Source organism: Lissotriton helveticus, chromosome 4_1 (assembly GCF_964261635.1).
Source record: "Lissotriton helveticus chromosome 4_1, aLisHel1.1, whole genome shotgun sequence".
Lineage (NCBI taxonomy): Eukaryota > Metazoa > Chordata > Amphibia > Caudata > Salamandridae > Lissotriton > Lissotriton helveticus.
Window position 1 is genome coordinate 1,219,798,791 of NC_136063.1, and position 72,089 is coordinate 1,219,870,879.

Consider the following 72,089-nt stretch of genomic DNA (forward strand, 5'->3'; position numbering starts at 1 on the left):
TTCTTTCGTAAACTCCATGATCTCTGTGAGTGCCAGGTAGTCATCTCTTTTTGTTGGGGCCTTCTTGCCCTTCGCTGTCTGTTTTGGCGGCATTCTGCACTTAAAGAAAATTGTGTTAGTGCTATTTAATTGACATACATCATCCGGATAATCCGCCCAATTGAAAGGTCTATACACCTCTCCTTCTTTCCCAGCCTTTAGCCCCTTCACTTGTCATCAATATTGCAATTGGATCATAATCAAATACGATACAATTAACTAACTATGGTGCTGAGTATGCTAGGGTGAACCCTAGAGGCTGCTGAGTAGGTAACTGAAGGCTAACTAAGGGCATCCAAAAGACAAGAGCAGTCCAGGAATAAACATAATTCTTGGAAACAATGTATGTCATCCCCGTACGGGTAACAAAAAAGGTAACCCTGAACTTTAATGCGCATTGCCATAATCACCACCTAATTTATGTTATCAAATGCCCAAGTGATCTGCTTTATATTGTTTAGTTACTATTTGAGGCCTTCCCAGTCTCCGCAACATCAAATGGTACGCCATTAACAACAAAAGCCACAACTAGAGAGAGCTGACACGTTTTCACCTCAAGCCTGCTGCATGGTCAGTGACAGTGCAAGGAGTTACATAAAGGGTGCAAAGTGTGAGGCGGCTCAAATGAAACAGCTGCACACAAGAAAAAGGAGCTGAACAGTGGAAGCAGTGTGAACAGTTAATTCAGCATCCGATTCAGTAGCGCGCGACAGGCTATTGAAAAGAGGGCACACTACCATGAACAGGGCAGCATCAGTATTTTCGGATTCTGTTACTGCGCACACGTAGAATGCAGGACGCCACCCCCCTTAAGGGGTGGCGCGGATGTCCTTCCTTAACCACATTGCACCCCCCCGAGCCGGCAAACAAGGCGGGCGAGCGGGATCTGCGCTGCCACCGATCGCGCGGCAACCCGCAATCATTTTCCACAAGGCACCCATGCTACCCCGCCCCCTGTGAGAAGGATGCCAGCGTTGTTTGAAAAGCATGCATGGTTGAAAACCATGTTTTTATCTTTAAGGAGCGGCATCAACGCGATGCCTGCGAAGGAGCGGTTCTGCGCAACCCCGCTATGTCTAACATCACCGCTATGCCTTCCCCCGCGACTCGCACGCGCCATGCGCCTTTTCCGCATACCGCTATACAAAAACCTTCCCTCACACACACATACGATACAACGATGCACACACACTGCGAGGCCCGCTAACCTCAGAGTCGGATTGACCCTCGTCCACGCGACGGTCCTGCCACGGGCGACTTCCTTCTATGATGTCCGACTCCTGCGGTCAGCAGACAAAAGAGGGGGTCACACAGATGGTCGCTGGCTTTTAAGCCTCGCGCTCTCTATCTGCTTACGGGGCACCTTCTTCGTATTTCCGGTAGCCCCAACTTTCCCTTCCGGGTCGAGTGACCCGGAAGTGATTCCCTCTTGTAGGTGGCCCTTTGGCTGCCACTAACGGCGCCACGCCCTTAAAGGGGGTGGCGCCCTGCAGGACCCCAGTAACTGTGCTTCCTCCCTAAATTGGCTATGGTGAGTACCTTGGTACATTCCTAATTGATCGCTGGTGTACCCTAGTAAGTCTCTAGTATATGGTACTAAGGTACCTAGGGCTTAAGGACACCAGGGTTCCCCCTATGAATGCAGCATATATTATGCTACCCACGAGGGACCCTCCAAACTCGGACTACAGACCTGCCATTGCAGCCTGTATGAGTCGGTGAGTGCACCTCTCACAAAAGATATAAGTTCCTTATAGCTAACCTCACTGTACTTAAAACCTCTAAGTCACCCCTCTAGTAGGCCTTTCAGTCCCAAAGGCAGGGTGCTCGGTTCTAAGTGGGAGGGTGCCCCTGCATGAGCAGGACAACACCGCAACCTTCGCAGTCCATTCTCCTGGGTTGTCAGTGCATCAGCCATTTCGAGATATAGAGTGACCATGCGTCATTATGCGATGGCCATCTCCAAATTGGCTGTAACAAACCCTGTCATGTTTGGTATCAAACATGTTGGAATCATACCCCCACACCATAGACAGTTAGGGAGGTATGATTCCATGCACTGTAAATCTCCTGCGGGAGGCCCTCAGCGCTCCCCGGTACTAGTCTTCCAGGACCAGACAGGAAGCTAGGGCTGCTGCCGACCTGAGACACGATTCTGCCCTCCTGCTGCTGAGCCAAGCTTGAACAGGGGAAGGCAGAACAATAGGTACCCTGTCAAAGGGTTTAGTGTATTGGGACAGGGTGAGGGCGCTTGCCAGCACCACTCAGACTGCTTGAGAGGCACATTTCATGCTCTCCTTGCATACTCCAGCTCAAACCAGTTTGGGGAGCCCTTGGCTGCCCACTCTGGCGTGAAACTGGGCGAAGGACATGGGAGTATCCTCCCCACTGTCCAGCCCCTCCTCTGGGAAGGACCCCTGAATCATACCAACCCTTTCGTTAGGGTACTTAATGGCTTACCTGAGGGTGGGTCCCTAGATTAGTCATGGGATTTGGTTCAGATCAAATTCTGCGTCCTCTTCAACCGTCTGGAAATCTTGACCGAGTCAGGTAGACCACGTCGGACTCACCGCATTGGACTTTGCTTTGGAACTGAGCCTGCACCTGGGAAGACTCTGTCTACTCCATATCTCTTCATTTCGCAAGCCCGTTGCTCTGTCAGTGTCCGTGCTTCATACAGGTTCCTTCCAGGGCCTGTGGACATCCAAAGACACCAGAAGAAATCTCCCTTGGAGTGAAGGAGTCACTCACCTGCATCCTCAGGCACCGCAACGCAGTTGACCGATTGCTGATCCAGCTCACCGACCGGGTCAGTAGCACAGGTGACAGCCCTACAGCTTCCTCAAGGCCTGAACTGTTACCAGACCGAATCTGCAGCCAGCATCCCTCGTCAACACGACCGGAACCGAGATCCTGTGCATCACGTCGGCTGGCCATTGCTAAAGCTGGCCGTCTCTTGTCTCCAGAGATCTTCGGGCCCTGTCAAGGGTCTTCTTCAATTTCCATAATGCTCCCCTGCTTGCTCGGGCCTACTCTGATTCATTTGAATGTGGAGAGTCCCTTGGACCTTGTTGGTCCCGACACTGCACCTTTCCGTCTTCTTCCACGTGTTGCCGTTGTAAAGGCCTGTTGGTGCTCCCGCCGGACACCACTCCCCTGGATATCGACAACCGACATGGAACAGCTCGTACACCGTTCCTGGTTATCCACAGCTTCACTGGGTCCATGTAGCCTTGGATTCCATGGACTCTCCAGCTTATTCGCCTGCATCATCTTGCTTGAAGCCCTGCATTGGAGTCTAACTGGTTATATCTTATCCCACTTTCCTTGCATAAATATAATCCAACCCTTCTGACTATATGTTGGTCTTGTGACTCACTCCCTGGTACATATCTACATATGTTTTTTCATTGTCCACCAATTTCGTTTGGTTGCAGGTATGTAGAACTATTTCTACTATTTGTTTTGACTTCCCCTTTGATATTCAATGCATTGTTTGGAAAGCTCCTCACTCTCTTGGCCAGCTCATTCTAAATTCGGTAAATTTGTGGACGTGTCACTTGCCAATTGCTTTTCAAAGTATTACATCCAACGGGAAATGTGCCAAAAATGTTAATGTTACTAGTTGGTGGAATCTTCTTTGTTCTTATCATAGACTTGATACAGCATCCGCTACATCTACACTACAGATGATTAATAAAAAACTTTTTTTGTCTCCGCTCAGTGGTTACTTAAACAAAAATCATAAACTTTCCAAGGATTCTACAGCGATTTTCCATCCCCCATGACTGTTTTTCTCTTTACTGTTTTCCCTTTCTTGTTTATTAACCCGTTGGCTGCTGCCGTCGGCCAACGGTCGTCGTGTGCACTACCTTGGTAGTGCTGCGCACGTCCGTTGGCCGACAGTGCCCCACCTGTTTTTCGAACGTTCAGCACTGGAGCTGAACGTTCAACGCAGCCAACGGGTTAACATACATAGTTTATTCAACCAATGTTGTTATGTTGAATACGTTGTTATATGACATACATTTATTATATGATACATTTATAGGACATATGTTACATATTTTTTACATTCTTTCTTTCTTTCTCTTCCTTTTTCGTCTCTTCTCTTTTTCTTTTGTTTCTCTTCTTTCCTTTTTCCTTTTTAATACAGTATAAAACATAGAAATGCAATTCTGTGAGTGCAGAATTATGATACTATCTTCCTAAATTAATTGTACACTTTATCTTTTCTTGTAATTATTCTATTGCATAACCTTGGATTTTCATTTAAAAAAAGAAATTCTGTACATCTGTATTACACTGTAATAAAGCTTTTATTAAACAAGAAGAATTAATTTAAGACACAATGAATATGTATGAGGCAAATTTAAACACAATACATTCCAGTGGAAATAATTTCCATATGTTGGTGGTCACTGTGAAAACAGATCTTGATTTTAATATTCCAATGAGTTGGCAAGCCCACACCTACTTCGCATACCATGCCCCATGACCATGGCAAAACTGTTAAGGATCCAGCACTTTAAGATATTGAATGGCCTTTTTGATGCACTCACTCGAAATGCCTAAGCCCCCCCACCATGTTTTGTGAATCACAAATACTCCACAAGCCTGATTGTGTGGCCGCCCTCTTTGAAAGTCTTCCTTCATGTAGAATCTTGCACATTGCCCTCATGTCTTGTGTACTTGATGCACTGTTAACTAATAGCCAGCTTGGCTGCAAGTTGCAATAGAGCATGATGTGGCCCAATAATGCATAACATATTATTCAGATCCGTTTAGAGCGGTCACTGTACACTTACGGCCACATGCATCAAGCGATTTTGGAGTCGCAAACGGTGCGAATCGGAAAAATCGGCCATTTGCGATTCCAAAATCACTTTTTGGAATGCATTAAACAATATTTAAAAAATCGCAATTTTTTGTGATTTCTAAAAATGCGATTGCATTTAAGGAATCGCATTTTTGCGATTCCTTAAGTGCAATCCATGAATGTTTAAAAAAATTTCAAATTCGCAAATAGGAGGAGCAAATTAACACGAGGTTGACCCTTGTGTTAATTTGCGAAATCTTTCGAAAATGCTCAAAAAAGCATTTTTGAAAGTGTCATGTTACACACACACATGTCCTTTGGACATGTGTGTGTGAAACTTGCACTTAAAAAAACATTTCAAGGGTGCAGGGGGGGGGTCCTTTGGACCCCCCTCAGCACCCTTGAAATGCATCAACAAATTGTAATTCGCAAAATAAAAATCGCAAAAAGTTAATGCCTTTCCATTGATTCCTATGGGCCTCTAGGCCCATAGGAATCAATTTAATGCCATTCCTTAATTGCGATTCACAATTAAGGAATCGCAAATACAGAAAATTAAGAAATCTCAAAAACTTTTGAGATTTCTTGATGCATAGGATTTTGCAATTCCTAAATTGCGATTCCTTAATTTTCGCAATTTAGGAATCGCAAAATCCTACAATGATGCATGTGGCCGCTAGAACCCTTAGAACTGTCAACAGCATTCTTTTCACCAGCCATTTACCATTTTTCATTTTTGGAATATTGAAATTGCATGGCAACACCCAGACTGGGGGCCAAAACGTGGTCAAGGCACATGGAAAATATGTTTTTTTCCTAGGTGTTTTTCTCAGAAGTTTGTTTATGGCTATGCATTCTATTTGAATATTAACTGTGATATCATGAATGCATAATGCGCGAGAGGACCTCATTTGTGGTTTGAGGATTTTGTGGTGTGCATAATTATGAGGTGTTTGGGCGTGGTTACATTCTCGTGTATTTATCTATATATACAAAAGAGGATTTTCACGGATGGTGGCCTAAGGGGAGCTGAGTTTGAATCTCTAATAATGAGAGGAAAGATCAGAATCTGCCTTCTTTATTCTGGCAATTATTAACGAAATCATTAACGAAAGTATTACGATCGGCCCACTGTATCTTGTCAAAAGAGGTAGGGGTTCACTCTGGTTGTCGAGACTGTCCTAATCTTCCCCAATGTATGCTGGTAAATGTAATCACACACAGTCTTTACTCACAGTATGAGGGAGGTCGTGTGCTGTTTAAAATTGTATGTTGGATGATGTCGAATGAAGCTTTTGCATTTATTGTCTAAACTGACTGGGATGCAAAAGGCACATTTGCCAACATTTGAAAATACATAAAAGAGAGATTTACAATTGGTTGAATTTCAAATCCCCATTGAAGTGGAGGACTTTTTTTAGGTGAGAGAAATCTAACACTAAAGGCCCTATTACAATGTCGGTTGTACGATCGTCTGACCGACGTCGTAGCGGGAGTGGAACTGTCCAACTATTAGTCGGTGGTTCCAACCGCAGTATTAGGATTCGACCACCCTATGGGCAATCAGAAACATAAATGTTTCTATTGCATCCTGTGCGGTGTCTGGAAAAGGGCCACAGCACAAGCTGCAATAGAAACAAGCATTTGCAATGCAATAGGTCTCGCATCTGCGTGAGTTAAGAGGTATTGGCGTTGTAAATTTAAATGTTTTTTACTTATGTGTTTTGGAATGAAGTGGATGTATGTGGTGTACAGTGGAATTATGTGGTATGGAGTGCAGTGGAATTATGTGGATAGTAGTTATGTGGTATTTAGTGTATATGAATTATGTGTAGTGGGATTTTGTGTTATGGAGAGAAATGATGTGGTATGGTATTTTGTGTTGTGAGTGTTATGTAGTGGAGTTTAATTATGTGGTGTGCTCAGTGGTATCTATTGGTTTTATGTGGCTGTATTTATGTGGTAGTGATTAGAGTGTTATTATGTGGAGTTGAAAGAAATCATGCTGAGTGTTGATATGTGTAGTGAATCAGGCGCGGTGCGTCCATTGGGGTGTGGGGGCGTAGCCACCCCGCCCACAGCGTCGGCGTCTCTGAACTTAAGTAAACTGAATCAATTTACTTAAGTTCAAAGACGCCCAGCCCGAGGGAGAACTAACTGACAATCATGTCAGTCAGCATGACGTCGGACCGCCCACCCCCTTCAGAGTATGAAGGGGGTGGGCGGTCCGACGTCATGTTGACTGACATGATTGTCAGACCAGGGGCAGCATGCATTAGCACAAGCGCGCATGAGTGGGGACGGAGGGCGAATTTTTGCACCGTGCCCAATCATGGTCACTAGTGTCTACTCTGCTGGCTCATGCCCATTAGGAGGGCGAGGGTTGAGCAAAGGCTCAAACCTCGGTCTCCTAATGGTCAGGTGGGCGAGTAGTAACCGTGCCCTTAGCCAATCCTGGCGCTGCTGCTGAGAGGGGTTGCCACCTGCCAGTCCACTCCAGTGCCGTTCGAATCGTGAAGGCACCAAGGGGAGCGAGCAGAGGTGGCGCGGACTGGCTGTGGTCCCACGGTGGAGCGCGGAAGGAGGAAGCAAGTAAGTGCTGAGGTGAGGAAGATTAGAGCTCTGAGCTGCAATTTCAGTTGACCCGTTTTTCCGACCGAGATGGGGGCAGATCTTCAAAAGGAAATATATTGAGCTGGTTCGATCTCCCCAAAAACATTATGTAATGGTCCTTTTTTTAAGTTTTAACACTTCATTTATGCTAATGCCTTTCATAAAGTAGGTACATTTAATGGAAGTGGTAAGATTTTCAGGTCTTGTTTAGCAATTTTGGTACTAAGAGTAGGTAACCATAGTACAATGCATTGTGATATTTTTACTGTGTTCTGGTATCACGTGGAATGATTGAATCTTGTGAGTAGGTACGAGAATCACCCAAACAATGCTAATCAATGCCAGTGGTAAGTATGTTCTACGAACCTAGATCTGTGAGATATTTAGGATATATTTCACAATGGCTCGCTGGCATATGTGTATTGGTACAGAATCTGGACTAAAAAAGATTCCCATGCGGAAATCTATGTCAAGCCTGCCTACTTAATGGATATTTCTTCAAGACTCGGTTTGGTTAAGGGGAGGAAAGGGGATGACTGAAATATTTCAGCGGAGAGAAAGGGTGTCATGAGGCGCTCAAAATACAATGAAATTTGTCTCTTTGCCTTTGACTCCTGACATTTCATACTTGTGCTTTGTCCAGACTTGACCTTTTTCCCTGCTTGCCTCTGTTGTTCTCGGCTTTGTTCCTCATTAACTGGCTTGCTAGCCACCTCTAATGCTGCGTTTAAAACTCAGCACACTTTATTATAGTGCCTCGGAAATAACGGTCAGCCACTGATATCTGTCGGGTGCCTGACTGGATGTTTAAAGTAGCGCACTGTATGGCAATCTGCACTGCAGAACCAGCCGCCTCTAGGCGCTACCATCAAGTGTCACGATCCTGTGGCAATTCCATTCTTCGCAGTTTTTTGTCCTCTGAGAAGGCTGAGTTGGAATGGTGTTAACACAGTTACTTATAACGCTGTGAATCTGAGCTATGTTACTGCCGTGACAAGCTTGCATCTGAAAAGAGTTCTGCTCCTGTGTTTTACTCAGAGCTCACAAACGTCTTTTAGGATTTGACGCACAGGCAGCACAGCAACACCTTGTTTTATGTAGGAAAGAGAGGGTGGCTTAGCAAGAGAAGGCTGTCGGAAACTCGTCTGTGGAAAGATATTGTAATTTACAATGCCAATAGCTCCGTCGCAAATGCGAGACCGATTGTATTGCAAATGCTTGTCCTATTAAGTGATTAGCAAATATGGGTGATCATATTGTGCGCTGTGCTCTTTTAAGGCACAGGCATTCCTTTTTTCGGCATTTATCGGCAAGACCTCACTCACCATGGACTTCACAGTCTTGACTCGTTTTGCCTTTTTCGTGCTATTTCGCTCTGTGTGTGTTTTGTCATTCAAGTAGAGCTGTGGGAGACAAAGTGCAGTGATGGTGTGTGGTATGTCTTCTGTTTAACTATAATGAAGCATGAGGGCGATACGTTATGTTTCCATTTTATTCCGGTGTGTTTTTTAAACATATAATAAAAATATATATTTTCAAAAGAGATGTCCACGCTTGTAACAGCACGCAACATATCCGCTACAAGTAAGGTATTTTCATAATTTGGGCACAGATGTGGTCTGTTGATTGTAGAAGAATGCTTAATGAGAATTGACAACTGTGTGCATGCTCAAGTGCCTTTTCCTGGAATACTGGATAAACACCGCCTCTTTTCTATTCCTACATGTAACTTTCACAATGCCACCTTTGTCCTTCAACTGCTTCTCTTCTGAATCAATTTCTTGCCCGGGGTACTCAGCTGTGATTGTGGTCTGGTCATTAGCTGAAAAAACTGAACTAACTTCGCCCTGCCGCTTGTCTGTGCAATTGTTGTTGCAACAGATTATCGAGTTTAGCTGCTCTGAATCTCATAAAACAGAACCACAAAACAAACAGAACCACAACACCCATACTGCAAGCCTGTAGGAGTCAGTCAGCCAGTGCAAGGCCGTTAGGTAGGGTGGGTGTCCCCGTTTTGCCAGGACGGTCCCAGTTTTTAACCAGCTGTCCCAGCAAATTTCAAGAAATATAGCTCATGTCTCTGTTTTTAAAGAGGGTCGACTGAAAACGGTGGGAGATGTTTTTTATGTTTTACAAAGCAGGGATAGTTAGTAGTTGTTTCAAGAAAGCAATTTAATTAACAGTCAAGCTACTGGGTTTAAAAATTGCATTTTATGTATGTTCTTCCTGCCTGTTCTGGAATTCCCTGCTGAGGAGCGCTCTCATCGCTTGGAGTAAAATTGTAGTCCTTCTTCTATTTTTGTGAAATGTCCCGGTTTTTGGCTTTAAAATTCTATGTCAGGACGGAGGCTCCGATTATGCTTTTCTCAATTTCTTTACTGGACACAGCAGCCAATGAAAACACAGTAAAGAAAACAAAAAACTACACTACCAATAAGCACTGGGTAACCATAGAGTACATAGAAGGTATATAAAGTGTCATAGAGGTTCCAACTTCCTCTTTCTTTGCTGCTCCGCAGCCAGTTAAGTGCTTTCTCCTTACTATTGCATTATTGTGCCTTTTGCTTTGTTATTATTGAGCGTGCTTTGTTATATTTGCTTGCGCTTTGTTTATTGCAGCTTCCGCTTTCATAGTATGTTAATTGGAACTCTCCGGTTCCTTTTTGCTTGCGCTGCTGCTTCCGGTCGTTTCTAAATGCCGCTTTGTTGTCGGGGGCGTGTGTTCACCCTCCGTTGCGGGCTTGCTCTCTGCACCTGTACTTCTTTTAAGTGGAGCGGGAGCGGGGCTGAGAGACGCGCGTCTCCCATTTTTGACAGGCTCGCTCGGCGCATGCGCAGTACACCGGCTGATTCGCTTTAGCGGTCAGCCGTGGTACTGCGCACTTCGTTTCTGTGAGGAGTTCTGACAGGACGGTTCAGCGCTCGAGTTTTTTTCCTTTGTAAATAAGTGACTTGGCGTGTCAGCCTTTGCCCTTCTGCCTGTCGTTAGGCCCCTCACGCCCTGGTGTTATTCGACGACCTGGGGTTGTAAAATTATTGAAGAGGCTCTGCCTAGAGTGGGTCAGCAAGCCCTCCCTCCACATTTAACTCTGTTTGGTCAGGTTGGTGCCTGTTCTTTTGTCTTGCTTTGAGGTTTCCACTCCCTCTGAAGTACCCTTTGGGTGTCAATATTTTTTCTTCTCCTCTGGGGCATATTACCTTTTTGAAGGTCACAATGGCAGATTATTATGAGGATGAAGAGGCCTTTTATTACGCTGAGGAAGAGCCCGCAGGATCTGAGGGTGCAGAATACATGGACCAAGCCTTGTACCAGGCTATAGCCCCTCTTAAGAAACATTTGGCTGAATATGCCACTCAGCAAGGTTGGTTACCTTTTTCAGGTCGTTCCAAGAAGTCTCCTAAAAATCCCCATAAGGCAGACTTTGTAAAATTGGCAAAGAATCTTTCAACCTCCAAGACTTCTAAAAGATCTGCCTCGTCTTTCACGACGCACCAAGTGTCTACCATATCTGAGGACTCTTCTTCTTCTGACTCTTCTTCGGACCCTGTGGTTCCACCTCCCAAGAAGAAAGCTCGCAAAGAGCATTTTGTCGATGCCCCATCAATCCCTCAGGTCTTAACCTTTGATCCGGATGACATTATTCATCCAAATTCATCAGCGTGGCTTCCCTCCCCTAAAGTTACAGAATATGTACAAGCACATATTCGTCGTCCCTTTGAAAAAGATGTTCGCGCCAGGTTGCGCTCTGAATGTCCCCGACCAGACCTGGCTGACAAGTTAGCGGAGACTCCCGAGGTTGATCTATCTATGGTCACTTATATGCGCAAGTATGCCAAAGACCCAAAGAAAGGTCTGGATAGATCGTGGAGGTCCTGCCAGGACAAGTTATTGGATCTCTTGGGTCCTTTGACCAAGATTTTGGACTTGGCGTATTCTGCAAAAAATTCAAATTCTCTGATTGATCCCGATGAGTTAGCAGGATGGTCTCAGAGGGCCATCTGCATTTTAAGTAATGCTAATTGTGCCCTGTCCTGCGAGCACCGCCGCTCCATCCAGATGAAATCGGACCCTAAATTGACGGATCTTGCATCGTCCTAATCAGGTCCCTTTGCACAAGGGTTTCTCTTTGGTCCCCCCTTTCTAAAAGAACTAACTAATTTCGTTGAAACGTTCAGTGGCCTTGACAAGGCGCTATCGAATCTGCGTCGTGCCTTCCGTCCAGTTTTCGGACGGGCCGGACGAAGGGGACGGCCGGGGAGGTAACCAGCCTACTCAACGAGGAGGTCAGTCCCAGAGGGGAGGAGCCAAAGACACCTATGGCTCTGGAAAATCTAGATTCTACCCCTCTCGCAAGGGCAGAAACAACTACGGCAAAGGCGGCTATGGAGGTGCCCAAGGAGGACGTCAGGATTCCTCCAACTCAGGTGAGCTTGATTTTGGCATCAGAGGTTGTTCTGGGGGGCAGACTGAAATTTTTTCTCCACAACTGGCAGCTAATCTCCAGCGATGCTTGGGTGTTGGAGACGGTGCAAGGTTTCAAACTAGAGTTCTACGAACGCCCTCTTTACCCCTTGTTTTTTCCCAACAAGATCAGGACTTCATATCCGAAGAAGTCGAATCTCTTCTGGCGAAAGGAGCCATCATTCCTTCTTCCCGTCATCCCGACGGTTTCGTCAGCAATATCTTCCTTGTGGAGAAAAAAGGGGGAGGTTCCCGTTTGGTCCACAACCTCAGAGATTTCAACGGCGGGGTTATATACCGTCATTTCAAGATGGAGGGTATCCATCTTCTCCGAGATCTTCTTCAAGAAGGGGACTGGATGGTCCGTCTGGACCTGAAAGACGCCAATCTGTCTGTGCCGATCTATGCTCCCACCGTCGCTTTCTTCAGTTTCAGTGGTTGGGGAAATGGTTCGAGTACACTGTACTCCCCTTCGGTCTTTCTTCTGCTCCATGGTGCTTTACGAAGCTCATGAGACCAGTGATGGAATCTTTGCGGGCCCGAGGAGTCCGTTTGATTGTCTATCTAGACGACATTCTTTTGATGGCTCATTGCCCCCTTCTTCTGCAACTTAATTTACAGTGGTCCATAGAACTCTTGCAATCTCTAGGGTTTCTTATCAATCCCCTGAAGGCAGATTTTCAACCCTCGCAGAAGATGGATTTCCTCGGGTTCCGCATCGATTCCATAGCATGTCAGCTTCTTCTTCCAGGTCAGAAGATCAGAGCGATCAAACGGGAATTGCGCATGGTCTTGTCCAAAAGAATGGTCTCTTTGCGGACAGTGGCTCGGATTGTGGGCCTATTGTCCTCTTCCATCCAAGCCATTTTTCCGGGTCCCTTACATTATCGCGCTCTTCAGTGCCTCAAGATCAGTCATCTTCAGAAGGGCCTTCGTTACTCAGATCTCATTCCCCTTTCGGAGGATGCTCGTGGGGAAATGTTGTGGTGGCTGGACCACATGGAGTCTTGGAACGGTCGAGCGCTGTTCGGGAAGACTCCAGACGTAGTTATCCAGTCCGATGCGAGTCTTTGGGGATGGGGAGCCAGATGCGGTTCTCTGACGACAGGGGGCCGTTGGTCCCAGGAGGAATTATCCCTCCACATCAATTGTCTAGAGCTTCTTGCGGGCTCTTTTGCGATCCGCTGTTTTTCCCCTCAAGCGACGAACTGTTGCATTCTCCTCCGAATGGACAACATCTCAGCGGTGAGGTATGTCAACAAACTTGGGGGCACGAAATCCAAACTCCTTTCGGAGATTGCCAAGGACTTTTGGCATCTTTGTTTGCCTTCCGGGCCGCGACAATCTTATTGTGACAATCTTATTGCGGATTGGAACTCTCGCCACCTCCGGGATTACAGCGACTGGCGTCTCCATCCTCAGGTGTTTCGGACATTGGTCCGGTTTTGGGGCCAATGCCACTTGGATCTCTTTGCCTCTCGACTGAACAGTCAGCTTCCACTGTTTTACAGTTGGCGCCCGGATCCGGAGGCCCTAGCCACGGATGCCTTTCTCCAGTCTTGGCCTCCTCTCCTGTGCTATGCGTTTCCTCCCTTCATGATGATTCCCAGGGTTCTGGCCCGCACCTGGCGTTTTCTCTTGGACCTGATTCTCATCACTCCTCTTTGGAGGGCTCAGACGTGGTTTCCAGTTCTTCTGGAGATGAGTTGCTCGCTGCCGCTCCTTCTCCCCAACAGGTGGAACCTGTTGCTGGACCCTCTTCTGCAGCCCCATCCTCTCATTCTGTCGGGTCATCTCCGTCTTGTGGCGTGGCGTATTTCGGGGGATGCTGGCAAATCGCAGGCCTTTCTTCTGACGCTGCCCGATTTATCGGCGAAGCTTGGGCCCCCAACACCCACAAACATTATGCGTCAGCTTGGAAACGGTGGTGTGATTGGTGTACTCAGAGGTCAGTGGATCCCTCTTCGGCAGATGTCACCTTAGTTCTGAATTTTCTTGCTTCTCTTGCTTCTTCCGGTTTGGCATACAGAACGGTAAATAATTTTCGTTCTGCTATTTCAGCTGGTCACATTCCAGTGGATACTAAACCTATCGGGGAACATCCTTTGGTTTCCAAGTTGCTCAATGGCATCCGGATGGTAAAACCTCCTTGCCCTAAGTATGTTGCATTATGGGATGTCTCTGTGGTTTTACGTTTTTTGAACTCCTGGCCAGTTAATTCAATGCTTTCTCGGAAACAATTGTCCGCCAAATTGACAATGTTGCTATGCCTCTTGTCCTACAAGCGCGTGTCAGATGTTCGTGCGCTGGATCTTGCCGGGCGCACTTTCTCACCGGAAGGTGTTTCCTTTTCCATTTCTCGCCGTACTAAAAGTAACTCATCTTCTGTGTCTTATCCCTCTTTTCCACACAATCCCAAGCTGTGTGTAGTACAATGCATTAAGGATTATGAGGTGAGTACTGCACCTTTCCGACATGATTTGCAGGGTCAACTGCTTATAGCATTGCAAAAGCCTTTTAAGCCTGTCTCTCCCGCTAACTTGGCACGTTGGGTACGCTGGTTCATGTTAGAAGCGGGCATTGATGTTACGTTTTTGGGACCCATTCTGCTCGGGGAGCTATGGCTTCAAAGGCTTTTTCCTTGGGGGTTGGCCTCCAGGATATCATGAAGGCCGCTGATTGGTCTTCAGAATCTGTTTTCAAAACATTTTATTTTAAACCTATTATTGATGTTGCTTCTGTTGTGGTGGACAGCTTTGAACAAGCATAATCGGAGCCTCCGTCCTGACATATAATTTAAAATTTGCTAACATTCGTGCCAAGAATTTTCAATTCTATTAAGGACAGGAGGCGAGGATTATCCCACCCTTATTGACAGTCTATGCATTGGATTGATGTATGCATATTTGCTATAACTGTAATGTTCTTTATTATTATATGACTTTTTTCCCGCCCTATTTTGAATTTTGTACTCCTTCGTTTTGGAATGGCCTTTACGGCTCTGTTTTTATTTCCTCCAGGCTCCGACCTTAAATGAGATGTGCTGCGAGTTTCTACTCTTCGTGGGTCTACTTTTGTTCCTGTGGCTTTGGGAGGTGCCTTCGTCCTTTCCTCTGGATGATGACTTCTCCTTTGGACGTTCCTAATGGATTTTGAGTCTTCTATTGTTCTTTATGGTTCTGGACAAAGAAAGAGGAAGTTGGAAGCTCTATGACACTTTATATACCTTCTATGTACTCTATGGTTACCCAGTGCTTATGGGTAGTGTAGTTTTTTGTTTTCTTTACTGTGTTTTCATTGGCTGCTGTGTCCAGTAAAGAAATTGAGAAAAGCATAATCCTCGCCTCCTGTCCTTAATAGAATTGAAAATTCTTGGCACGAATGTTAGCAAATTTAAAATTCTGGTCACCCTACCGTTAGGACCGGAGTGATGGGGTCACGCCTGAGAAGGTTTCACAGTTATCGGTCCGCGCCTACAATCTTCATTTTACACGGGGACAGAGGTGAGGCTACGCTGCAACGCCTGCTTTGTGCCAGTTTCAGGTGGATGGGGGCATGGTAGTCTTTGTGCAACAGTATTCACACTTCAGTTCATGCCTCTATTTCCTCATCTGCAAGAGTTTGGCAGACTGTGAAAGCTAAAGAGACTCAGCGACAGGCAGGGGGAGCTCCATGGCGAGAGGCAGTGAGAGACAGACAGAGGAAGATAAGGAGAGTGCAAGAGACGAACACAGCAATAAAGGCAGGGAGGGATACATAGAGAGAGCGCTAAAGAGAAGGAGAGTGGGAGACATGGAGAGAGATCTAAAGAGAGATTGAGAGACAGGCAGAGAGATCTAAAGGAGAGTGAGAGACTGACAGAGCACTCTGAAGAGAGAGAAAGACAGGCACAGAGATCTAAAGAAAGAAGAGTGAGAGACAGGCATGTAAACATAAAGAGAGATATAACGTGAGTGAGAGACAGGCAGATAGATCTAAATAGAGAGACAGGCACATAGGTCTAAGGAGAGAGTGAGAGACAAGCAGAGAGATCTAAAGAGAGAGTGAGAGACAGGCAGAGAAATCTAAAGAGAGTGAGAGACAGGCAGAGAGATCTAAATGGGGTGAGAGACCGGATAACAGACCTAAAGAGAGAGTGAGAAACAGGCACAGAGATCTAATGAGAGAGCGAGAAGCAGGCATAGAAAGCTAACTAGAAAGTGTGAGACAGAGGAGACAGCTAAGGAAAGATAAAGTGAATTAAAGAGTGAGCTACCAGCAGAGATTACTAAAGAGAGACAGACAGGGGAAGATAAGGAGAGTGTAATAGGCGAACACCCCCCTGAAGCCCCCGTAGGTTGTTTGGTCTCGGTTGCTACGCTCGCTTGCAGCAGCAGTGCAGTATTCAAATAATTTTGCGCCCCCACCACTTTTAAATGTCACCAGCCGCTCCTGTAGAGAATTATGCTGGGTGGTTTTGAATTGTGTGGTGTGGAATTGAGTCTTCAGCATTGAAGTTTGAGCCTTAAATATAAAATATAAGCGCACACGTTAATGCAAGCACTGAGTAAGAGCGTAAATAGGCAGCGGGAAATGAAGTGCCCATCTCACACTCACTGGATGGGTCCATCCAACTTATAGTATCCATTTATTTTAAGTTTAAGAACAGAAGGCTTCAAATGTGTCTTATTTAATGGTAATTGATTTCAACAGCGGCTAAGTGATGTGAGCCTTTTGTTTATTGGGAAGACGTTAGTGCCAATTAGCAAACAACATTAATTACCACTATTTTCCCTGGGGAACTGGGTGGAGTATGCGTGATTTTGAAGGAAGCCTCAAGTGACCCAGTATAATACAGTGGATAAAGCTAAAGATGATTGCCTGAAACATTAACAATATGGAATCCGGGAACTTTCCATACACAGGAAAAAATGAATCACTGACACAGCCAATTGTTTCTGAGTGGTTATAGTGAAGGACATGTTACCACAACCGAGAATAAATGAGGGAGTGGAAGAGAGCGTAGAGGGATGCAGTTTTAAAATTGGAAGAGTGTCCAGAAGGAGAGGGGCGGGAAGACTGGGTTTGAACTGATGGAGGAGAAGCAGGTACGGGCAGGGAGAGGTCAATAAACTGGGATGTGCACCCATCCTGGAATCCATAAAGTTGATAAAACGGAACTGGCAACAGGTTTTATTAACTTAAAGAACGTCTACTTCACAGAGATGACCGCATCTCTGGTCCCCGACTGCTTACATATTGTGAGAACAGTTACCAACAAAAAGCTGCAGCAAAGGAGCATCGCATTTCACAAATGTCATTTCAATGCTGTCTGGACAACAGTGAAAACAAGCATTTACAATGCAATGGTTTCGCCTTTGGAAAAGTTAGAGCTATTGGCATTGTAAATGACAAAATGTGTATTTATGTGTTGGTTTTGAAAACAGATAAATAAATGGCATTGTCATTTACATTGCCATTAGCTTAATCTCTCGCAAATGTGAGACCTATTGCATTTGCACCCACACATACACACAGAGCCACACACACACACACACACACACACACACACACACACAAGGAGCCAGCCGCACACACAGAGCCAGCCGCACACACACACACACACACACACAGAGCCCGCCACGCACACACAGAGCCAGCCACGCACACACAAAGCCAGCCACGCACACTCACCCCGCCAGCCGCACACACACACACACAGCCAGCCGCACACACACACACAGCCAGCCGCACACACACACAGCCAGCCGCACACACACACACAGCCAGCCGCACACACACACAGAGCCAGCCGCACACACACACACACACAGCCAGCCGCACACACACACAGCCAGCCGGTCAGGTCTGGTCATGTCACAATGACAAAACGGCCCTGGGTTATTTGTGTTTGGATTGTACAATTCAAGCTTGGCCTTGATAGTACAGGTTTGATTTAGCTCTATTTGTAAACTGGCCTGGAAAGGAAGTTAAATGTGATATTTCCGAAAGAACCGCAGTTCCTTACAGCAAGTGAACAGACACCCTGTACACTTTACTCGAAGCAGATAAGCTTGTGTGATTAAAGTGAAATGTGTAAAGGATGAAAATTGTATTTATTACTTATCCAATAGTAAAGGTTTTTCCTACATACAAAAGACACAATTCATTATCATGGTTGTGCCTTAAAGCATCTGTATTACGTTCTTAAGACCATCAGCAGAAGTAGAGACCTTAGACTAACGAGTGTAGAAGTGAGGCTAACCACATGACACAGAGGATTCATGCTGTCCGGGGTAAACCACGAAGGATCATTTGCCTTCAAAAGACAGCTGCGCTAAGGACTCTCATTACTCATTCTAATGACTGTCAACAAGAGAACAGAAACACACTCTAAATACAGCCTATTTATGACATGTCTCTTAGTGGTGCAAACAATGAAGTAGAAAAATCCAACCTGTCAAATTATTTAATAAAGAAAAATATTAACAATGGTTACTTTCAATACATATCCCTGTGGAAAACCTGACATGTAAAGTAACGAATAGCTTCTTTAACAGAGTAACCATCAGAAATCAACGCGAAGCTGCTGTACCGTTTACAACCAAAGGGCTTGAAAAGGTTTAATGTAAGGCATGAGCTTTTCAGAGCAACTTTGTTGGGGACCTTTAAAACTAGAACCTCAAAGATAAGTCCCTGTGCCAGACTCTGTAAATAACTGAAGAGTGCAGAGCACGAATGGAATGTGATGGCAATCAAAGAACATGGTTGGTCTACACTGTTAGCAACTGTCCACAGCGAGGGCAGAAATGAGTACCAACAGTTCAGATGGCAGACACGTGAAAAAATAGTAATCTCAACAGCTTGACGATGGCTTCTGGAAGGTATGTTCCAACAATCCCACATCACAACAGTCAACCAAAATTATATAGACATGTTTCTTGTTCCTTTCTCTGCTCCACGCCGATATACCTTTTCAGGAAGAGTGATATTTTGCATCAAAGAACTCACCATCACAAAACATCAATAACATGCCTGCAACAACCTCTGGCTTTCCCCTGTAATACTGAAATGAAAAAAGTGACTGAAAACCAATCCCACGTCGGTAAAACTTAATAATGCAGTTTTGTACTCACCAGTTTGATGTCCTGGGCAGGTCATGGGTTCTTAAGGAGGGTGTTGCACCAGCGTGGCGAAAACAACTGTAGTGACCCACTCAGATGAGCTTGTTGGTTTAATCATATCTTTACACACTGATTCTAACAATTCTTTCAATTCCTCTCTCGCACTGAGAGGCACTGGTCTAAATTTGTGCTTTCGCGGAATGGCATTCGATTTTAACATAATATCATGCTCAAACCCTAGAAACACCCAACTTTAGATTCAAATACTTGTCTGCATTTTGCTCAAAACTGCTTCTAAAGAGTCACTGTAAACCGCAACAGCTGAAACAGGAAAATCCCCATAAGTGACTGAACAATCACTACGGAGTCTCAAGATTATATTCAACTTACCAAAATCACGCCACCCACAAATTCACATCATTTCCTTGTAACATATAGTTTGTTCAAAAGTGCATGTCCATAAATGCTGCAAAGGATGGTTAGGGAGATTCCACTAGCATGTTGTTGTCAGCTTCTTACAGTCTAAAAAGGTACAGTTGTGCATTTCTCAGCAGTTCCCAGGGGTTGGTGCGCTTTGTAGCACTCTCGTATGCTCCATACCGCTTCACAGACGGGGCCTACTAAACCTCACGCATCTCGCGTGAGCGGCGTACAGTACAGTCAATGGGAACGAGACTTACCGGTCGTTCCGGACCATGCGAGGCGTACCTGCCTCACAAGCGCATAGTTCTCAGCGCACGCCTCAGGGTGGGGGCTGCAATACGATGCGCATAGCCCTGAATCTTGGTAACAGCTGGAGCGAGGCGTACGGCTCCCCTGTATGCTGCGAGTGCGGTTTCTGGGAACAGGAGCTGCGAGACGTACACTTCCTCTGAGCTCAAGCCACAGCTGCAAGTACGCTTCCCCCTTTGCAGGGTACGATGTGCACAGGACAAGAGCAAATGCCGTGTGACTCGAAGCAGGGCCCAGCGCACAGCGCGATTCAAACGTATGAGGCAGTATGAAGCACAGTTCTCAGCGCATACACTCCAGCTCAATCCAGGCGCACAAGTCGAAGCGCACGTTTCAAACAGGTTTCTAAGCGCATTTTGAGGCGTACCAGCCCGCGATGAGGAGGCATACGTTGCCAATCAGTTCAAAGCCACAATACATTTTCTTTTTATGGCGGATTCGGTGGGGGACACAGGCTCACCTGCTCGCAAATGGATCCATCCTGGCACCATAAATCGCACAGCCCACTCCTGCAAAAGGCAGGACGAAAATAACAAAAACATGGCGTGTAAAAAAAAAAAACACTGCCCACCGCCGCAATGACGTTTTAAAAGGGACGGAAAGGGAAAAAATCGCCGGAATGCCCACCAATCGCCTCGGTAAATGACGGACAGATCTCTGTTCCAATGGCTAGCCTCCATTTATGGAGCTAGCCAATGGAACAGAGGGGCTGTGACCAAGCCACATACTGTTGACATAAGATTTCCCCTGCGCCGAAAAGCTGCGCGGTGCGCAGCTTTCGACATGCAAAACCTAAAAAGTAGATTTCCAGGCAAGGGGATTTCTTTGCAGTGGTGTAGGAAGTGGGTGTGGGCCGCCTCGGGTGTCATCACTGAGGGGGTGACACAATGGCAAAAATATGTGTTTTAAACCCATTTTTTCGGCATTTCGTCAAGCTAGGGTGACAGGAAATCACTGAGGGGGGTGACAAAACGGCAAAAATATGTGTTTTAAACACATCATTTTGCTATTTTGTCAAGCCATGGGTGACAAGAAATTTTTCGAACAGGGTACCACCTCACCTTGCTACGCCACTGTTTCTTTAGAATTCAGGTGGAGCTGGGACAGAGTCAGTCACACGTGCAGCTGGATCCGTAGACGTCATTTGGACAATCACATAATATAGATGGGCCTTAGAACCGAACCTTCCTGTCGGTGATATGGAGCAAAGCTTTATTGGGGTACTGGCTGCAGAGATTTAAAATGCAGGTTGCCATACTATAACATGGCGCAGTGCAGCTATCCAAAATGCTGCATTTTGAAGCTTCACTGCAGTGTTTCATTAAATCCTTTGCACAGAAAATGAAGCACAGTTTTAATTCGGGAGAAACGAATACATATATTTAGAAAACTATTCCCAGGAAACAACGCGTTTTTGGATTTTGAAAGAGTGAAACATTTATAGGAGAAACAGACAAAGAAAGAGTGGTTGAGGCAAGAGCAAAGCCAGTGTGGTGGCTTCAAGTGCCGGTAGTTGGGATTTTTGGAGGGTGCATTTCCCACGGATGCTGGCTAAGGTGTTTTATTGTGTAAAAGTTATTGGTGACAATTATTGGAGAAACACAGTTTAAATAGGTACGGCGGCGTGGCTTCTGTAAAGGTAAATCAAGGCTAATGAATGCTATTTACCAGCATTTTTTTAATTGTCCAAGACTGCAGGGCACGAGTCGGGGGTACACGCGGGTGGACTGCGTCCACCAACTTTTTTCACAGGGTGAACGCCATCCACCCAGCCAAGAATTTGGGCCCAACTGAATAATGTGCTAAACTCGTTCTGGTGTAATTTCCAAACACCGGGACACTTTCAGCAGCGCTTGCACGTTGTCTGCTTTCCTTCTGCAACATGCAACAACGTGCAGGCTGAGACGGGCTTTCTTATTTAAGACTCCTGCTACACCCATAACAAAGGCCGAATTTGAGGGTTCATCAGGCCTCCTTTTGTTCGAGTCTCTTGGCCGGGAGCAGTCAGGAGCCTCACACCTGATGCAAATGAAGTGGGGGGAAACAAAGGCTCACACCTTGTTAGCACTCAACACATACATAAGAGAGGCAGCTTTTCACTTTGTTCAGTCCCTGTGTTGGAGAAACACAGTTTAAATAGGTACGGCGGCGTGGCTTCTGCAAAGGTAAATCAAGGCTAATGAATCCTATTTACCAGCGTTTTTTATAACTGTCCAAGGCTGCAGGGCACGAGTTGGGGGTACACGCGGGTGGACTGCGTCCACCAACTTTTTTCACATGGTGAACGCCATCCACCCAGCCAAGAATTTGGACCCCACTGAATAATGTGCTAAACTCGTTCTGGTGTAATTTCCAAACACCAGGACCCTTTCAGCAGCGCTTGCACGTTGTCTGCTTTCCTTCTGCAACATGCAACAACGTGCAGGCTGAGACGGGCTTTCTTATTTAAGACTCCTGCTAAACCCATAACAAAGGCCGAATTTGAGGGTTCATCAGGCCTCCTTTTGTTCGAGTCTCTTGGCCGGGAGCAGTCATAAGCCTCACACCTGATGCAAATGAAGTGGAGGGGAAGCAAAGGCTCACACCTTGTTAGCACTCAGCACATACTTAAGAGAGGCAGCTTTTCACTTTGTTCAGTCCCTGTTTAGGAGATATTCATGCACTGTAAAAATGTCAGATGTGTTGGTCTTTCCCAGTATTTACACAAAGCAAATTGCATTTGTATAGAGCTTACGTCCCCTGAGAATGCGTTGAAATTATTTAAGTACCACTGTTTTTTCTTGTATAGCCCTACTCATTCCAATGCAGGGTGTCAGAGTACTTTACGTCAACATGTGCATATTACATGTACAATAAATTATATAAGTTTGTAAATTAATGTACAGGATGTGTTATACAAAACTGGGGGAGTGCAAGGTGTAGAAGTCACATATCTTCCATAGCTCACTGTGTATTGCGTTCACATGATAGACCTGCTAAACATATATGTTAGAGTTTTGGATCAGATGTCACTTTTTGTGATGCCACTTTCTGTAAAGTCATGGCTTGTGATGCCACTTTCTATGAAGTCAATCTCTGTGATGCAATGTGTAATGTTGTGTGCCATGATGTCATGTGCCACAATGTCGTCAGCTGTGATGTCATGCGCACTGATGTTGCTCGCTGTGATGTTGCGGGCCATATTGTCACTTGCTTTCTGCCTAACTAGGTTAGTCCCTCCAATTCCTTTTTTAGGACTTGTGCCCTGCTAAGAATAAAAGCACTCCGTCAGCCTCCGTACCACACAAGCTTTCAGAATAAGTGGTGCTTTGCTGTTGGTATAAATCAATGTATAGCGGGGCATGCTATGACAGTATTAGTTATTTTGTGCTGGTTTCTAGTGTTAAGGGAAATATGGGCCTTCATTGTATAGTGCAAGCTCAATCATTGCGGCATGAACTGATTGCGTTTGGCTGCCACATAGATAATGGGGCTTGTCATGGAGTAAATTAAACGCATTGTGTGTGAGGTGGAGGCGGTTTTTCTGCTTGTTGGGAATAATCTGTCCTTTTTGCTTTCAATGGAGGGCTGCTGTAAGTTCAATAGAAAGACGCCCCAAAAACTACTTCGACCCCAGCCCCTCTGCCCTGGGCCCTAAAAAATATCCCCTACATCCTTAAACTACCCCAACCCTGCCCTGTAAACTGTCCCTTCTCCCCCAGCCCTGAACCCTAAAAATTAAGTCTACACCTCAAAAACTACCCTGACCCCCCAGCCCTAAGCCCTAAAAACTAACCCCTTCACCCTTAAACTAACCAACCCTGCCCTGTAAACTGTCCCTGAGCCCTAAAAGTTAAGCCAACACCCCACAAACTACCCTGACACAGCCCCCTGCCCTGAGCCCTAAAAACGATCCTCTACATCCCAAAACTACCCTGACCCTGCACCCTGCCCTGTAAACTGTCCCTTTCCACTTGCCCTGAGCCCTAAAAAATAAACACACACCCAAAAAACTAACCCGACCCCAGCCCCCATTCACTGAGCCGAAAACTATCAATACATTCCTAAACCAGCCCGACCCTGCCTTGTAAACTGTCCCTTCTCCCACTGCCCTGAGCCCTAAAAATTAAGCCCATGACCCAAAAACTACCCCGACCCCAGCCCCTGAGCCTGAAAACTATTCCCTACATCCCTAAACTACTCTGGCCCTGCCCTGTACACTGTCTCTTCTCCCCCCGCCCTGATCCCTAAAAATATAGCCCACGCTCCAAAAACGACCCCAATCCAGCCCCCCAGACCTGAGCCCTAAAACCTATCCCCTACATTGCTAAACTACCCTGACCCTGCTTCCTGCCCTGTAAACTGTCCTTTTTCCACCTGCCCTGAGCCCTAACAAATAAATCCGCACCCGACCCGATCCCCCTGCCCTGAGCCCTAAAAACTATTCCCTACATCCCTAAACTACCCGACCCTACTCCCTGCCCTGTAAACTGTCCCTTTTTCCCACGCCCTTAGCCGTAAAGACTGTCCACCTCCCTAAAAACTACTCTGACCCCCTCCTTTGTTCTAAAGCCTACCCCCACCCCAAAAAACTACCCCATCGACCCCCAAGACCAAGCCCCAGCCCTACTTACCTGACTGTGTCCTCTCGAGTCTGAGTCTTCTCTTCCTCTTCTTGTCTTCCCCTTCCGCTCGGCAACTAGACAGCGCATTGCCTTAGCCACGCATATGGGCTGTTAAGGCACATGTGTGGTTAAGGCAAGCATGGTACGGCTTGCGGGGGAATGGCACGCATGTCTCAGCCCACGTTGTTAAGACCGTTTCCGATTTGGCTGCAATGTGCTAACGCGGGCACCCTTGCAGCATTGTTCAAGGGTGTCTGCGTTGTGGTAATTATTGTTTATGTGCAAGAAGGGACACCTTCCTGCATAAAAACAATCAATGGAGGTGATTTCCTCATTCTATGTGTGCAGAAAGAGGGAAAACATTGAGGAGAAATAAAGTTATTTCTCTTCGTTGCACCTCTCCTACGCCTCCCCTAGGCTTATGGCGCATCTCATGGCGCATTCCAAGGTTCACAGTTTGTTGTAAATCTGGGAATGTGTCAAATGCCTTGGGTGTTACATGGGAACACCCATCGTAATGCCCATGATGTTTATGTTTATGTTTTCAGATTTCTAGAGCGCATGGCTGCCCGTGAGCGTCCCAGCGCTAGTGATAGAATGTGTGAGGGCAAATGCGGGGAAATTAGGGAAACGGCAGGTCTTAAGAAGCTTATGAAAGGAAAGGAGATTGGGTTGGGCGCGGATGTCCAGTGGGAGTGAGTTCCAGAGTTTGGAGGCTTTGTACGAAAAGAGGCGGCCTCCTGACCGGCCCTCTTGATCCTTGGTATGGCGGTCAAATGTAGATGCGTGAATCGAAGAGTTCTATTGGTTTTGTATGGGGAGATAAGGTCCTTTAGAATAGGCGGGGCCTTGCCATGCAGAATTTTATGGGTAATGCACAGGGCCTTAAAATGTACTCTTTCGACGATGGGCAGCCAGTGCAGTGACCTGAGGGCCGGCTCAGCTGAGCTGCTGTTGTTGGCGCCCGTTAAAGTCCGAGCCGCAGTATTTTGCACAACCTGCAGTTTAGCTGTCACTTTCTGTGGAGCGTCCAAATACAACGCATTGCCGTAGTCCAGGCTGGATAGTATAGGGCCTTGTATCAAGAGCTTCCTGGACTGAATGGGCAGCAGCGAAAGGATTTTTTGCGCCGTTCGAAGGAGGCCGAAACAGGCTCCCGCAGTTTTTCTGGCTTGAGTATTAAGTGTGAGGCCTTGATCGAGCCAGATCCCCAAGCTTTTAATGTCTGATTTAGGAATTGGAGGCAGTCCCATACACGGAGGCCACAGCGTCTCTGGGCGGAAATAAGACTGATTGCCCATAACCATGATCTCCGTCTTGTCGCTGTTAAGCTTGAGATGGGAACTGTTCATCCAGCTGGCTATGTCACCGAGACAGGAGTACAGATCGATGGAAGGGCAGTCCTGTTGACTGAGTGCCACCACCAGCTGGGTATCGTCGGCATAAGTCAAGAGCTTAATGCCATAGGGGGTAACAATTTTTTCAAGAGGGGACATATAAACATTAAAAAGCGTGGGGCTCAGAGATGAGCCCTGGGGGACGCCACAGTGTATTGGAGTTGTATTGGAGATAAAATTGCCCTCTGCCACCTGAAATGACCGATTATGTAAAAAGGATCTCAGCCAAGACAGAGCAAGTCCTGAAATTCCCAAGTCCCTCAACCGCTGAACCAGCGTTTGATGGTTAACAGTGTCGAAGGCCGCGCTCAGATCCAGGAGGATCACTGCCACTGATCCCCCTGAATCTAAGATCTTCCTCTCCTCTTCCACCACTGCTATCATCGCCGTCTCCGTACCATGGCCAGGTCGGAAGCCCGTCTGTGAGGATCCCCATTGCAGTGTGAGGCAACGCAGCGACTTGTGCTGCGTTGCCTCACACCATATGTACAAGGCCATGAAAAGCCACGAAGGGTGGCTCACGTGGCCTTGTAGATAATGGTCTGCACTGTGCGGCACCGGAACATCAATAAAAGTGACGTTCAAGCAGCACACAGGGGCTTGTAAATGAGGCCCAGAATACACAACTGTGGACTCCAATTTTGGCATAAATATGGTGTGGAAATCTCCAGGAATGGTGTCAGGATTGAGCCTCAACCAGTACCAAGAGTTACAAAGCAAAGGGGACAGAGAAAGGCACCTGTATGCCAGGGTTTTTGCTGATTACCAACTCCTCTTGCCAGTTTCAGGAACATGGACCTCAAGGTTCTGCATCCTATCAAAAAAGAAATCCTTGGGACTATCTTGAAGCAAGAACTAAACTGACTACGGAGGAGGGGTAACCTTGCATGAAGGAAACGTTGTGTAAGAAAGGAAGGCTGTGAATAGATGCACAGGGAGCTCTATGGTTGATCCACTAGAGCTCAGGTAAGGGTCTTGATAGAGCGCAAGCTCACCTGCTCGACATACTCACCTGGGCCCATAAAACTAAGTTTATATTTAAACAGGTAAACTTACACTTAATCAATTTTTAAAATGTTACCATTTGGGATCTATACCTTTAATTTACCAATCCAAGTCACCGATACCTAATGTCCTTGAGGATCAAGGGAGTTAGCAAGAAAATAGGTAGAATAATAACATTTAGCATTTCGTAAATAACCACAAACTCGAGGAAAAGTTTAAGTTCTTTTATCTAAGTAAAATCTTTAAATGTTGAAACCATGAAATCAATAATTTCTTATTTAAAATAATGCTGAAACAAACATATGCAATAATTTGGAAAGAAATATCGTTAAGCATTAGACAGAGGATGGGTAGAGAAGGGAAAACAGTGCAATGACAAACCCACACTTTATAGTTACCTAGAATGGTGTGAAGATCATCCCTGGCCACGGGCTGAGACAAAGGACAAGAATCCCAAAGTGCAGGTGCCAGCGAGATAGAACAGGTGCAGACCAGAATCAGGACAGGTTACGGACCAAATTGGATCAGGATAGGACCACCACAGGCTAAGATCGGCACCACAGCTAAAGTTCAAAACGCCAGTGTTGTAAACCCTCTCTGCAGCTAACAGTCAAACCCGATTGGGTCATCGAACTCCTTCCCAGATCCCGGATTGGGTTATCGAATCTTCTGACAGAGTGCTCCGCCAGCACCTCTGCTCTCGATCACCTATTGAGTGCGTTGGGTCAGTGACAGGTCAGCTATTCGGACAAGTTGGACAATGTAACTAACTAAGCCTACCGTAGTTATACTATTTTTCAGGTCAGTGTACCACCCTTAAATGTTGCAAATGTGTAAATCCCACAATTTTATTGGTCAGAAGACGAGGAGAAGTCATCACACCATATTGATATGAGGTAACTTGTCAATCATGTATTTAAATGTTGCCTCCCATGACTTTATCTTCCCATGTACTTTTATTCCTCCCGGCAGTGACAATAACATTTAATATTTTAACATTTTATTCAATTCAGCTTCCTTTGGCAGGGTGAGGAGGTCGCTTTTCATAGTTTCTTAGTCATGTCAGTTTTCTGGCACTGATTCAAGGCCATTGACTTCAGTGACTTGAGTTTCTTTGCGCAGGCGCAGTTCCTCCAAAGATGGAGTTCAGAAATACATTTCAGGTCCAAATGCGTTACATGCAAAAATAGAAGAGAAACAGTTTTAGAGACACAGAATGAATAAATGCACTGTATACCACTTATCTCTATTCTATTCCCATTATTTTATTAATCAGAACAAACAGCTTAGCAAAAGCAGCGATGCAAGCTTCGTGCACGTTAGGACACAGGGCATCCATCTTAGTTCTAGTGCACAGAAGCAAAAGTTTCACACCAAACGAGATAGTACGTCACGTCACGTGATTGTGACAGACGCATGCGCAGTAGAAAATCCCGTGTAGAAGCAGCCATTTTAATGCAAGCGGATTATAGTTAGTAAAAACACATTGTCCTCATTCCCTTAGATACTAGTAATGTCGTGTAATGCAATATTAATATAACGAACATGTTAGTTAGTACATTAATATTATTTTCGAGAGGGCTGAAAACAAGCAAGTCACTTTACGTGTGCAACCTTGCTCCATCAGTCTGCACTGCCACACTGTGTGGTTGAGACCTTGTTACCCTGGTTCCCCAGCAGTGTGATCAGACCAAGAATGCTTTCTTCTTGAATTCTGACCATGCACTGGGGGATTATGAATTTACTTGCCAGGTCAGTGGAGCCTTGCAGAAAGAAAATGGAGGCAATGGAGGGCCCAACCAAAGACAGATATACAGAAAAGAGCCATGATGACACTGCACCCCAAAACATCACTGCAGTGACCACATTGCCGAAGGGCAATGCAGAAGACCATTGGCCCAGGGCAGGGATTATCATTAACCCACCAACAAAGAAGGTGAGCAAGCATGCACATGTGCAAGAGCGGTGTCCTAGCCACAATGAACAAAGTACTGCAGGAAGAGCCTGTACACCAAACTAACAGAGGTACTGTGCACAACCGAAAAATTGAGGCATGTATGAGAACTCTGGTGGACATCATGGTAGCTATAATCTAAATCAGAATTGACTGATTACTGTCTAGTAAAAAACCAATGCCTGGGGAAGTGTGAGGAGGAAAACCTCTCAATTCTTGGGATCCTCCTGAAAGTAAACTTGCATCCTGATCTTATTTGATGTGTCGTAGAGAAATATCACTGCAGCATTATGTTCCCAGCTGTGTGTAATATTAATACCAGTTGCATTTCACATGTAGTATTTAGATGTGTGCCATGATTAGGTTTTTGTTTCAGTAAAATCATTCTCTGGACAACGACTCGTTCATTTTAAATATTTTTTTCATATTATGACCCAACACCACTTCCCTGAGTAAGTCAAGACTGCTTGACTCAGCTATCCCGGGAGTCAAGTACTGAAGGGGTTTACCTGGTGTCCAGTTTTGGGTCCAACAGTAATATAAAGTCCCAAGTCATCAGTGGTGAAAGGCTCCCACTGTGACAGTTGGGGCCCAGTAACCCTTGACTGCTGGGAAGCCTAAAAAAGTTCCTACATTCATACAAGCAGATATGTATGCACACTAAATTTTTGGAAACAGAGTAGACGGTGTGCTCTCTTACCTGTGTATGGGACGACAGCTTGAGCCATTAACAAACATCCATTCGTGACCTGCGGTGGTCGCGAAACCTAAGTAAGATTAATATTTTCCAAGTTTACTTTGTGGGCTGGTGCAGACTGTCAGGAATGTCTATCAGAACCTTCAGAGCTGTGGTGCTCAGAATCCTACATGGGCCCTCTGCCATGACACCCTGCCATACAACTAGCAGCGCTGTCTACTTGTCCCGGACTTGTCCCTGATGACTGGAAGAAGGCCACTGTAAAACCCTTGCTGAAAAAGCAGAACAAATCGCCAACAGACTTGACTAACATGCGCCCCATCTCCTTACTTCCTGTCCTTGGCAAAATCACGGAGCATTTAGTTCATGAGGAGCTTAAAACATTTGTAGAGGCCCACAACATCTTGCACCCTCAACAATCGGGTTTTCGCTCTGGTCATTCCACCGAAACAGCTCTGATCGAACTCACTGATTCCATCAGATTCCTGCAGGATGAGGGTAAGCAAGCTGTCCTCATCCTGCTGGACCTCACAGCGGCGTTCGACACCATCTCGCATGCCATCTTAATAAACAGAATGCGAGAGATTGGTGTGACAGACACAGCCTTAGCCTGGATTTCATCTTTTCTAGTTAATAGGTCCCAGACCGTGTCCCTTGGTCCCTTTCTATCCGACAAAAAACCCATTTCATCTGGAGTACCCCAGGGGTCTATTTTAAGTCCTCTATTTTTTAACATCTACATGGCACCCCTCTTAGCTGTGATAGAGTCACATGGGATCCTTGTCACGTCCTATGCTGACGACACTCAATTGGTCGTCACCATTGACAAACAATGCACTGACGCAGACCTTCAGTTCAAAAATTGTCTCTCTGATGTTTTCAAATGGCTAAATACCAACCACCTAAAATGCAACAGCGCCAAGACAGAAATTATCCCACTGGGTAAAAATCTGCCTTTTTGCCCGAAAGACTGGTGGCCCTTAGGATCGGAAGCCCCTCCCAGCTCAGTTTCATCAGCCCGGAACTTAGGCATACAATTCGATTCATCTCTCTCCTTCGATGACCACGTCAGGATCACTGCCGGTCGTTGCTTTGGACAAATAAAATCTCTAAAGAAATTCTTTGATTTTCTTCCAATTGCAGCCAGAAAGTCAGTCGTGGTAGCCCTCATTCTTTCCCGACTTGACTACTGCAATGGTCTTATGGCCGGAATGAAAAAATCTACCCTCAGAAAGCTGCAGAGCATACAACACGCAGCAGCTAGGCTGGTTCTACAACTCCCTAGAAGGTCATCTGCGTCTGCAGCACTAAATTTGCTGCATTGGCTGCCGCTGCATAAAAGAATCCTCTTTAAATTGCTTCTCACCGTTTTTAAAACCATTGAAAATACAGGGCCCCACTACTTCGTAAATCGCTTCGCGCGCTATAATCCCCCGCGCTGCTTGAGATCCTCCGGGACAAATCTTGTCATTATCCCCAAGTACAAATACAAGACTAAAGGTGGGAAATCTTTTACTGTTCTGGCAGCCAGGGCCTGGAACAACCTGCCTGTCAATCTTAGACTTGTCGAAAACGAGAACAGTTTCAGGAGACTTCTCAAGACATGGGTCTATCAACAATCTGACCCCTCTGTTTTGGCTGCCATTTAATTTCCTTTCATTTAATTTCTTTCTGTTCATCATATTCCACCTCTTCATTTATCCCCTGCAGCTTGCCCAGCGCCATGATGCTCCCTCGGGAGCGAACGTTTGCGCTTTACAAATACACATAAATATCAAATATCAAATATCTACTGATTGGACTGGTTGAGAGATGGAAGTGGTGGTGCGACAGATTGGTGGCCGGACCCTAGGATGCCGGGGGGGCATTGACGGCGCTCCTCAGATTTAGACTTGACGCATGTGGGCCTAGTGGGCCACCCAGGAATCAGGTTCCGGATGATGTGCCCCAGACCCGAACAGAACCAGTATAAAGTCAAACTGCTTTTGGAGCATCCATTTTACTTCCTTCCTTGCTTGCTGTCTGGTACATTTTGCATTTCAATTTCAACTGATTCCTGAAGGCTATGTGAAATGAACTGTGACTGCCAGTATACTCAGTCACAGAGTGGATATTTCCTTACTTAGCTAATTATCACTATACCCAGCCCATATACTATGGAATAACACACTATTCCATATGCTCTAAATGACTGTAATGCTGTGTGTCAATTACATTGCTTGCCCCTTTGCAAGAATGACATTAGACCTTACAAGTTTAACTCAAAACTCGCCTCCCCCTCACTGCCTGTCAGGATTGGATCTGATCATGCCCATGTCAAGCTCTGACACCTGGTGACTGACCTACTGGGGACACCTGCTTGACACTGACCTCTGGCATATATAATCTTGGACTGCTCTGCATTGATCCAGAACTTTATCAGCTACAGCTGCATCTATTCATTCATTCTGCTGCAGCCACCCCGAGTCTGATCTTCAGCTACCTGAATTCCCTATTTATTGATGCTATACATGTATTCATTGTGCTGCTCCTCGAGACAGCTACTGTTGTCAGTGACACTGGGGGTGGTTAAAATCTCAGCATGAACCAAAACGTTTTGCTTGATGACGCTAGATATTGTTACGAATGAAATCACCAATATGAAGCCAACTAAGAGCAAAGTGAAGGCAGAGATCCCTTCTAGTGAAGTTAAGCCTCCATGCACAGAAGCTTTGGATTTGGGTCTGCGCTCGACAGAGCAAAGAATCAGAGATCTGGAGGACAGACTGGACAAACGCCCAGACTCGGGTCAGGAAATCTGGTACCTTTGCTGTTAGCTGACAGACCTGAAAGACCTCTTGAGACGTGACAATATCTTTTTTTACAGCATACGTAGAAAATTTCAAAAGGACAACACGAATAGCTTCTTGACACACCTACAACCCCCCCATCACGCACACACACACCTTACTCCTGATGGAGCAGGGTCTTGAGAAAATAAAACCTGCTCGGATTAATTCCTCAATAACTTTTACTAATAGTCTGCTATGAGATTAAAGTGAGTGCACCAACACAAAAAAAGGGGAAATGCTTTGCGCATACGTGCACTAATGCGGAGACTAATGCATGAAAGACAAGGCTGCATTTGCGTTCTGCTTCTAAATAAAATAAAAATAATGTTGTCTTTGCACATTAATGCTCTTGCTAGGGACATAATATGGGATAGTGCAATGGTAGGAGGTAAACAGTGAGAAGTACGTTTCGTGAAACGAATAATGTCTGTGTTCTATTCATTTTAGAGAAACGAATATGGGGCTACATTTCTGCATGCCAATAGCGGGTTAAATCAAAATTAACAAGAATAAATTAACTGAAACTCGAGCTCTGATAGCGAGTGGAGAAAGCTAAGGCTGATAACCTTCAAAGAACGTTGCATGTCTGCCAAGTAACAGAAGGATGACCATGAGAACGAGAGGAAATGTACCAACTTCTTTTGCAGAAGCAGCAGTGTTAAACAATGAAAGTGTTGAGATTTGCAACATGTTATTTTCTAAAGGAAATGAGTAGTTAAAAGTTGTGGTTAAAGTAATGAGAACTATGCTGAACAAAAAACGCTATGAAAATATGAACATGACTATGGTGGTGTGATAGAACACGTATTGAATCCGCCAATGAGAGACTGAGTTTCCGTAAATGTTTCAACAAGTGTGGGTTGGGCATGTAACTTTTAGGGTATAATTGAGGTGCCGTAGGGGGTGTGGTTAGACATGGTTGGGAAGAAGCTTAGAGGGCGATCATCGCTGTCCGTCGGTTTGCTGAGGGGGTAAATGGGCAAAATATCGATTCCAAAATATCGAGTAACCTAAATATCGAGTCCAAAATATAGAATGGACAAAATATCGACTGGACAGAATATAGACATCCAAAATATCGTTTTGAAGGTAAGTACTGTAATATCGAATTAAAAAATATAGACAGTCAAAATATCGAAGTACATAATATAGGTGATTAAAATTATCGACTTTTTAATAATATCAAATTTTTTAAAGTGTTTTATATGTTAGTTTATGTGTGAAAAGTGTATATTTATTTGTAATTTATTGTAAGTAATTAATTTAATGTAATTAAATTTTTGCGTAATTTAATTCTGTAGCGGGTTGTGGGTTTATAGGGGAATAGGGTGGGAAGTAATTTAATTGTAATTAATTAAACATGTTAATTAATTAATTGGTATTTATTTTGAATAAATTGTCAATTAATTTTTAATTGGTAATTAAGTAATTGTTAATTGATAATTAATTTTTAATAATTGATTCATTGATAATTATGTGAATAATATTATTTTATTTTTAGTAGCGGGTTGTGGGTTTATTGGGGAATAGGGTGGGAAGTAATTTAATATAATTAATTAAACATGTTAATTAATTAATAGATATTTATTTTGAATAAATTGTTAATACATTTTTAATTGGTAATTAATTAATTCTTAATTGGTAATTAAAATGTATTATTGATTAATTTAAACATATGTGATTTATATTAATTTATTTTCACGAGAGTGGGGATATTAAAATGTACCCCTATGCTATCCAACGCTTTCCCTACTGTTGCACTCACTGGAGTGGGAATAGTAATTTTTACCCCTACGCTATCCAACGCCTTCCCTACTGTTGCACTCTCTGGAGTGGGAATAGTAATTTTTACCCTTACGCTATCCAATGCTTTCCCTACTGTTGCACTCACTGGAGTGGGAATAGTAATTTTTACATCTACGCTATCCAACGCCTTCCCTACTGTTGCACTCTCTGGAGTGGGAATAGTAATTTTTACCCCTACGCTATCCAACGCTGTCCCTACAGTTGCACTCTCTGGAGTGGGAATAGTAATTTGTACCCCTACGCTATCCAACGCTTTCCCTACTGTTGCACTTACTGGAGTAGGAATAGGAATTTTTACCCCTACGCTATCCAACGCCTTCCCTACTGTTGCACTCACTGGAGTAGGAATAGTAATTTTTACCCCTACGCTATCCAACACCTTCCCTACTGTTGCACTCTCTGGAGTGGGAATAGTAATTTATACCCCTACGCTATCCAACGCTTTCCCTACTGTTGCACTCTCTGGAGTGGGAATAGTAATTTTTACCCCTACGCTATCCAACGCTTTCCCTACTGTTGCACTTACTGGAGTAGGAATAGTAATTTTTACCCCTATGCTATCCAACGCTTTCCCTACTATTGCACTCTCTGGAGTGGGAATAGTAATCTTTACCCCTACGCTATCCAACGCCTTCCCTACTGTTGCACTCTCTGGAGTGGGAATAGTAATTTTTACCCCTACGCTATCCAACGCTTTCCCTACTGTTGCACTCACTGGAGTGGGAATAGTAATTTCTACCCCTACGCTATCCAACGCATTCCCTACTATTGCACTCTCTGGAGTTGGAATAGTAAATTTTGGCCCTACGCTATCCAACGCTTTCCCTACTGTTGCACTTCCAGGAGTGGGAATAGTAATTTTTACCCCTACGCTATCCTACGGTAATAATATTGTGTATTTTTTATTAATATTATGTTTATATATATATATATGTTTAAACACATATGATTATATATTTTTTTGTTTATAAGTTAAATTAATTATTTATTAATTTTAAGGTAAATTAAGTATTTTTAAGCATATTTTAGCTATTTATTTTTAATAAATTTATTATTTTACTTTATTTTTAACAAATTCGATATTTTTACAATGTATATTACCTACTGGTGGTCGCCAGTAGGTAGTTATAGTTAGGATTGTTTTCCATAGGGAAATCGCAAAATTCTATTGGGAATAACTTTGGCGCCGGTTGGTTGGGGAATCTGCCTGAAATTTTCCTCAAATTTGCCTCGCGGCGCTCGGGTCCTTCCCTGAAAGTTTGGGGGGGATTCGTTAAGCGGGGGCTGAGATAAAAGGGGGGTCCCAAAACGTTTTTTCCCCATGTTAATTTCCATAGGGCGGTTGGACTCGCTTTTAGCCCGAACGGCTGAATGGATTCCCATGAAACTTGGCAAAATTGTAGGGACTGGTAGCCCGATGTGCCTTTGCTATGTCTCAAGATATGTGCTCCAGTGGATTTTGAGTAATTTAGGTTCCAAAAAATATATATATCTATAGCCGCGCCCCGGTACGCGCACCGGGGAGCGCTCCCGGCGCGCACCGCGAGTTCGCGCGCTGAAAGCTGATTGGCTCTCGGGTGTCTGTAAACATTCCAAACAGTCCGGAGCGGCCGCCATCTTGTGTCTCGGTAGGATCGAGACACAAGAGGTGGCAAAAAGAAAGGGGGAAATAACCAAAAGGGGGCATGGTAGACCCCCCCTGACCCCATAGGTTTGATGTGGGGGCCATAAAAGGGTCCCGTGGGTCAAAAAAACTATTTAATTTTTTTCGATTTTCCCGGGGGGAGCGCCCGGTACGCGCACCGGGGAGCGTACCGGGGAGCGCACTTTGGTGAAAAATAGTGAAAATAGTAGTGTAAAATAATCATTTTGAGTGATTAGAGGTAGGGTAGCTCTGAAAAGAGCTTTTGGGTTCTGTGGCTGATTTAGGTACCTACAAGTACGTCCCACACACACCCACATGCACACAACCCCACACCCCCATACCCACACACTCCCCACACATACGTCACACACGCACACCTCCACCCACACCCAAACACCACACACCCCCACACCGACACCTTACACATCCACACCCACACCCACACACCCCACACACCCACACTCACACACACACCTCACACCCCCCCACACACACACACAGACACCTCACAGACACACCCCACACATCCCACACACACACACGTCCTCCCCCACACACACACACACCTCACAGACACACCCACACATCCCACATATACACACACATCCTACACACATACCCCCCACACCCACACACCCCCCACACACACCTCACACACCCACACCTCCACCTACACCGAAACACCCCACACATCCACACCCACACACACACCTTACACACCCACAACCCCACCCACACCCACACACCCCACACACCTACACACCTCACCCCCCCACACACACACACCTCACAGACACACCCACACATCCCCCACACACACCTCCCCCCCACACATGGGGAAGACTCAGTGAAACAGTAAAATAATAATTTAAAGTGCTTAGAGGTAGGGTAGCTCTGAATAGAGTTGTTGTGTTGTGTGGGTGATTTAAGTACCAACATGTAGGTACCAATGCAGAGTCTTAAATTCAATGTACACCTTTTTTTCTATAGATATCTTGCATGTTGTTATAGAAGTTATTGTGGTATATGGAATCCATACCATAGTCTGTCAGGAAAGTAGAAACAGATCCTTTAAGTACTCCCTGAGAAGACCTAGGGGATCATGGGTAGTCTACCCTGCTCCCTTATGAATTTTTAAAAATGCACAGTATACTGTAAGTTTCACTTTATACTATAATATAAACATAATCATTTTGGTAGTACTTCATGAATTAGATATAAAAATGAATAATGTCTCAAACAATTTTTAAGTATTAAATAAAAATTTATTGGTTAGAATTTTCATAGTTCAATAAAACTTCCAGCATTAGATCATCTGGAATCTCCTCAAAAATGCATGTTTCAATATCTTGTAAACATTCAATACATTGTTGATCCAAAGACTGATCCATAAAATCTTCTTCAACAAAATCTTCATTAATAATCCCCTCATATGTAATCTCGAAAGAAACATTGATGTTTTCTTGCTCCCCTTCCATTTTTTTGCTGTAAATTGCATAAAAAATAACTATATCAGTAGAGTTAGGGCACTGTTGGGTTTAAGTTCAGACAGGTAGTTCTGATTTTTTAACAGTGAAGTTAACTTTGGGCAGTGTATGGTAACAGGCAGGAAGTAGAAATATAAAAAAGTGCCTGTGAAGAAGCGTAAGTAAATTCATAATTATAGCAGAGAAGCCTAAGTCAATCCATAAATATAACAGAGGAGCCTATCTCTATCTATATCTATAGCAGAGGGACAGTAAATAACTATCAGAAAACGTTTTTACAAATTAACTTAAAGTGCCCCTTACAAATTAACAACTTACTTTACAGAGAGGTGAAGAAGAAAAAATGCGAAAATCCTTTCAAGATGTACCTCAGGTAGTTGTAGTCAAAATGGCCGTGTTTCCCTCTCATTTTTCATTTATATTCATGTACATAACCAATCAAATGTCAGGGAAAAAAAGTAGAAAATGAAAGTAACATTTTAATTGGTTGTAAATTCTAACACTTCATAGGTGTTTTTGTCATGTAATTTACCTCAGGATATTTAGACAGTGCTACAGCTCAAATGGCTCAATGGAATTCCACCAAATTGGGGAAAATGGTAGGGACTGGTATGTAGTAGGGCCTATTCTATATTTGGTGAAAGTTTCTCCAGTGGTTTTTATGTAAATTAACTTTTAAAAAATTTTGGAGCGCTTACTGGTGCGCGCCCCGGTACGCGTACCGGCAGCGCTACGGGAGTCCTCCATCTTGTGTTTCGGTAGATTTGGGACACAAGATGGAGGACAAACAATGTTGGGAATGGGTAAAAGGGGACACGGTAGAAACCCCCTGACCCCCTAGGTTTTCTGAGGGGGGCTTAGAAGGCCCATATAGGCCCAAAAAAACAAATTAAAAAAAAAAATTTCACGGGGGAGCGCCCGGTACGAGCACCGGGCAGCGTACCGGGGAGCGTACTTTGGTGAAAAACAGTGAAAAAAGTTAGAGAAAAATAATCATTTTGAGTGATCAGAGGTAGGGTAGCTCTGAAAAGAGCTTTTGGGTTCTGTGGCTGATTTAGGTACCTACAAGTAGGTTCCAAAGCACAGTCTTATATTCAGGAGGAATATTCTATTCCCCTCATCTGAGAAGTGCACACCACCTCCTCTGTAGATATCTTGCATGTTGTAACGCAAGTTGTTGTATATTGAACCCATTCCATAGTCTCTCATGTAAGCAGAAACAGATTTATTCACATGTTTCCGTGCTTTCTCAAATTGTGGACAAAATTGGTTGGACCACTTCCATTTCTGTCTTTGGCATATATTGGAATATACCAAGGCAGTTTGAGGAAAAAGTGCCATCAATTGCTCAAATGTGTCCTTTAAAAGCATTTCCAGACCTACCCCAGTCAAAGTGCCTAAGTCATTTCCACCACAGTGCAGAATTATGAGGTTAGGGTGTGGAAGATGCAAAAAGGTTTTCACCAATGGTATCAATTGATGACATCTCAATCCTCTTTGGCCAATCCATTTTATGTCTACATTTGGTAAGTCAAGGTTGTGAAAATTTCTGGTAGCTGCATACCTTTGAGCTCAGTGGATATAGCTATGTCCAATAATCCAGACAGAATACATGGTGAGAGGAGGTTCTGGTGCAGTCAGATGAAGTGTAGGAATAAAATGGCAGTTGGAACAGTAGGAGTTTGCAAAAAAAACTGTGGAGTTTCAGTGCTCTTGAATCATAAGCAATGATTGGTGGATTCAGAAAGTTGACAAGTGAAAGTTAGGGTGCATGGTTCTGTTCTGTGAAATAAGTAATTTGAATGGTTAAGAAAAAGTCATTTAAAGAAACATTGCACCTCATAAGCTGGGGTATTGAGATGTCAAACAACCTTGCTGATTTCATTTGCAACATTGTAGAATAAACTTTTAACCCCGAGAGCTCAGTGAGGAGGGAGTTGCTATGGTAACAGGTAGAAAGGGCTGAGGGGGGGGGAAGGGTGTTGGTTTGAAAATAGAGAGGGAAGAGTTTTAATTGGTTAACAAAAAGGGATATGTGTGTAGAATTAGAGGTTTTCTGTGCCATTCATGGCTGCAGTGCCTGGAGAACATACCTTTTGCTCTGCTAAAGAAATATTGGTGTGTGTATCTGACACTGTTCTCAATCTCCCAAAGCATTTGTAAAGGTGAGTTATGATTCATTCAATATAGAAAGAGAGTTCAGATTAAGAAGCACATTGAGTTTCTTTGCTGTTGGTTTGTGTGATGCTTTTTGAAAATGCATGGTTTCAATATTTGCAAGATAGAGGATTTGTATTTTATGAAATAGTGAGGTTTCAGGAGTGAAGTTGAATGGTTGTACATAGGACCTGCGCTCTGTATCTAAAATGGTAATTGAAAAACGATTTTAGGGCAAATCAATGGTTTTTAGTAGTGAAAATGAATGCTTGTACATAGGACCTGTGTTCTGTTCCTAAAATGGTAATTGAAAAACGATTTTAGTGCAAATCAATGGGTTTCAGTAGTGAAAATGAATGCTTGTACATAGGATTTGTGCTCTGTTCCTAAAATGTTAATTGGAAAACGATTTTAGTGCAAATCAATGGGTTACAGTAGTGAAAATGAATGCTTGTACATAGGACCTGTGTTCTGTTCCTAAAATGGTAATTGAAAAACGATTTTAGTGCAAATCAATGGGTTTCAGTAGTGAAAATGTATGCTTGTACATAGGACATGTGCTCTGCTCCTAAAATGTTGATTGAAAAACGATTTTAGTGCAAATCAATGGCTTTTACATTTTTAAGAAGGAATAAATAGTGTGTGCATAATTACATAAAAATATTTGAATCTTTTACAAACATGTCACCTGTGTTACCTCAGATTGGGAAGTAGACTGAGTTTCTTTGCTGTTGGTTTGTGTCATTTTTGGGTAATGCTTGGTAGCAATGTTTGCAAGAGAGAGGAAATGTATTTTGTAAAATAGTGAGTTTTCAGTACTGAAATGGAATGCTTGTACATAGGATCTGCACTCTGTTTGTAAAATGTTATTCAAAAAACGATTTTGGGGCAAAGCAATTGGTTTTAGATTTTTGAGAAGGAATAAATAGTGTGAGCATGATTACATAAAAATATTTGAACCTTTCTCAATCATGTCACCTGTGTTACCTCAGATTAGGAAGCAGACTGAGTTTGTTTGCTGTTGGTTTGTTTCATTTTTTGGGTAATGCTTGGTAGGAATGTTTGCAAGAGATAGGAAATGTATTTTGTAAAATAGAGACTTTTCAGTACTGAAATGGAATGCTTGTACATCGGACCTGCACTGTGTTTCTAAAATGTTATTGAAAAATCGATTTTGGGGCAAATCAATGGCTTTTACATTTTTGAGAAGGAATAAATAGTGTGTGCATGATTACATAAAAAAAAGTGAACCTTTCACAATCATGTCACCTGTGTTACCTCAGATTAGGAAGCACACTGAGGGCCTTATTTATGAAAACAGCGATGCGTCATTTTTCACTGCGCACTCCTTGTGACACCAATGATGCGTTATATTTAATGTATGACGCATCATGTTGCAAGGACTTACAGATAAGTCAGTATTTCTGATGTATCTGTAAGCGCAAAAGTGACGAATTGCTGGAGTGTGTCACAAAAGTGACGCAACTCCAGCAATGCATCCTTTCACATGGGGAAAGCCCCATGTGAAAGCGTTTGCCTCAGTCTTACGCCTGCTGTGAGGCAGGCGCAAGATTTTGACGTAATAGTGTCCTAAAAGTGACGCAGTGAAATCTCATAGATTTCACTGTGTCACTATTACGAGGCTTTTTGCGGGGGAATGCCCCCTCTGTGTACATTACACCTGACAGAGGTATAATGTGACGCAGAGGTTTCAAAAGTGACGCATCTACCTACATGCGTCACTTTTTAAATATGGCGTAACAAGGCACATGTTTTATGCCGCTAATGCGTCACAAAAAGTGACGCATTAGCAGTGCAAAACTGACGCAGGGCCTCATAAATGAGGGTCATCTTTTTTGCACACTACTCCAGTTTAGTTCTGTCCACTGCACTCTTGGACACAGGCGTCAATTTGACTCTTTCACAATGATGTTACCTGTGTTAACTCAGTGTAGGAAGGACATTGAGTTTGTTTGCATAGAGGAATTGTATTTTGTAAAATAGTGAGGTTTCAGTAGTTACATGGAATGCTTGTACATAGGACCTGTGCTGTGTTTCTTAAATGTGAAGTCAAAAACGATTTTGGGGAAAATGAATGGCTTTTACATTTTTGAGATGGAATAAATAGTGTTTGCATGCTGAAAGAAAGAAATTTGACCTTTTCAGAATGATGTCACCTGTGTTAACTCCGTGTAGAAAGCACATTGAGTTTCTTTGCATAGAGGAATTGTATTTTGTAAAATTGTGAAGTTTTAGTAGTGACATGGAATGCTTGTACATAGGACCTGTGCTGTGTTTCTTAAATGTGATGTCAAAAACAATTTTGGGGAAAATTAATGACCTTTAGATTTTTTAGAAGGAATAAATAGTGTCTGCATGATTAAATAAATATATTTCATCCTTTCACAATAATGTGACCGGTGTTACCTCAGATTAGGAAGTAGATTGTGCAGATGAGGTGAGGCATGTCCAGAGGGACAGAGGAGGTGAGGCCTGTGTTCAAGACTGTAGTGGGAGAGAGGCCTTTTCTGGAGAGCGTAGGTAGTGAGGCCTGTGTCTAAGAGTGCAGTGGACTAGGCTTTATGAAGGCTATCCCCCACTGCACTCCTAGACACAGGTCTCACCTTCTTTGTACCTGTGGACAGACCTCTCTTCCACTACACTCTTCAATACAGGCCTCACCTCTTCTGCACCCCTAGACAATCCTCACCTCATCTGCAACCCTGAATAGACTTCAACTAATCTGTATCCTTAGACAGGCCTCAGCTTATTTACACCCATGGACATGCGTCACCTCATCTGCACCCAGTTACCATCAATTATACTCAATACATTGAGGCCTGTCCAGAGGACACAGATGAGGTAAGGCTTGTCCAAGGGTGAGAGGAGGTCAGTCCTCTCCACTGTACTCATGGACACTGAATGCTTGTACATAGGACCTGCACTGTGTGTCTAAAATGTTATTTAAAAACGATTTTGGTGCAAATCAATGACTTTTAGATTTTTGAGAAGGAATAAATAGTGTCTGTATGATTAAATAAATATATTTCAACTTTTAACAATGATGTCACTTGTGTTATGTCAGATTAGGAAGTAGATTGTGCAGATGAGGTGAGGCATGCCCAGAGGTACAGAGGAGGTGAGGCCTATGTTCAAGACTGTAGTGGGAGAGAGGCCTTTCCTGGGAAGCATAGGTGGTGAAGCCTGTGTGTAAGAGCGCAGTGGACTAGACTTCATGAAGCCTATCCCCTACTGCACTCTTAGACACAGGTCTCACCTTCTTTGTACCTGTGGACAGACCTCTCTTCCACTACACTCTTCAATACAGGTCTCACCTCTTCTGCACCCCTGGAGAATCCTCACCTGATCTGTAACCCTGAATAGACCGGTTGCTTTTTGTCATTGCTTTGTTGTTTGGTAATAGTGGTCTATAATGTGCCATTTCTTTCTTTAACACAGATTGAAATCAAGATTTCAAGAGTAAGGAAAGATGCCCTCAAGGGAAAGGAGAAGAAAAGATGATAAGCGCCAAAAACCAAAAACAGCAACGGAATTACAGCACTCTTCCACAACAAATACTTCAAAAAACAGGAAAAAAGCTCCTGGTAAGACAGCTAAGTCTTTCTTACGGAACATATGCAGATAAAAAAAAAATGTTGGACAGCATGTAGAAAAAGAGAATGAGAGAGTAAATTTGAAAAGGAAGGAGAGGCCCTCAAAAAGTCTTACTACTGGAGCAGGAGAGAATAATATGTATAGGAATAGAAGGCAGAATCAGTTTAGAGACATTCGTAAATGAATGTTTCGCAATAGGGTGGTTTTAAATTTGTTAAAAAACATTAGGAAAGGTAAACAGAGAGCTGCTTTTTATAAGAAAAAGAAAAGTGTAGAGAAGATTGTTGATCAGGCTTTTGAAGTTAAGAAAAAATTATTTATTTTAATAATCAATAGAATTAGGACACTTAACAAGACAATTGATGTTTTCAAATCAAACAGTAGATGGAAAAGAGTAATTAATCGGAGTAATTTTTGTAAAGTTTTTTCAGGAGAATGGATGCACAGTTCAAGTTGTGAGCCATTTTTTAATGAGGAGAGTTACTTCCAGGAGAATGATTTAGTGCATGCAGTTGACACCAGTGGTCGAGCATATGAGGTGAAAGACGGTTGTCCGATTGAAAAACAGAAACTTGTGCCTACAGAACCAGAAGAGGTGTTAACTGATGAAGTTTTAGGGAGACGTAGTAAGGGTCCAGTGTACACTTGGAAGTGTAGTCGTATTTGTAGTGTGCGACAGAAATCAATTGATTTGTTTTGTAATTTCTTACATACATATAGTAAGAAAAGTCTAAAGCAGAAAATGAAGTTGTTGCAAGACTTAGATCCTTGCAGAGTGAGAGAAAACACAGGTTTGCAAGGGCATTCACTGGCTTGTCTTTCTAGAAAAGTCTGTCAGGGTGTTTTTTTATCATTTTAGGAAGTTAGCAGTGCATCATACCAAAATGAGGAAATTAGTGAGAATGTTGTATTATGCAAAAAGTCCAGCACTTAAGCTTAAACAATTAAACAGTGCTCTTTTGCATGGAACTGAATTAGATGTGAAGAAGATTTGTGAAGAAATTGAGATTTGTTATTTTGGTGAAAAAGAGGACCGTGTAGAAATTGACACAGAAATTCAAGGTAATGTGGAAGACAATGTACAGATTTCAAGTAAAGAAAAGTTTGACCAGGAAATTACCAGGTTTAAGGTGAAATCAAGTGAAAGGCCGAATTTTACTTGTGTGTGTTGTCGACGAAGTCATTATAAGCATCAAACTAGATTAGTTGATTTATACGTAAAAAGTGAAAAGATAAATAATTATGAGTGGAAGGATTTTGCAACTTATTTGTGGGTGGAGAATTGTTTTGATTTGAGTTCTGATCAGCGTATTTGTAAATATTGTTATGATAAATTAAATCAAAACAGAATGCCTGCTAGAGCTGTTCATAATAATCTGGAGTTGGTAGACATTCCCCGTGAATTGATGGATTTAAATACATATGAGTCTATTTTGATTCAATGTGTCCATCCTTTTCAGGCTATTGTTTGCATGGAGCCTAAGATAGGGAAATTGCCTCCTACAGATTTGCAGAGAGGATTAAAGGGAAGAGTTGTTTATTTGCCTCTAGAGTTAAAAAAATATATTGATACAATTGGTATAGAAAAAGTAGAAGAGGATTTAGTTATTCTAGTTAATGGGGGTCCGACAAAGAGTAAGAAAATCTGGCAAGATTTAGTGGATGTTAAGAAAGTCAAAAAGGCAACGTTGTATTTGGTCAAAAACAATGAGTACTACAAACATGTATGTGTTGAAGCAGAGGAAACAGCTGCAGATGAAGACAGTGATTGTTCAGCCGGCCAAATTGAAAAAGTTGATGTGTCTAGAAGTGAAGAAATATATGAACATTATACTGTTCATCCTTTGCATTCCAAAGAAGTAATGGGGAATGCAATTGAATTGTTTCAAATGAAAGCAGCAAAAGGAAGTCCCATTAGTGTATGGGAAGAATGTTTGGAAGCTCGTTGTTTTCCACAGCTATTTCCAACAGGTCGAGGTGGACGATATGACGATCGACCACTTCAAATTCCTGCATCTGAATATCGAACTGTAAGATTATATGCTGAAGATCCAAGATTTCGTCAATGCATTCCTTGTTTGTTTCATCTACTGTATGAAAGGGACTTGTCTGGGCTTTCTTATGCAGTAAACCATATACTGAAAAGTGGAGCACATCTGCAAAATGTTTCGCCGAGGGACTTCATGGAGAAAGTCAATCTGCAAGACAGTATTTTGGAATCTCAGCTAATCAATCTCATGGCATGTCAGTGTGGTACAAACGAGTATTGGTACCGTCGTCATGGGGAATTGAAATGTATGCTAAGAAACTTAGGAACTCCTACATGGTTCCTCACTCTTAGCTGTGCCGAGTATGCATGGGACGACTTACTTCAATTTCTACGAGAGGCAAATGCAAATATACAAAATATAGAATTCAAAACTCCTGGAGAACTGTGTTCTTTGGATCCAGTGAATGTATGCAGATATTTCAATCATAGATTTGAAGCTATGATGTCTTTTATTACCAACAAAAAAAATCCTCCCCTTGGAGAGGTTTTGGATATCTTCTGGAGAAAGGAGTATCAAGCGAGAGGTGCTCCTCACATTCTTATGTTGTTGTGGATTAAAGATGCACCCAAATTTGGAACAGATTCGGATGAGACAGTGATGAGGTTCATTGAAGAGTATTCAACATGTGCTGTTCCGAAAACTACAGAGGAAAACAGTTTAAGGCAACAAGTTTTACGCTTTCAATCCCATCGTTGTGGAAAGTACTGCCGTCGAAAATTCAGAAACAAGGACAAGTTCTACACAAAATGTCGTTTCGGCTTTCCACGACCAGTGATTTCTAAAGGAAGAGTAAATAATTTGATGTCTTCTCTGCGACATACTGTGACGAGGAAATCACCAAAAAATACATACAATTTAAAAAGAAACGAAGAGCCCAAGTACATCAACGACTACAACCCAGTGATTTTGTCCATGTGGAATGCTAACATGGATATTCAGTTTGTTGCTGACAACTCTATTGCTGTGGCTCGATATGTGACGTCTTACATCACAAAAAAAGAAAAGACAGAACTGAAGGAAATGTGGGAGGATATTTCACGTGAAAAGAGTCTAAGCAAGAATTTATACAGTTACAGTCTGAAGATGTTGTCGCATCGAGAAATTGGAGCATATGAATGTTCTGATCGATTGTCATCAGCAAGTCTCTATGCCAAATCTAGAACCATCATTTGGGTGAGTCTAGGTCTTGCTGCAACACGAAACCGAGTTTTGAAATCTGTACAAGAAATAGAGTATTTGGCGGAGAAAGAACCAGAAAGTACAGATATTTTGAAGACAAACATGTTGGATACATACTATTCAAATAGAAGTAGTCATCTTGAGAACAGTTGTTTGTATGAAGTTCTGCAAAACTATATTTATAAGAGCAACAATTATTTTGTCTGAAAATTTGAAATCAAAATTGGATTCATTAGAGAAGACTATATCTAAAACTGCTGGTTTTGAAAATACTCTGAATGTGTGTTTAAATTATCGTATCATTTTGAGAAGGAATTTAAATGTTGAAAGAGGTCTGGTAAATGGAGCAATGGGTCATGTTGTTGGTTTTGTGAATTACAAAAATAGAGATGGAATTGAAATTTTAAAAATTACATTTGATGGCATTGACGAAATAGAACAAATTTGTCGTTGTTCAGCTAGGTTTTTGCTTATGAAAGACTTATATGTTCGCCCAAAACAGTTTCCTATTTGTTTGGCATATGCGGTGACAATTCATAAATCTCAAGGTTTAAGTGTAGATAGTGCTTTGGTGAACATTGGAAGTTCTGTGTTTAAAGAGGGTATGGCATATGTGGCATTATCACAAGTCAGAACTTTATCAGGATTGTACTTGATTGAGTGTGATGAAACAAAGATTTGTGCTGATCTAGATTGTGTTAAAGAATACAATAGGTTAAGAAGAGAGTATGCTCCACATTTGCCTCAATATCCTCTGTTTGAAAAACGTGTGGTAGGCCGAAAAAGAAGAAATGAGAATAATTGCAGTGAGGTAGTAGCAAAAAGACAAAAAGTAGATGAAACTGTAATTGTAAGCAGAAAGAAAAAGGATTCTGTTGAAGATGTTGTTGGATTTCAGTTTGAAAACAGTTCTGGTGTCAACTGCTATGCTAATGTAGTGCTTAATGTTGTTTTTTTTCTTCAAAATTTACAAGAACAGATTGTTGAAAATCGGGATCAAACATTCTGCTGTTTATTGAATTCCGTGTTTGAGAAATGTAGCAGTGATAGAGCAAAAATAGAAAGTGTTTCAGAAATTAGAAATCTTCTAGACATATGTTCTGGTCAAAATCAATTTTCACAGATTATTCAGCAGGGTTGTCAGGAATTTTTAATGTATATGTTTGATGTTTTGGAAGATGAAGGTGTAGACATAAAAAATCTTTTTAGCCTTTCTTATCAATGGCAGCATGACTGCGACAACTGTAGTTTATCAAGTAGTACTAGAATAGACACTGAAAGATTTATATATTTGACTTTACCAGACTGCAAATCAGTGCCTTTAAATAATCTAGTTAAAGCAGCTGATCACAATATGGTGTGTACCCAATGTAAGTCGGCAATGCTGTCCACATTATTTTTACAAACTTATGGTAAATGTGTGATTTTAATGTTCCAACGATGTAGACCTGATGGAAGTAAATTGTCAACTTCTATAAAAAATGTTGTGGCTTCTCAGTTATCAATTTCAGGAAGAACGTTTGCAACTGTAGGTATTATTTATCATGACGGTCCTTCAACAACATCAGGGCATTACACATGCTTTTTAAAAAGTCGTAGAGGTTGGACCCACTGTAATGACAGTCATTTGACTTTCAAACAACGTTTGTCCTTTGACTTAAAAAATTCATACCTAGTGTTTTTAGAACCAAAATTTAAGTAAAGGTAATTGGCCTATGAAGACGGGAGCAGTTAATAAAGGTTATTTTGCTGTTTAAAAATATATTCTGAGTAAAAGTGATCCAGGTAATATAAAAAATTGACTTGTCATATAGGTACTGTAAGTGGATCTCATAGTAAGTGATATCAGTATTATACAAAATGATGAACATGAGTGAGTCAGAGATGGTTTTACAAATACTTAAATATTGTGAAAATGTTGTATGAGCCTTTCTTTCAGAACGTCGGAAAAACGGTAATTTCAGAGTTTCTTAGAATTAATTTGAAAATATACTCATACATCTGACACTATTTGGCCAAAAGGAAAGGTACAGGAATGAGTAAAGAGTAATGACTGAAAAAAATGAGTATATGAAAATAATGAAAATATTTCAGATGTTCTTGGAGCTTTTCTTCTATAAAGTAGATGAAATTGATTTTTTAGTGAACAGCAGAGTACTTTGCAACGAGAAAAGGACCTCCATGATATACTATTTGGCCTAAAGGAAAAGTAAGTCAATCAAAGATTAGTGTACATTTGTCATTTGTCAGTATCTAAGGTTTTTTTTATCTTTTAGATTGTGTTTTTTTTTTCCCGCTGTCATATGATGAGTAATTTGAACTCACTGTTTTAAGTGAAATTCAATATATTCTGAGAACAGCAAAAATAAACTATGTAACATGTTGTACAAGTTATTCTATACTTTGGATTGTGTAAATTAAATTGTATTCCCATTGTCTGACACTCACTTTCCTTTTTCCATACTCTTTCAGCTCTTTTTTCTCACTTATAATGTCTTTCTCTCACTCTCTGTAACCCCCGTTCCTTTACTCCACTTCTTTGACAACCCCTCATTCTCATTTCAACTGTCTGCATCCCCTCTCTCCCTTGCATAACTTTTCAGCTTTCAGTCTCTCTGCTTTACTTCCCTTTTCCGTATTTTCCTCCTTTGCTCTTTTAGTAATTCCTGTTTACTCACTCAGCAATATTGTCGCACTCTATCACTATAAATCACCCACTCTCCCTCGCTTATCTTTGTTTGCTCCTTTCTTTTGACCTCTTCTCTCTATTTTTCGTTCACTACCTCTATGTCCTCAGTGCCTCACTCTCCTTGTGTTATGTTCACTTGTGTTTATCTACCTTCTATCATTTCTTTTACAACAACTTCACTGCTCCTCTCTCATCGTTCTTCATCCCATTTCTTTTACTCTGGTTCCATTACTATCCCTCATTTCCTTTCTTTCAATGTCCTTCTCTTTACTTTCATCACCAAATTATTTTCTCTCAGTACCACTGTTTTAGTCGTCTTCTCCTATCTTTCCTTTTTTTGCTCCCTTACTCATTTCCTTTGCTCACTCATTGTACTCCACCTCACTCAGTTTTTCTCTTAGTGTGTCTGTCCACTAACTTCCTCACTCCATTTCCCTCAATCGTTGTATATTATCCTCTCTCCCTTCATCCCTTCACTCTATGACTGTTCTTCACTTACTCTCAGTTATCTTCTATTCCTCATTCTTCTAAATGCATCCTTAATGAGACTCTTTTCCGTCTCAGTCATTATCTTTTTACTTACTACTGTTTCCTGATTTAGTTTTGCTAACTCACATTGTTTTAGTATCTTTCTTACCTTCAGTTCATTTCTCTGTTCTTCTCTTCCTCTCTGTCAGTGAATCTATTTGCCTTACTCTTAGTAATTTGCTCTCCTATTTCTTTTTCTCTCTTTTTGTCCTTCTACCTTACTTTATTTCCCTTTCTGTGTCCTTCACTCTTACTTTATTTCTAAATACACTGTTATGATTTTTAACCTCTTCATTTGTATCTTTTAATTTAAAATACATATTTTACTAATTATCACTTATTTTTTCTTCTCTCTTTCACAGATACAAAGTGTAGTAAAAAAATGTAATTAAAGTTACATTTATTATATGGTAAGTGTGACTAAAAAAATGTAGTTTGTCATCACCCTTTGCTTTAACCTCACTAATATTTTCTCAACGAACCTCACTCCTGTTTCTTTACTCTGCTTCCCTCACTTATTCTCCATGTTTACTCCCCTTTCCCTATTTCCCCTCTCATATTCAACTTCTTTCAGTTCCCATTCTTTACTTCACTTACCCTCTGTTCCCTTCCTTTGCTTCTTCACTCATTCTCTTTTTCTTAATTATTTACTTCACTCCTACACACACACCTCATCCCCCTCCCAACACATACACACACCTCTGACATACACCCCACACACATACCACACACACACCTCATACACACACACACACCCACACACACTCCTCACACACACACACACATTCCATACACACACATACATCCCACACACATACCCCCCACACCCACACACCCCTCACACATATCTCACACACCCTCACCTCCACCCACACCGAAACACCCCACACACCCACACCCACAGACACACCTTACACACCCACTGACTCCTTATAAGTCACACACACTGCATTACTTACCTTTCTTTGCTATTTCACTCAGACCCATTCAGGCACTGTTTCCTTTACTCTCTCTGTCCTTTCTCTTTGTCACTCCCTATGTCTTATCCTAATTCAATTTTTCACCCTCTTTCACCCGTCTTTACTTACACTCACTGCTTTTTTTCACCCCCCCTCACCATTGTTCATTTATCCCGGTTCCGTCACTACCCTTCATTCCCCATTTTTTAGTGTCCTTTCTTTTTCTTTCAACAGCCACTCACATTCTCCCACTATTTCTACTTTAGTCTTCTTCCTCTCTCTTCCCTTCTTTCGCTCCCTTATTCATTTTACTTTTCTCACTTTCACCCTAATACACCTTCTCTGTTTTTTACTATGTAATAAACAATCCCTCTGTGTTTCTCCCTCTAGCTCTCTTTCTCTTAACATTACTCTCTTTGTGTTCTTCCCTCATGCTAACTCCTTCATTCATTTTTTTTTTCTTTTTTGGGGGTGCGGGGGTGCGCGCCCCGGTGCGCGTACCCTGAGGAAAAAAAATTGACAGAGATTCTTTAAAAATATAGGTTTATTTTTATAAATTAAAGGTAGTTCTAAAAAGAACTGGTTTTTTTCTTCTTTTTGTTGTTTTATATTTTTTTTATTGTTTTTTTTAACATTTTGTACTTTTTTTGGCTTTTCTGAACAGTTTTATATTTTTTTTGTATTTTTTATGGGGAGAAACAAAAAAAAGGGAAAAGAAAATGGCTCAACTGGAGCAAAAAACAAAAAACGGAAAAAATTAGGGTTTTTTGGGGCAATTGTGGTTGTCACCAGCAAGGACGATGAGCTTTACGCTCTTTTCACCATAGGAGATGAGCTTACCACAATAAATACATGTTATTCGGAAATCCTCAAATCGTGATTGAATGCAAGGCATCGTCTCTGTTGTCTCTGGTCCCGATGGAGTGGGTTGCTTTCTTTTGGAGGTGGTCCTTGAAGATTGGGGGAGGTTACTGGCCAGTTCCCTCATCTCTGCACGAGAATAGTTGTTCGGATGCTTGCGGGTATGTGTCTAATCATGGTATTATTACCAAAAGAATACTTCTTGTTAGGGTTGCCCCTTGAAAGTTCCATGCCACAGATTAGGCAAGTCACCTTGGCCGCATTGACTTTTTTCTTGCCCTCTGGGATAGGAAAAAACTCCCATACAATGTGTGGCCTTGGCTGGTATGGGGTATTGTCTTCATGCAGCCATCTTCTCCCCTCCTCCTCTTCCTCTTCCTCCTCCTCCTCTTCTTGACCACCAATGTAATGTTGTGGTGGTCCTGTTGGTGGTGGTGGTTGTGGTGGTGCAGATGCTCCAGCTGCTGCTGCTACTGTAGCCATTTTACAGTACAAAATAGTTGTTCAAACAGGTCTTCCTCAGTCAAAGGACAAAGTCAGAATAAGGAAAAAAGGTGGAGTCTTTCATCATTTGGAAAACAGAACTGTTCTGGACCAATGAAAAGTGTTATTTTCAAGTCACATGATCCGGGCTTTCATCATTTGGAAACCAAAACTGATCTGCACCAATGAAAAGTGTTATTTTCAGATCACATGACCCGACGCGCTTACGCTACGCGCCCCCGGGCGCGCACGTAGTCGCGCTCCGGGGCGCGCCCGGGGGTGCGTAGCGTAAGCGCATCAGGACGTTGCACGATCGTATGCGCTCGCGTGCTTCCGGGTGCGCTTACGCAGTGCGTCATATGACGCATCACGCGGCTACGCGAAACGTCACGATGTTGTTTTCGTTCGTGGGAATAGCGCTAACGGGACGCTACCCGGTACGCATCCCGGGGCGTGCCGTAACATTGCGCTTACCCGTGCGTTCACTGGTACGCGCCCCGGGGCAAAAAAAAATAAAAAATTTACATAATTATACAATATAAAATTCGTTATAACATTTTTAACTTTTTATACCTATAGAGATGTGCTATTAAAAAAACATTGAAATTCACTGAAAAAACCATAGGTTTCACACCAGTTATAGTTAGGAATTAGCATTTAAAAAACCTATTAAATTCACAGAAAAAACCATAGGTTTCACACCAGTTATAGTTAGCTGGAATTTTTACTCGCTTAAAACCATTGAAATTCCCACGTTATAGTTAGTTGGACTCACTATAATTTGCGCGTGCAATGCACTGCTGATGACGTCACATATTACATCACTCATGACATGGTCAGTGACATCACTCATGACATCACTGATGACACCATCCTTGTGACAGAGTGACAGACCTCATTTCACTGTAATGTAACCCTTGAAACACATATTCAAAAATAGAAACTAAAATTTTCAAAAAAATGGAGATACCCATACCAGTTACAACAACCAATTCAATAATTCCACCATCTATATACACATCCACTCATTCACCAACAGTTCTATATAGTCACTCATACATATACTTACTCATCATATGTAGTGATACACCTATACATCCTCTTACACACCAACAGTCATCCAAAAGATACTCTCACACATGCAAATAAACTATTGAACATCCATTTATTTGCATATACAGCTATACACACACTACCACTTTACTTCTAAGGAAACTTACACATACTTACTCTCTTAAACAATCACTTATAGAAACACATACTAATTTAAACAGGAACTCTTACAATTCCTCACTCTCACATGTACTCACTTATATACATCAATATTCACATATACTAGATTAAAACATATGTAGTTACTGATAAAGACACTAGTGAGGCAGTCATTCACTCACTAACACACACATATACACACTCATCCACCCATACAGTCCTGCACATATGCTGTCTTCAAAACACATACAAAGAGAGAGTCAGTCATTCATGCATCTATGTGCTAAGTAATACCCCCACCAAACCATACAAACACTCATACTGATACTAAGAAAAACATCTAATAACCCATATACATACACATGTAGCTACTCACCAACCCATGCAGCCACTTATACACAAAGTGAAACACTAATACATATATTTAAATATTTAAACATTACTCTCTAATATATGTATTCACTAAGATACACTTAATAAACCAGTTAACCAATCAATTAAAAAAAAAACATCCATGTAAACACTTATTTAAACATTTATTCTTCCATCAACTTTTACATATACATATATAACACATATTTATTTTTTAAAAAGACACACATTCACTGAATAGTGTCATCAGTGATGTCATGAGTGATGTCACTGACCATGTCATGAGTGATGTAATATGTGACGTCATCAGCAGTGCATTGCACGCGCAAGTTATAGTGAGTCCAACTAACTATAACGTGGGAATTTCAATGGTTTTATGCGAGTAAAATTTCCAGCTAACTATAACTGGTGTGAAACCTATGGTTTTTTCAGTGAATCTAATAGGTTTTTTAAATGCTAATTCCTAACTATAACTGGTGTGAAACCTATGGTTTTTTCAGTGAATATATATATATAAACGATATTTTGGACTCGATATTTTGGTACTTACCTGTTTGTAGATAGGAATTCGATATTTTGTCCCTCGAAATTTTGGCCCCGATATTTTGGGTAGTCGATATTGTGTCCGTCGATATTTAGTAATTGATCCGCTGAGGGCCTACCTGTTTCCTGTTCCTAAGCTGTAACCAGTATCCTGATAATCTTTGTTCCCTGAATCTGTCTCAGGGGACCCTTACTATCCCTGTGGCCAGGGGGTGGTATTTCTCTATATGATCTGTACTTTGCATAAAAATTTGCAAATGTATTTTGCTTCTGAAACTATTGTCTCTTCGCCTATCAACTCCTTCATTTGCATTTATTCATTTTGATATACGTTTAACACTGCATTGATAAATGTTCTGTCTCTTTGTGATTAATGCATTGTTTGCCTTGTGAATCTGTACATGTTGAGCTCTTATTTTCTATATTATTAGTGTGTGGTTATTAAGTACTACAGATAGATAGATAGTTAGATAGATAGTACTTATTATTACCATCAACTTCTCAACTTTATGGTCCATTGGCCAGCAGAAAGAAGTTGATATGCAGGCTCAGTTATGTATTTAGAGTGTTAGATACGAGCCTGTATAATGAACAATTGATTTCAAGTGTTCACTTAGTCTTGAAACAAAATACAGCGTAATTCAACGGATTTGTGGGTAAAAGTGTATGGGCCTCTGTTTGTTGTGTTATCGATTATCGATCCCGGATTGGCGCTGGATCACCCCTCCACCCACATGTGGCTGAATGTGCAGTCCTGATATCTGCTAGAATAGCAAAAGGCTCACAGTACACGAACTATGCTGAGTCATGTCCTATCATGGAATGCTTGTTCTGCACCATCGTGGTAGAACAGTGCTTTGTGCTGGCAAAACAAAAGGTGGACTCTTTTTATCCGGGGGCATTTTATTGAGGTGTCTGCGAGATACTCCATAGACTTTAACACAAGGAAAACGGTTGCTGGCGCTTAGTCCTCGTTTCCACAGACGGGACATCAAATATGGTCTTTAGGACCCGCCACGCATTTTGGTAACAATTGACAGAAAACCATTCTTTCTATTAGACATAATCTCCGTAAAATAGGTAATCTTGCTTGGCGGAGTGTTGTTGCACTGCTAAAATCCCTATGACTACTAGATCATTGCATATACATTTTGGGGATAGACCACCTACATAAAGTTATTGAGGCTTTAGCAAGAAACAGAGGTAACACAAGGTCTCATCTGAAAAATGACACATTGACGACGTAGCCAGACTACTGACTTTTTATGGCAAATATATGTTTACTTTTAATGAAAACCTGAAGTGCTTAGCCACATCAAACACTGTCATTATTTGATGGACTCAAGAACCGGCATTATCGTAGAAATAATCATATCACCTCCCTGTGCCATTGGTGCCCCTCAAGTTACCACGTTTATGATAGATCATAGGGGGGCGGTTGGGAATTAGAGGCTCTTACTCACATATAGGGATGTCTGACTAATTTCACGGGCAGGTGGTCATGGTCCTTAAAACACCCCCCCCTTTTCTTTATATTTGTGATGCAAGAATACTTGACACTGAATGTTTCTCAATGCTTGATATTGAGTAGCCGCTTTACTTGTGGATGCCATTTACGATACTTCCTGAGGTGTTAGTGGACGGGCTTGGGAGTACAGCCTCAGACCACAGCTTGATTATGGAAGCTCTGACCACACGGGCCCTCACTGCAAGCCCCATTGCAGGTAAGGGGACGACGCTATACCTCGTCCCCGCTTTAACTATAATCTTGACACCCATTGTGTTCAGTCCTTGTGAATCTCCCTTTCATCGTCCACTTTGATGGAATATCCACTATTCTGATTCAACGCTACCTAAGGGACAAATGACACTGACTCAAGGCACAATGAAAGACATGAATATCTTACCACTGAATGCCAGCAGCATGCCCCACTTCATTCAATGGAAGAGCATCCTTCATTTTCTTCATTACAAGCATGCGGACATTGTACTCATTCAAGAAACCCACCCATTGCATAATAAATCAGAGAAATGAAAACATGATAGGGAAGGTAGAATGGTAAGTAGTAGAGATGGACCACACACTGTTGCCCCCAACCCATTGTTGCTTGTTGAAAAGTGGAGCGGCAGTACTTCTCTGAAAGACATTACCCCACAGAATAATTAAGACTTGAAAAGATCCTGAGAACACGTATGCATTTGTTCTTTTGAAAACACTTGCTAGGCCAATGATTGTTGGATGCATTTATGCTCCTGATGATAACAAACATGTCTTCTCTCTCCTAGGGGAACAGCGTTTACAACGCAACTTTTACCACGCAGTACCTTTACCAGGCAACTTTTATAACGCAAGCGTTACAACGACTTGCGCTGGGGGGCGCTGTAGGATAGGGAATAGTTTAATTTACTATCCAACTCCTTCCCTACTATCCACAGGGACTGGAGTTGGAATAGTAAATTAAACTATTCACTATCCAGCGCCCCCCAACGCAAGTCGTTGTAACGACTTGCGTTGTAAAACTTGCGTGGTAAAGGCATGCGTTGTAAAAGCATGCGTAGTAACGACATACATCCCTCTACTATCAAGTCGCATAACAGAATTTGGTAAAACTACAGAAAATAGTGGGAGGACACAGGAAAAGAACATCGGCCCTCTGTTGGACAAAGGGCCGGCTTGAGCGTCGGTGGCGCCCAGTGCGACAATCTTAATTGATGCCTCCCAATGACCTCCTTCTCCACAGATGACCTCACTACGACCCTTCAACTGTAGCCCTCCTCTCCCCATAGCCCTGCCCTAATATTTATTTAATTTATTTTATAGTGCTACTCATCCCAATGTAGGGTATCAGAGTGCTTCATATCACAATCGCATATTATCCACAGACAATGAAACACATAAGATTGTAAATCATTACACAGTAAAAAGTACATAATACGAGGGCTGCGAGGTGTGGGGGTCGCATGCCATCCATACTGGTAGGCACTATATGTTAACAGTATTTGGCCTGAAGAAACACAAAATCAGGACTTTATACGTGGCTGGGGTTTCGGCACAAATAAAATATTATTAATCCCCAAAGTAACCCTCTTTGCAACCTTATAATATAGAAACTTTGGCAAAAACAACGTATGCCTTGCAGCTGGCATGCAGCTCTCAGATGTGGCATGGGAGAGGAAAGGTTTGCTTGCTTCTATTGTGGAAGCCCAGGCCCCTCCACCCTCAGTCCAGGCCCCTCCACCCTCAGCCCAAGCGTCGCCACCATCCTCCCAGGCCACTCCACCCTCAGCCCATGCCCCTCCACCCTCACCCATGCCCCTCCACCCTCAGTCCAGGCCCTTCCTCCCTCAGCCCAGGCCCTTTGCTCTCAACTCAGGCCCCTCCACCCTCAGTCCATGCCCCTCCAGCCTCAGCTCAGGCCTCTCCACCCTCAGCCTATGCCCTCCACCCTCAGCCCAAGCATCTCCACCGTCATCCCAGGCCCCTCCACCCTCAGCCGATGCCCCTCTACCCTCAGCTCCGGCCCACTACGCTCAGCCCATGTCCCTTCATCTTCAGCCGATGCCCCTCTACCCTCAGCTCCGGCCCACTACGCTCAGCCCATGTCCCTTCATCTTCAGCCGATGCCCCTCTACCCTCAGCTCCGGCCCACTACGCTCAGCCCATGTCCCTTCATCTTCAGCCCAGGCCCCTCTGCCCTGAGCCCATGCCCCTGCACCCTAAGCCCAGGCCCCTCCACCTTAGCCCAAGCCCCTTCTCCTCAGCTCAGGCCCCTTCACCTCAACCCAGGCCCCTCCACCCTCAGTCCATGCCCCTTCCCCTCAGCCCATGCCCCCCACCCTCAGTCCATTCCCCTACAGCCTCAGCCCAGGCCCCTCCACCCTAAACCAAGCATCTCCACCAACAGCCCAGGCCACTCCACCAACCGCCGATGTCCCCCTACCCTCAGCTCAGGCCTCTCTACTTTCAGCTCCGGCCCTCTACCCTCAGCCTGCCCCTCCACCTTCCGCCCAGGCCCCTCTGCCCTCAGCCCATGAGCCTGTACCCTCAGCCCAGACCCCTCCACCTTAGCCCAAGACCTTTCTCCTCAGCCCAGGCCCTCCACCCTCAGCTGATGCCCCTCTACCCTCAGCTCCGCCCTCTACCCTCAGCCTGCCCCTTCAGCCTCAGCCCAGGCCTCTCCACCCTCAGCCCATGCCCTGGCACCATCAGCCCAGGCCCCTCCACCCTCAGCTGATGCCCCTCTACCCTCAGCTCCGGCCCTCTACCCTCAGCCTGCCCCTCCACCTTCAGCCCAGGCCCCTCTGTGCTCTGCCCTCAGCCCAAGACCTTTCTCCTCAGCCCAGGCCCCTCCACCCTCAGCCCAGGCTCCTCCACCCTCAGCCCATACCCCTCCACCCTCAGCTCAAGCATCTCCACGATCAACACAGGCCCCTTCACCCTCGGCCCAGGCCCTCCACCCTCAGCCCATGCCCCTTCACCCTCATCCGAGGCCCCTCCCCTTCCCCCCACAGCCCATGCCCCTTCACCTCAGCCCAGGCCCCTCCACCCTCAGCCGATACCCCTCCACCCTCAGCCCAGGCCCCTCCACCTTAGCCCAGGCCCCTCCACCCTCAGCACATGCCCCTTCACCCTCAGCTGATGCCCTTCTACCCTCAGCCCATGCTCCTCCACCCTCCGTCCATGCCCCTTCACCATCAGCTCAGGTATCTGCACCCACAGCCCATGCCCCTTCACCTCAGCCCAGGCCCCTCCATCGTCAGCCCAGACCCCTTCACCTCAGCCCAGGCCCCTCCACCCTCAGTTCATGCACATTCCCCTCAGCCCATGCCTCTCTACCCTCAGCCCATGCCTCTCTACCCTCAGCCCAGGTCCCTCCACCCACAGCCCAGGCCACTCCACCCTAGACCCAGGTCTCTTAACCCTCAGCTCAACCCCTGCACCCTCAGCCCAGGCTCCTCCACCCTCAGTTCAGGCCCCTCCACCCTCAGCCCAGGCCCCTCCACCCTCTGCCCAGGCCCCTCCACCTTCAGTCCAGGCCTCTCCACCCTCAGTCCATGCCCCTTCATCCTCAGCCTATGCCCCTCCACCCTCCGCCCATGCCCTTTCACCCTTAGCCCAGGCCCCTTAACCCTCTGCCTAGGCCCCTCCACCCTCAGTCCAGGCCCCTCCACCCTCTGCCCAGGCCCCTCCACCTTCCATCCAGGCCCCTCCACCCTCAGTCCAGGACCCTCCACCCTCAGCCCATGCCCCTTCACCCTCCGCCCATGCCCCTTCTCCCTCAGCCCAGGCCCCTTCACCCTCGGCCCAGGCCCCTTCACCCTCAGCCCAGGCCCCTCCACCCTCTCCCAGGCCCCTCCACCCTCAGCCCAGGCCCCTCCACCCTAGCTCACCTTCCTGCTCCATTCCCCAGTTGTCTCCGGGCTGTGAGCAGTCTGACTTCTTCCTCCATAAATTGGTCCATTGTTTACAAAATATGCCTATATAACTAGAATATTTTAGTTCGGTAGCATTGTCTAGTTCTCCTTCTCCACTGTTTAATTCCACAGGCTGGTGCCAAGTTAGTACCACTCTGGAAGAAACACAACTTTATATATAGCACACGAACCATATGTTATTTTGTAATATTATTTATATATTTATAACTTTTCTCCTAAAAAGCATATTCAATGCACTACCCTATTTCACATCCTATACCTCTATCAATATCTTTAGTCTACATATACTTACCTCCGTTATGCATCTATATACTTTCCAGGTACTTATGGATCTATATATTTATAATTTTCTTCTAATTCAGCATATCCAGTGCATTACCCTATTTCTCAACCGATACCTCTCTCAATATATCGTCTACCCCAACTTTCTGACTCATCTCAAACTTCTTTCTACTACTCTTTCCAATGCACTACCCTATTTCTCACCCTATACCTCTATCAATATATCCTCTACATCCACTCTCTCATTTATCCCAAACCCCAAACCACTACTATGATCCCCAAAATAACCTTTTCTAGACTCTCCCCATCTCTACTCCTCTGTGCATCATCTGATGCCTCTATTGCTATACTGATCCCCCAAAACAAGCCTTTCTAAACTCTTCCCTCTTACTCTTCCCCTCCACATCCCTTTTTACTCATCCCAAGCCTCTTCTTACTGCTGTGACCTCCAAAACAAACACGCATTTGCAATGCAATAGGTCTCACATTGTTAAAGTTTGAGCTATTGGTAAATAATGCAACACCAATTGCAACAAAAGTCAATAAATAGAAGAAAAAAAAAAGCTGTGTGGCCGCTGTATTTTTTTCTATTTATTTATTTTTGTAGCAATGACGGCATGCTGCGCTTTAGATGAATATGTTTAAAAGTAAAGTGCCCCATACTGCGATCAAATATCAACAGAGTAAAAAGATCCCCCATGATATGGCTAAAGACAAACTGGTGTGCAGAAAATGGAGTCAAGAAAGCAAAGGGCAGCTGTCTGACAGCTCGGACAGCCTCACGTGTACCCACTCTCACCTGTCCTTAAGTGTGTTAGTAGATCGAATCTTTCTTTTTTTATCAACTGATTATCAGTGTGGCCCTAGGCAGGTACGACACGCACTTGCAAGCATGACAGTAGCTTTCCCAAGTGTCATTTTAGTCCACTGCTCAGATCCTCATGAAGGGACACCACCGTTTAAGCAGAGAAGAGCCGGGTATAGATCTACACAAAGCCAAACAATCAGAACTGAGGTCACACCGTCCCTAAAAAGTGTAGGTGCACCAGGTAACAATGCACCCAAAATACTACTACCAATTATTACGTACATCCTGGCACCAAGGGCAGACTTGCGTGATCTGCCTCACTGGGGATTCCGGTGAAATCTGATGGCGGGAGATCATAACATGACAAGAGGCTTTGTTTGTAAGAACCCTCTGGTTATGAGGAGGGAGGGAAGGGTGTAAGTAGGTCAGCAGAACACGGTAATACACAACAAAACGAGCCTCCACTCTCCTTCCTTGTCAATGCTTTCCATAGGCCGATGAGTCACGACAAATTGATGGGTTAGCCGGGCAGGGCTGAGTGAGGGAAGGCAGCTGACAGGAGCCGCAGTCACAACTGGTGTATGGCTTCAGGGCACAGGGCTGTCGTGGACAGCACCCCCAGTGTGCCACTAGGGCCTTTGCACTAACTCGAGCTCAACGAAACCCAAATATCAGCTCCGAGGCACGCAGGCCTCATTGAACCCCCTCGTATGCAGTCAGCACAACGGTACTATTGCTTTAACTCAATGAAGTCCAGCTATCAGCACCGAGGCACGCACGCCTCACTTAAGCATTCTGTGTATTTTCAGTAACACCAAAACCTAGATATTGGCTGAATGGCATGCAGGCCTCAATGAACCAACTCGTCTGCTCCCAGTGCCACATTGCACTAACTCCAGCTCACAGAAGCACAGATCTCAGCTCCAAGCCACGCAGCGCTTACTGATCCAAACTTTGTTCTCCCAACTCCACAGTGCACTCGCTTGAACGCTTGCAAAGTGATCGCAAAAGCGAACACTATTGTAAAAAAAAAAAACACACCCGCGAGTGGTGCACGCACGCGCGCCACTGTGAGCCATATGTTTTTAATTATCGTGCCTGTGTCTGGGCACGATAGTTGAAAACATATGGGCTTTGGTGTGCGTAACAGACACCAATAGGCCATGGGCGGAGCAATTCGCCCGCCTTTGGCCTATTGCGTGCTCTGTTTGAAAAAAGCACGCATGCAAAGCCCAATAGCGGAACCCAAAAGGAAAAGCACACGCACGAGCGTGTGCGATTCCAGGGTCCGTTTTCAAATCCCGGACAAAAGGGCTCTCGCCTGCGCGAGCAGTGCTGCACCCTGCAATGAAGGGAGCGAGCCCTAAAAAGTCTAAATCCTTCACTCTTCTATTCCTCTACCATCCTTTTCAATCAAAATAACAGACTAACATGTCCACTTCTCAAATTTCATATTTTACTATACTAATTCACCACTAATCCTTTATGGGTTCCAGAGTAGCATGCTACTCGCTGAAAAAGCGCATCAACACCTCCTCAGGGGTAGCAAGCACTCTATAAATGCAAACCTTTTTCCCTCTTCTATCCCTCTCCTACCCTTTTTCTTTTTTTTTGGGAAACATATCCACCACTCAAATTACCTTCATATTTCACTATACTAATTTTCAACATTAATCCTTTATGGGTTCCGGAGTAGCGTGCTACTTGCCAAAACAGCGCTTCAACACCCCATCAGGGGTAATCAGCGCTATAGAAATGCAAACCTTTTTTCCTCTTCCATACCTCCGCTATCCTTCTCACTCCAAATAACTGACTAATAGCCACCATTCAAATTACTTTCATAATTCACTATACCAATTCACCACTAATCCTCTATGGGATTCCGGAGTAGTATGCTACTCGCCAACAAAAAGCGCTTCAACACCCCATCAGGGGTAAGAAGCGCTATATAAATACAAACCTTTCTTTCCTCTTATATTGTTCCGCTATCCTTCTGAATCAAAATTACTGACTAACCTATCCACCACTCAAATTACTTTCATATTTCACTATACTAGTTCATCACTAATCCTTTTTGGGCTACGGAGTAGCGTGCTACTCGCCGAAGAAGCACTTCGACGCCTCAGAGATAGTAAGCACTATATAAATGCAATTACAATACAATACAATATGATCAGAACAACAAATATTTGTATTGGCATTGAGGAACAGCAGTATGGCCGACATGTAGATATGACCGGTAGAATTCACAAATTATTGAAGGGCTGTGGGGGAGGACCGTTTTAGCTCTGCTGAGTGGGGCAATGTTTTATATAAACACTGCTTTAAAATTAAAACACAATGTAGATTTCAAATGATCAAGTTTATCGTGGTTACAATAGCTCCTTAGAAACATCAGTACTGCAACTGCTTTAACGATAATAACAGTATACACAATGGAATTATAGCATAATAGATGTGTCTTTACCATATATGTATTTTTCGACCTCAGAAGGATGAAAGGTTGAGTTGTTGATGCCGGGAATCGAACCTGTGACCAGTTGGTATTCACGTGGGTCTGGGACGCAGCATCTGTGTGGACTGGGCAGCATGCAGGGTTCCGGCACATGTTCGATCCCAGACGCTGACTCTTAATAAGCGCCACCAAAATGTAGAGGCGAACACTGCTACTTACAAAGCATTTGCACTTGTTAATGAGTGCAACATGAAGCCACACAGCTGACACAGCAAGCGCTGTACATGGACAGGGTATTACTTTTGGTTAAAACATGTATCAAAACGGGCACAGTGATATTACGGGAGAAAGCAATAGGGAAAATATAATAACAAAAGAGGAAAAGAATGACGGAATGGAAAGTACCTTACTTTTTTTTGGTGCGTTGTACAAATGTGCCTGTCGCCCCGCAAAAAGAATCCATGGCATGTTGCATGTTATGTGTGTGCAGCTCACAACCCCTTGGATTACTTTAAGTCTGCCCGGCGGCAATGTGCATTTACAGTGCTGTGCATCCTCAATTGTGACTATGTATATGATGAATACCTGTGTTCATCTAACTGGGTCCAGGGGTGGGCCAGTGGCATGGTTGGTCTGGCCTATAGTGCCCGAAGGGCTGGTGTGACAGGACGGTGTGTGGGCGGTATGATCTGTTTATTGTTGATTTCTCTGATATTACCTCAAACATTGCCTGCAACAAGCACAAATACATAAAGTCTCCCATACCTTGCAAAACACCTATACAGCATATCTTTACGAGTTCAAAAGTGCCCAGAATAGTAAATATACAAGACTTTTTTAGATATATTCGCTAATGAGGCCACTTTTAATTTGGTGCCCGGGCCTATTTTCTGTCCCAGTTCGACCCTGGATCAGTGGTCTGGGCTAGCTGTATGCAGGTGCAGCTCCACTGTGTCGCCTCCCAGGCAGCCGCGGTCGCTTCAGGTAAGAGCACTGGGGTGGTGAGGCGGGCTGAAGGAAATTTCGAGAGACGACCATGATTGAAAATTAATTATTTATTTGATCTTCCCTTGTGGTTGTCTCTCGAAATCCCCCCCAGACGGCCCCACCGCTCTTACCTGCAGCAGCCGTGGCTGCTCCCAGGGAAAGGGAGATGACAATGCTGTTCTGAGAATGCAGTAGCATGACCCCAACGCAGGTCATGGGCATTATTGTTTGCACGGGACCAACGAGTTTACCAATCATTATTATTCCATAGGGATATCAGCTGGTTGTATGACACAGCCAAACTTTCCTTTCCCACTCATTCTTTAATAACGTGGGCGGAACAACAAATGCATCTGAACCAAGTATTCTATTTACAACGACTTGCCTTAAGGGGTCGCTGGACTTTGGAACAGTATAATTTACTATTCCAACTCCAGTCCGAGCAAGAGTAGAGAAAGAGTTGGACTTGAGGTCCAACACCACTTTACCTAACGCATATCATTGTAACGACTTTAGCTGAAAATGGAATGCGCGGTTTAGACGCATTCGTTGTTTTACCTGCGTTGCAAAGGCAACGCTTTGTTCAGCAGTCGTGGTATTTGCTGTTTCCCATATCAGCTACAGGCACAAACTCTCGGAGCTATCTCGCTGTCTTCCATTATACCGTCCACTGTGGTGACGGGTTCCAGGCTGTGTTTTCTGCAAAAGTCCATAGCATATGTGCTTGAGATCGCCAAATCTCTCAGTAACCGTCAGGCCTCTTGCAATTTACCAGGGATGCTGACCCAAGAAACATCAGGAATACAATCATTTACATGTTTAAATCCAAAATACCAAACAGATCTATGTGGAATCTGGGGTATTCATATTTTTAAAAACGTGAATCAGAAACAAACTGAAAGAATTAGCTGACCCTGCTTTGAAAAACTCAGACAAGTGTCAGGATGTGGGTATGTGCTTGACATCTTTTGAGGTCAGTTGATCCCTGTTACTTGCTGTAATGAGCAGAGCTGAGCTAAGTTATGAGAGCCCGTCTGTGGCCTCTGTTGTGGGGGATTGGTAGTGTAGAGTGCGAGGCCTGTTGCACAGTAGGCCTCGCAGCGTGCTGCTGTACAGGGAGATACACACTTGGTTTACTATCTCGGCCCGTGATCACCTGCGATTCCCACTTGGTTTACTATCTCGGCCAGTGGTCACCTGCTACCCTGGCTCGTTTATTTGTACCCTCGGACCGAGGCCGGTCACGAGAGGTGGTGCTGGAATACAATGTAGGAAAGGGGCCAGTTGGCTCTCTACAGCCCTCCCTTCTTTTAGATAGATACCAGGAGATGGAAGGGAGAAAAGAGGGAGAAAACAGCTGGAAAATAGCTAGAGAGGAAACGAAGAAAAGAGACATAGGCTGGGAACACAGACATCAGATCCGTAGATTCTGTAACCGCTCGGCACATAAAGTCTCTCAGTCTTTGGCTGGGCACAGGGTTGGGTCGCAGCTGATAACGTTGGCTTCTGGGCTTTTCCCCTACAGAGTCGTCCGTCACATTCACAGAGAAAACCAAAGATGCTTTGTGTGACACTCCTTCACTCTGGATGTCTTCGGGTTCTGTTGCCCCTGCCCATCATGGGGTGATCCGTAGATGCATGATAGCTTGCCGTGCCAGGAAATCGTGGAAGTCCTGGCCCTGGAAAGGTAGTCCATTCTCTAACTTGACCTCTTCCGGGAGCCCAAACATTGCGAACGTCTTCTCAAGGGCTGGCTACACATGGACAAAAAACGTAGATGGTGACAGCTCTACTATGGGGAACTTCGAGGACAAGTCCAGGATCACCATTGTATGCCGCCCATCCGGGAAGCTCCTAAAGTCAACACTGATCTTCGTCCAGGGGGTTAGGCAGGGTTCTGTCGTTAGCACTGGTGCCGGAGTGGGGTCATCGCCAGTGATGGTGCATGGATGGCAGTGCTTGATTTCTTCATTCACCATCTTGTCCATGTTGGGGAACCACACCTTCGTGCACAATATGTCCTCCGTTTTAGCGGTCCTCTGGTGACCTTAATGGGCGTAGCGAGTGTGACCATTCATTTGCACAGGCTTTTTGGGATGACAATCCTTTGCCCTCGTAGGAACAGCCCGGACCTGCTGACGCTCAGCTCATGCCTTACTCTCCAGAGTTGGCGCTTGCTATTCTGTTCTTCCGCTGTGAGCAGCTTCGAGCTGTCGAGGAATCAATGCTACTGCCCCTTCTACAGGGCCTCCTTCACCTTTCCAAGGGTGTCATCTGCGTCAGTGGGATCTCGAAGGTCTTCCTGTGTCACTGCTGGGGGGCAGGCGTTGGCTTCAGCCGTGTTTATGCAGGCTTCAGTGTGCACGGCATCCGCCGGGGCTACCTCGCTTCCGCCTTGTGTGGGGTGTCTTGACAAGAAGTCAGCTGGGTTGTCTGCCTCTGGCCTGTAGAGCACCTGGAACGAGTATGCCTGTCGCTAGATCGCCCACCTTTCTATTCTTGGTGTGATGATCCATTGAACAGTGGCAACAGAGGTTTGTGGTCGGCCACCACTTGGAATGGATGGCCACAGAGCTACAGGTGGAAGTGTTGGCAAGCCCACCATATGGCTAAGGCGTCTCACTCTATTTGGATGTATCACATTTCTGTCTGTGATAGCACCCGACTGCCGTATGCGACCGGAGCACCGACTCCCTTGGCATTCTCTTGCAAAAGGATGGCATGAGCCCTACGGGGCTGGTGTCAACCACTAGCTCTGTTTTCTTCTTGGGGTGTAAGTATGCCATAGTTGTCTGGTCCAGGAGAACCTTCTTGATGTTTTGGAATGCTGCTTCCTCCAAGGGGCCCCATTCCCAAGGCGTGCCTGTTTTTGTGAGCTGGCGCAGGGGTTCTGAGAGCGTGGCCTGGCTCGGGATAAACCTTCTGCAGTATGTCACCATGCAGAGGAAACTCCTGATCTCTGTCAGGTTCTGGGGAACCGGGGCATACCTGATGGCCTCTGCCTTACGTGGGTCTACATGGAGTCTGTCTCTGGAGAAGACCTATCAAAAGAAGTCTATTGACCCCTGGTAGAATGCGCATATCCTCTTGTGCAGGGTGAGCCCTCAGTCTGCCAGCCTTTGTAGGGTCGCTCTAAACCGGACGTGGTGTTCCTCCAGGCTCTGGGAGTATATCAGGATGTCATCTCTTAGATTTATCACTCCAACCAGGCCTGAGAGGATCTCTTTGATGGCATTTTGAAACACCTCTGTGGCAGAGGAGACACTGATGCTGAGCCGTGTGTACCGTTGGAGACCCACGTGAGTCAAAAAGGTTGTTATATATCGACTTTACAGCACCAGCTCCAGCTGGTGGTACCCCGAGTTCAAGTTCAGTTTGGAGAACCATTGGGCGCCATTCAGGTTGGCCACAATGTCGTCCATCGTTGGGGTCACGTGCTTCTCTCTCCGGATGGCCTGGTTGGGGAGCCTCATGGCGACACATAGTCAAATGGCCCCGGGTTGCCTTTGCTTCGGTGTGACCACCAGTGGGGATACCCATGGGGTGGGACATAACACCTTCTTGATGACCCCCAAGTCTTCAAGGTTTTGGAGTTCTTTTTCCACAAGGGGGTGAAGATGAAACGGGATGTGCCTGTGCCGGAGCGCCCTTGGCTTGACGGCCTTGTCTATGTGGAGTTTCACCTGATCCCCTTTCAATTTTCCAAGGCCCTGGAAGACCTGCGGGAATTCTCTCAGGATGTCTTCCGCATGCGTGTTGTGGACTTGCTTTCCAAAGAACACCAGCTGTAAATCCTCAGCGGTGTGGCACCCCAATAACATCCCCTTTTTACCGTCTGTTACGTGGAATCTGGTCTTCACGGAGTGCTCGGAATTTGAGACATTTACCTCTATCACTCCTAGCAGTGTTATAGGTACAATTCCTCCATAGGAATATATCTTGGCCGCACTGGGAGCAAGGGGTAGTCTGGGCGACAGCCTTTCCTATTGATCTGAGTCCATCGCATTCACTGACACACCAGTATCTATTTGTGCGTGTCCAGGTCCAGGGCACCGTTGCACCCCTTCCACCACTTCCACTGTCTCCTCTTTGACATGGGTCTGTTTCTACGTCGGGCGGTGTATTGCGAACTCGGTCAACCTCCATCTCCTCTGCCTATCTGTCTGACAGCTTGTGTGAGAGGGCTAGGATGAGGATATTATCCAGAGACATGCCGGGTTGTCGAAGAATCTGGCGCCTCAGCACAACTGACTTACACCCTTGGATGATCTGCGCCCGAATTTCTTCTGTCTGATCAATGTTCGTGCATGTGCATGCCAGCTTCCTCAGCCGGGCGTAGAACATGTCTACCGGTTCCGCCTCTGTTTGCCGGGCCTGATGCAGTTTGAACCACTTGCAATCTAGATTCATTTGCGGGTCGAAGTGTCTGTTGAGGGCAGTGATGGCTGCGTCATAGTCAGGAGCCACCCTTGTGTCAGGCAGAGTCTCCAACAACTCGTAGAGCTCATCGCCCCCAAAGTAGATCAGCAGGGATTGCTTCACCATCCTATTCGTCTCTCTGGTCCCCGTAAAGTAGTGGTTAAGGCGACGCACCCAGAGCTTCCATCTAGGCACGTCTGCGGCGGGGTCGGTGAGCTGGCTGAACAGATCCCTGTGAATACGGTATCGGCAGCGCTTGTGCCTGTGGCTGATCACCCATGGTGTGCAGATGCTTGTCGCCTCCTGCGGTGGGTGTGGCAGTGTGTACAGTAGGTGAGGTGTTGCTGTGGTCTTACGACCCCGGAGTGATGGGACTAACCTCTTCCTAGACCTGATCTGTACAGTCCTGATGCCCTGTGGCACTCCTCCCCCTGTCCTTGAGCTGAGGATGGGTCCTCTGCAGGTACTGCTGGTCCCGCTGCGTGAGGCTGTAGATGGTGCTAGGTGTGGGTGTCCGATGGGAGCACCCCTGGGGCTAGGCAAAAACTGTAGGCAGCTGATGGTAGTGTTTCTGTGCCCTGTAGTGACTGTTGCAAACACAAAGGAGATGATGGCCGAAGCGCTGAAACTTTTCAGACACTCAACCCCAGTCACAGATGAATCCATCATTGTTCTTTAGATCACTTCGTCACCTCAGTTGAGACCCAGCTATATGCAAATCAGTCTTGACCCTGTGCCTCATGGGAACAGTCCAGCCTGACCTGCCAAGCCAGGTCTTTCCCGAACCAGAAACAAGCATCCTGGGACCAGTTTCGGGGTCACACCCCTCATCAGCCAGGCTAGCTTGAATCCAGTGGCAAAGTGAGCAAAGGACCCACATCTGGGCATACCCTGCGCACTTGGGTCAAGGAAGCAAAAGACACGGAATTGAGGGATGTAATGCAGAAGAAATCAAAACATTCACCCCCATTCAAGAGATCTGGGTTAAATCCATCATTCTTTTGTTCACCATACCACCCCAGTTCAGACATAGCCATATGGAAATCGGTCTTGACCCTGTGCCTCATGGGAACAGTCCAGCCCGAACTGCCAATCCAGGCCCTCCCTGTACCAGAAACAAGCATCCTAGGACCAGTTGCTGGGTTTCACCCATCATCGGCCAGGATAGCTTGAATCCAGTGGCACAGTGAGCCCGGGAACCAAGTCTGGGCATACCCAGCGCACTTAGCGCGAGGAATCAAAAGACACACAATTGATGGACGAAATGCAGAACAAATCAAAACATTCACCCCCAGTCAAGAGATCTGGGTTAAATTCATAATTCTTTTGCTCACCATGTGACTCCAGTTTAGACCTGGCCATATGCAAATCAGTCTTGACCCTGTGTTTCATGGGAACAGTCCGGCCCGAACTGTTCCAACACTTAGTTGACTATCTTGGCCAGTGGTCACATGCAACCCTGGCCCATTTATTTGTACCCTCGGACCGAGCACGGTCACGAAGGGTGGTGCGGGGATACAATATAGGGAAGGAGCCGGGTGGCTCTCTACATCGGCACACACTAACACGAGTCTTTCATACTTATGAGAAGCAGGGACATCACATTGATATATTGTGAATTTCCGGAAGTGAAGGCAAGCAGCATGTTGACTAATACAATAACACACACCTGTAAGAGCCCCCGGTACTTCAACTTAACAGTCTCTGAATCTGTGCCAAGTAGGGCCGTCTGTCTGATAATGTTGGATGCACATTTTATGAGCGCCATCCATCCTTTTCATGCAGAGGACTCCTAAGTTGTGGTGTGACGGAGGGCTTGTTTTCTCTCACTGTCTTGATTACTGCTGAGATGGGGCCCAATTGTGTTTCTCTGTTACCATAAGCTGACAAATGACAAAAGTGTTTATTTTGATCAGACCTGAAATCGCGCCCCCAAGCCTTGGCACAGGGTTCGGAGGCACAGGTCGCACCACCCAAAAGTAGGCACTAGGAAAAGACAAACCACTTCAGAGGGAAAACCTCTGGTATAAATGACACAACGCCTGTCACTGCTGGCAGTGTGCCCACCACCAAATGTGGGCACTGCAACGGTGCCTCCAAGTGGGGAGAGTTGTCCCTTGTCACTACACCTGTTGAGTCTTCATAACATGCTGTTTTTTTATCTCAGGGATACAATATTTACGTACGCGTGAAAACCTACCTCTGTTTACATGATGGTCCTTTATCATTGGAACTCCAATAGGGGCGTTATTCTAAAAACATAAGATGCTGATTTTAAAACCTTTCTCCCCACAAAAGGCGAATTTGGGTATTGTTGTTCATCTGTAGAGTTCCATTTTTAAGTGTGGATAAGCCATTTCGTAATACTGCCACCCAAGGAGCTGATTTCCTTTGGACAACCTGTTATAAACAATTCACACAGACTGAAAAAGCACCATCAGAGGCACCCTCGCCTAAAGACAACCAGGATTACGACCCATCTTCTGCAACACCATACCTGACCTCATCGCTCCGATCACCATCGACTCAGCGCACTACATCTTCCTAGGGGACCTCAACTTCCACCTTGATGACCCCAGCGACACCAACACAACCGACCTCCTGTAAAGCATGAGCAACATCGGCCTCAAGCAACTTGTCAAAGACCCTACCCACATCGCAGGACACATGCTCAACCCCATTGTCATATCCAGCGACAGGGTCAAATACAACAACATCTCACAGCTCTCATAGACTGACCACTACAGCGTCCTTTTCACGATCTCAGGACCTACCAACGCTGGCACCTAGCCCCCCAGCTCCACACATAGAAACTCGAAAAGCATATCAGAAGATGAGTGGAACAATGCTGTAAACTCCCACCTCCCTGACACAACATCCAACCCAGAACAGGCTGCGAAGAACTTCTCCCAGTGGATCATAGAAAGCGCAGACACAATCACCCGCCAAACCAGTCAAACCCAAAGGACCTGAAAGAAGAGCCGGCTGGTACGCCTTGGAGCTGAAATCAACTAAATGCAACTGCCTGCAACTAGAAAGGAAGTGGCACATCAGCAAAGAAACAAGAGACCACATCAACTTCAAGACACCACCGCCTCCTTAAAGAAACAAAAAAAGAACACCCTAGCAGACTGCATAGAAGCCAGCACAAACCGCAGTAAGGAGCTGTTCACCATCAGGAAAGAGTTCTCCAACCACGCAGTTGCCAAGAACAAATCGCATCCTCCCAAGAACTGTGAGACACCCTGGTGGACTTCTTTCACGGCAAGTTCTCAGTCATTTCCGAAAATTGCAAACTCAACCCCAGCCACCAACAGCATCAGCTTGTTCACACCCATGAACACAACCCAGAACATGTGGTCACCCATTTGGACCCTCTCAAAACTCAAGCCACAGTCTCCATAATGAACTCTGTGCACTTGGGAGCACACACGAACCCCTGCCCCGAACTCATCTTCAACTTTAGGAGCAGGACGATTGGCGACGAGCTACTGAAAGCCCTGGACACCTCCATCACCTCGACCTTCTTCCCAGAGAACTGGAAACACAGTGAAGTGAGGCCCCTCCTGTAGAAACCATCAGCCGACCCAGCTGAACTGAAGAACTACTGGCCCATCTCTCTGCTCCTCTTACCAGCTAAGGTTCTCGGGGAAGCAACCAACCAGCAACTCATCGGACACCTGGAACAAAACAACCTCCTGGACCCCTCTCAATCTGGATTCCAAGCCAATGACAGCACCGAGAAAGCCCTGATCGCAGCCACTGACAAACTTAGGACCCTCCTTGACCGTGGTGAAATGACATCTCTCATTCTCCTGGACCTATCCTACACCATCTCCCATCCCATCTTGATAAACAG